A 72,089-nucleotide genomic window follows, 5' to 3' on the forward strand; every position below is an offset into this window, starting at 1 on the left:
TTTTATCATGTTTTATGTGTTAATTAGACAAATATGAAATGGTTGCATATATCAAGAAATATCAAAAGTTTGGTCTCTATATTCTTGAAACCATATGTGATATTTCCCACATAATTGTAAAAGAGCACCTTTCAAGATTTTTATCTTTATCTTTAGACTCAGTAATTCTAAGTATAATTAAAATCTGTTATTTTTCTATCACTGAATTAAAATAAAACTTTTAAAGCCATTATTAGGCAAACGTTTCTTTTGCAGACAGTTCTATTCTTATTACTATTCCTTATATGCCCTTTTGACATTTGCACATTTTATTTTAAAGTTGGTGTTGTTGGGCTCATTGGAAATTCTGACTATCTTTGGCACTCAGCGGTTCTGACTTGAGTTGTTGCTTATTACAATTTCAGTATAAAATATAAGCCAATGTAATGTTTAATGATTGATTCTTCGTATACAAACATATCAGAAAAAAATAAAAAAATATATAAAACCCTAGATAAGATTTTAACTCTTCCCTGAACTAACCATTAGCTGTTTTTCATCATACCTCTTCCAATTTTAATTTATCCTATTGTTAATAACGTCTAGGATAACACATGGATAGCATCTTACCCTACTCCTAACCCCTTGGGAATTCAAAGCACCATTAAAATTTCATGACTAAGCAAGTCAATTAAAAAAACATATACCATTTTGTATCCTGTTTATCAAATTGCTTTGGAATCCTATCTACCTAGTATTCCATTTCTTTTAAAAGAATAGGAAATAGCTGGAATATCTGCCGACAAGTTTATTTTGTTGTTTTTTTTTTTATCTTTACATACTGTTTCTAATTCCTTTCCCTTTAAAACTCCTGACACCAAATATGTAGAGGTTTTTCCCCATACCAACCAGTTCTCTTAATTGTCTGGACATGAATTGGGTGTCCTACAGTTTAATTCTGGTATTAACTCTCTAGAGTTAATGCCAATCCCACAGAATAAGAGCTCAGTCCCACAAGACCGCTCTCACATCAGATACAAATTGCAAGTCCCAAATTTCTACCTGTGCTCCTGGCCATGTGGCTAGAGATTGGGAATTCTTGTCACCCTGCCTCAGGTTTGATAATGTGCTGGAACAGTTAACAGGTCTCAGGAAAGCCCTTTATTTATTATTACTGATATTCTAAAGAATTATCAAGCTATTACTGATTTATTATAAAGGATACAACTCAGAAAGTCAGATGGAAGAGATGTATAGGTCAAGGTGTGTGAGAGGGGGAGGGTGGCACCCTGCCAGCCCCTCCATATGTTGACTAACCTGGAAACTCTGCAAACCTGGTCATGTAGTGTATGTTCTGGAGGTTGCACTACATAGACATGATGAATTAAACCAGGGACCATAGGTGCTGACTAAACCTCCCCTCTCTCTCTCCCTTCTCCAGAGACTGAGAGGTAGGACTGAAAGCCTCAGACCAGGCTTTGGTCTTTCCGGTGACCAGTCCCCATCCTGAAGCTATCTAGGGGCTCACCAAGGGTTGTCTTATTAGATTAGGAACTCCTGTGACTTAGGAAATTATGTAGGATTTGAGAGCTCTGTGTCAGGAACTAGGGACAAAGACCAAGTATCTATTTCTCATTGTACCACATCTTCTATGATCAAAAAGAAGCCCTGAGAAAGACTGCTGCTTCTCTCACACCTGCTGAAACATCCAGAATGCACAGAACTCTCCTTTTTATTCAATCACAGAAGTGATAACCAAATAACCCATCTTTTTCCCCCCTAGCTAAATCGTCTTCTTGCTTTTCTTTTTTTTTTTTTAAAGATTTTATTTATTTATTTGTCAGAGAGAGAGAGAGAGAGAGCGAGCACAGGCAGACAGAGTGGCAGGCAGAGGCAGAGGGAGAAGCAGGCTCCCTGCCGAGCAAGCAGCCCGATGTGGGACTCGATCCCAGGACGCTGGGATCATGACCTGAGCCGAAGGCAGCCGCTTAACCAACTGAGCCACCCAGGTGTCCCTTCTTGCTTTTCAATCTCACATTTACGACGGAAGAAACAAGCCTGTCCCTCCCCCCCACCTTTTTTTGTATCTCTCCTAGCCTTTAACACATTGCCCTGTCTAGAGCACACTCCCAAAATGTTTTGAATGGACTCTAAAATTAGCACCAGAGTAGGTTCTTGAAGTTTTCATACTTTTACATATTACTAAACATTAAAGACAACCATCACAACAATGAAGACTTGCAAAAATTGAATTCCACTTGTTTGGAATTGTGCTTAAAATCTATGCTATGCATTCTCTCTAATTCTTACAATATGTCAATGTATGTCTTCGCTTCTCCACTTAATACATGAAGCTCAGACAGCTTAATTGCCTTTCCCGGAGTGACACAGCTGAGATTCAAATATAGGACTGTTTGTAATATACTGCTCCTCATGCCAGAAACTTTTTCAGTGTTCTCTATATATATGAACTGGATTTTTACAAAATGAAATAGAGTTGGAAAAAGTTACAGTGTTATTTTTACTGCCCTATTTTCTAGTGCCTCAAAAACTTTGGTATGTTCCTATCCCCACCCCCATGGGTGGAGATATATTTTATATTTCTACATGAGATTTATTTCATCTATTATAATATCCATGATGATGAAGAAAATGAAATTAGCTCTGTATCAATGTTTTTACATTGGAAAGCTTACATCTATTTAGTATTTTGCCTTAAAATTCAAGAAGAAAGGGACATTTTCCTTACTGTACAGCTTTGTGTGTGAATGCAAAATAGTAAAAAAAAAAAAAAAAAAGAAGTGACTATCAGTAGGGTACAATTTTATCCCTAGAGGTTTACTGCTTATTCAGAGCAATCAGTACCTTCTCAGTATTAGTGTGTGGCCGGGGTGTATAAAAACAGCAACACTTTAAGCTTTGAATTTTATAAATAAAAACCATCAAATAGCAATTTTTTATTCCCATTTTCTATCCTCTATCCAGGTGAAAATATTACCCTTTGTATCAATAGTTCAGTATTGTCAGAATTTTACCATCAGACAATCTGTGGATTGAAGACGATAGCTTTTTGGATAAGAGGTAGAGGGCAACTTAACTAATAAATGTGGCAGAATGATATTGACAAAGTTTTAGACTCTGCATTCTAGCTAGCATATATTCTGCATATAAATGGAAAAAAATCACATAGTCTGACAAATTCTAATGTTTCATACAAATTCTTTCTGAGCTCGTCCTATTTTGCACAGATCTGATGGGAATTAAAAAGCTCTCTCTCCTCAGTTGAAAAAATCGATATTCAGATCTCATCTGATGTCAAATTGGATCCCAGTTTAACACCATGATTAATTGAAACATGTCCTGTATTTCTTATTTTTTATTGTCCTTTTAAAAATGCCATACGAAAATCTTCATAAATCCATTATTTAATCATATAGTTAAATGATAAATTGGGATGGCATCAGTTTAACAAAAAATGCAGGATTTTTGTCAAGTTAAGATTAAAAATGTTTCATTATCAATTTACTCAAGCCATACTTTCTACAGGAATTCAATACCTGCAGCTTTCCCATCCCTCTGTGGAATACTTCATTATCTGAGGTATGACCTCAGAACATCTCTCGGGTGAGCATGCATGTTAAAGGAAAAGAAAGGGATTACAGAATATTAGTGTTTCCCAAAATTTACTTCTCTGTTGTGGAAGAAGATTATGATTCCTATCCATTTCTTTTTTTATTTTTTTAAGGTTTATTTATTTGAGAGAGAGAGAGCTTTTGGGCTTGTGAGTAAGGGAGGGGAAGTAGGGGCAGGGAGAGGGAGAGAGAATCTGCAGCAGATTCTGCACTGATCTTGGAGCCCAACATGGGTCTCGATCTCAGGACCCTGAGATCATGATCTGAGCAGAAACCAAGAGTTGTGGACACTAAACTGTGATAGCGCCAACCAGGTGTCCCGGTTCCTATCCATTTCTATGCAAATTGCTGTGTGTCCTGCTGAAACTGAAATTCCTTCCCCACAGACATTGGCCTTTTGGCCAAGGGAGTGTGATCAGAAGTTGAATATATCACATCCAAGCACAAATCTTCAATGGCTGTTGTGTCTGTTTCTGCCAATTCTCTGGTTATTATCCCCCCTTCCCTGCAAACTATATGTCCCAGGTAGATGCCTCACCTTCACCCTGGGTCCTTGAATAAAAGGACCTGAGAAGGGGCACCTGGGTGGCTCAGTGGGTTTAGCCTCTGCCTTCAGCTCAGGTCACGATCTCAGGGTCCTGAGATGGAGCCCCACATTGGGCTCTCTGCTTGGCGGGGGGCCTGCTTCCTCCTCTCTCTCTCTCTGCCTGCCTCTCTGCCTACTGTGATCTCTGTCTGTCAAATACTAAATAAAATCTTTAAAAAAGAAAAAGTACCTGAGAAGCAGAGACCTATAGCTGCCAGCGTTTAAACAGCAGTGAGGAATAAATGTCTGTTGCTATAAAAACATCTTTGAGTACATTTCCCCATAAGCAGGTGTTGGGTTGGGATGGGTTTCTATTAGTATAGCATTCCGAACCTATTGAGATTTGGAAGTTGTTGATTACCATAGCACAGCTGACTAATGAAAAGTAGTTGTTTGTATTTTTCAATACAATTGAATTCAATACAATTCAATACAGGAAATTATAAATAGCATGGGTTTATTTCAATAATAAAGACAAGAAAATGGTTAATTCTTTTTAGGGTTTAGAGCAGAGCATTGGGATTAATCTCATTTTAGAACTGCTCTGGTTTAAACATGGATTCATGGGTGATAGCTACTACTTGCAATTTACGAATGTATGGAAATAATGGTCTATTATTTGGAACTTTATTACGGTATGATATAAACAATGAATAGCTATTTTTCAACAATAATTGTTTTTGTTCCCAAAGGCAAACATTTCCAAGTCCAATTCTGTTCCCATCAAATCTAAGAAACCGTCAAAGACTTTTGTTGAACTGCAATGGAATTTTATTGTATTGAATACTTTAAAAACAAATAGAACTTTGACTATAGTTGTAAATCTTATTCTATGCTTCATTTTAATACTATTTATTTTGTGTAAACTTGATTTGAGTGTAATGATTATCTGGTCTACTACACCAAATTTAAGTAAACAAATTAAATAGTTAACAGGTTTAGAACAGCTATGCAGCAATGAATATTGTGTAATCATTGGGGTTCCCACTCCTTTATCTTTATAATAGCTATAAAAATAACATTTAAACACAAAATCTTCCAATAATGGAATCTGAAAAGTAAAAATCTACCTCTACGTCACCCTATACTCTTGCTTTTTAGAGGTAATAACTGTCTCTTTTCTTAAAAAAAAAAAAATTCTATTTTTAGTTCAACTTGTTACTCCCTCTGCCTGTGATCCTAAATGTCATTCTTGAAATTTGACTTCTTGATTTGTCAACTTTTGAATTTATCAATTGATTTGTGATATGATAAACTAGCCATTTAGAGCACTCACACTAATGTTTGTCAAGCTTTGACATGCATACAGATCACCTAATGATCTAATTAAAATACACATTATAATTTAGAACATGCAACATTTTAATCATACTTATTATTTGGCCTGTTTGAATTGGATTCCTCTGTCAACATTGGAAAAAGTGATCATGTTTTAAAACATTTTTCTTTGGGCGCCTGGGTGGCTCAGTGGGTTAAAACCTCTGCCTTCGGCTCAGGTTATGATCTCAGGGTCCTGGGATGGAGCCCCACATCGGGCTCTCTGCTCAGCAGGGAGCCTGCTTCCCCCTCTCTCTCTGCCTGCCTCTCTGCCTACTTGTGATCTCTATCTGCCAGATAAATAAATAAAATCTTTTAAAAAGAAGGACATTTTTCTTGGATATTCCTTCAGGTCATCTTCACAGTATTTTAGCTGCAAATGTCTGCCTGTTGCTTTCAAAATCAAATCTGATATTTTGAATGTAGTGTTCTAGATTCAAAATCTCTTTTTTTCAGAATTTTAAAGACATTGCTACATTTTCTAGTTTCCAGTAATGCTGATGGAAAATGCAAATGCAAATCTTATTTTTATTCTTGGGAAGGTAAACTCATTTTTTTTACATGATTGTATACATTTTAATTCATACTTGGCATTCTGAGTTTTATTAGGATGAACCTAGGATTGGTTTGTTTCAAATTCATTATGCTGTGCATATAAAGTTCCCTTAAAATCTGACGGCTTGAGCCTGGATTTCAGTTATTAAAATTGCTTCTTATACTTTCTTTTTTCTTCCGCTCTGCCATTCTCTACTATAGAATTGAACATTTGAGTAATCTCTGAGCCCAATTCTACTGACTTCTGTATCTCTTGACAGTGAGTTGTTTGCTGTGTGTACATCTCCTAATTTTTTATTAAGCTATGGATATAATGTGTAGTAAGAATGGACAGAGATAAATGAGATTTAGGCCTGGAAATGTGTAGGTGTCTTCTGCTGTGTCATTAGTATAAGGTGTTGGATCTATGTAGTCAGGAGGTGAGCTGAATTTGGAATTTTTGTCTCTATATTTACTCTTGATGCAAGACCAGGGTCAAATTGCTCTATTGTTTCCTTGCGTTTATGTTGAATCTGGTATGCTGGAGAGATTTTCTTTCTTTCTTTTTTAAATTTTATTTATTTATTTATTTATTTAGTCATTTGAGAGAGACACAGAGAGAACATGAGCAGGGGAGAGAAGCAGAGGGAGAGGGAGAAGTAGACTCTCTGCTGAGCCAGGAGCCTGACACAGGGCTCAATCCCAGGACCCAGAGATCATGACCTGAGCCCAAAGCAGATGCTTAACCATCTGAACCACCCAGGCGCCCCGAGTTTTTCTTGAGATTTTCTTGTACCCTCGGACTTCATTTTTTCTTGTGCCATGACGTGAGTATCTCTTCACACTTTTTCCTCTCCTCCAGAAATGTTATTGCATGTCTGGCTATTTTTAGCCTGCTGGTGTTGTGTCTTGTCCTGATCCAGCCTTAGTCCTAAGTGGGCTGCATGTCCCTGCCTCTCAAGGGTGGAGCTTCCTCTGTGATCCTACTCCTTGTCCCTGTGCCAGCCAGCCTCTGCCTTATATATTTTGCAGGTTTTGTGCCGGAACAGTTTTTCTGCCTTTCCTCATGAGTACATATGGGATTGGTATGGGATGCTACTGTATGGAATTCTGGATGCAGGAATGTGTGTTGCCCCGCTGTCAGGAGTAGGATTTTCTCTTTTACTTTTTTAGCCATAATGAAAAGTCCCCAGGGTAGTAGAACTTCCTTTTATGTTTAAGGTGTTTTAGAATTTTATTTCACCAAGACTTTTAGGCTTGGAGCTTTAGGCTTTTCGCACCATGATCATCTCTTTATTCCTCTAGACCTGCCTACCAAGGAAGGCTCTCCTCAGCCTCCCACTTTGCCCTGGGTCTTGTTTATGAGCACCAATGGAGGTCATTGGAAGAGAGTAGGAACAAAATCTCCTGTGCTTACAGCTTCCCAGCGTTCTGTTCTCTCCTGCTAACCCACATTCAGGCTTTAGTTATCATGATGGGTGATTGTTTTTTAAAATTTACTTGATAGAGAGATCACAAGTAGAGATCACAGAGAGGCAGGCAGAGAAAGAGGGAGAGGCAGACTCCCAGCTGAGCAGAGAGCCCAATATGGGGCTCGATCCCAGGACCCTGAGATCATGACCTGAGCCAAAGACGGAGGCTTAACCCACTGAGCCATCCAGGTGCCCCATCAGGATGGGTAATTTTATATGTCAACTTGTCTGGACCACAGTGCCCACATATGTGGTCAAGTGTTCCTCTGGATGTTTCTGTGAGAGTGTTTTTGGGCAAGATTCACATTTAAATGGGTGAACTTTGTGTAAGGCCAATTGTCTTCCACTGTATGGCTTGGCCTCATCTAATCAGTGGAAGGCCCGAATAAAACAAAAGTCTGATCTCTTCTGAGCCGGGAGAGTTCTGCCATCAGAGGCCTTTGTAGTGACCTAAAATATCAGTTCTTCCCTGGGTTTCCATCTGGCTGGTTTATCCTACAGATTCCAGACTTGCCAGCCTCCATAAATGTGTGAGCCAACTCCTTAAATTTTCTTTCTTTCTCCTTCTCACTTGCCAATTACTTCTAATTCTCTGGAGGATGCTGACTGATAGAACAATTAAAATAAATTTACTGGATTCTTATAATCTTACAACCTGCTTGTATGATACTTGAATTTCTTCCTCCCTTGTTGTGCCACAGGTGAGTCAAAGATTACATCCCATCTCTCTGAGGAAGGATCTGTCTTCTCTTGAATTTTAGGCTATAGGATTACATTGCAAATTCATCTTTCTGACAGGTTTGAGAAAAATTAGAATTTTTAAAAAAGTTATTCAGCACTTTTTTGTTATTTATTTATTTATCTATTTATTGTTTTGGGGAACACAATATTCTTCCCAGCTGTCTAAATCCTAGACAGAAGACTTTTCAGTGATAATCTTCTGTAATCTCTCTTAGCCTAAAAGTAGTTTTTTTTTAAAGATTTCTTTTTTTTTTTTTATTTACTTATTTGTCAGAGCAAGCATAAGCACAGGGAGCACTGGGCTCTCTCCTGAGCAAGAAGCCCACACATTGCTTGACCCTAGGACCCTGGAGCCATGACCTAAGCCAAAGGCAGACACTTAACCAAATGAGCCACCCAGGTGTCCCTAAAGATTTATTTATTTGAGAAAGAGAGAAAGCATGCGTGTGGCCCAGCACACTGGGAGAGGGGCAGGGGGAGAGGCAGAGAGAGAACCCTGAAGCTGAGTCCCAGCTGAACGTGGAGCCCAAGGCAGGGCTGGATCCCACCACTCTGAGATCATAACTTGAGCTGAAATAACTAAGCCATCCAGGCACCCCAAACTAGGTTTTATTGATTGATTGATTGATTGATTGATTGAAGAGTAGTATTGTCTTTTCCTTACAACATTGATATTTGGCCTATGATTCTGGTTTTAAAACTTGAAAACTGGTTGTTTCTTTTTCACGTCGTTACTTTTATTAGTGTGGTTATCCCTGTTTGCTGGTGTTTATGGATAAAGACTTAGGCTGATTAGCCTAAGTCGTCACAGTTCATACATCTGCAAATCGTATGAGATGTATGAGATGCATGGATTGCATATCTGCAAGAGTTCACCCTTGGTAGCATACCTGGATATGGGTTTTCTTCAAGTGTGTAGATTTTGTAAGCCAAAAGTCTACCATTTTGTTGCAAAATTGGAGAATATCCAAGGACTCCTTGATCTGTAATGCCACAAATGTAAGCATTCTCTGCTTAGATTCTCTGCGCTGGTGGGAAATACATGACCGTGGTCTCTCTCTAGGCGAAGCTGCTTTCCTTCCCACTGCGTTCTCATGGTCTACCACGGAGGAACAGGGTTTCTGCAGGCTTTCATGTGATTATCTCCCCATTCCTAACACTGATGTTGAGATTGGCCACTAGGAAAATCTGTGTCTTCATGAAGTACTTTTTAGGGGTGTACCTGGGAGCAGATCCTCATAGTTTCTCGATAACCTTGCATTTAATACATGGTATTTCCCCATACTCCTTTTCTATTTTCACTATCTGCCGACTCCACCCTTGAAATCTTTTCAGGTCTTCACCAGGTGAAACAACCCCCATCTCTGCATTCGTCTTTTTCTGTGAATGCTTTGGTTTGTAATCTCCTTTGATCTGATTCATCTGCCATTTACATTGTCATGTGCATTCTGTCTACCAGAAAGCTTTCCCTTCATCAATGGCATATTTTGCATTTTTGGGGTGTATTTCATTACTTATTGTGTACTTCTATTGCCATTTCACTGATTTGTAAATCAATAAAGGAAATGCTTATAATAATGAATGATCTTGAATTGAAAGTTTCTTTATAGATTTTTTAGACAAAGGAGAGCTAATAGTATTTTTGGTGAATGTGATTCAGTACTGCTTAAATAATAATTTGATGATCTATCCTACTATCCACTTACTGGTTACTCAATAAATATGGAGGGATTTTTATATAAGGTACTGCTTTATGTACTATACATCCAGTAAAGAACCAGACAGACAGAAGTTAGCTTATGTTCTATTAGGAAAATCATGAATTATTTATGATTTAATTGTAGTTGTGATAGATTCTACAAGAGAAAGTTGGTCTGGAATGACAAACTTTAATAGGAAAGTTAATCTAATCTGGAGGTGAAGGGTGATTTCTTCCATAAATTAAATTCTGATTTCCACTCTAAAGGATGGGTAGAGATTTCCAAAGAAGGAGAAGGTCAGGAAAAAGTATTCTGTGCTGAAGAAACAGCATTAATGTTGTTCTTTTTATCCTTGCAATTGAGGAAAATCTGAATTTTTCTTGGCAAAACCAGGCCCATGATTTCATTTTTTTTTTCTTGTATGTTTCACAGTGTCCTCAATAAATTAAAGTCATGGTATTAAGAGATGTGATTCTAACACCAGTTCTGTTATTAATGATGCTCTTTTTGGAGAGTTACTTTGCTTTTTGAAGATCTGATGCCCCAGTGAAATGGTTTAAATTATTGCAATTGCTACAATAATTTTGGAGAGCAGATAAAATAAGGTAATGTTAGTAATCAACAGAGACGTAGAAATGTTGATGTGTTTGTCTTAAACACTCCACCATGCATATCTCACTCCATAGAAATAATTTAAATGAATATAAAGCTACATTTAAATGAATATAAAGCTACATGCCAAATGTTCATCAAGGTATTTTATGTAATAGCAAACCCCCCCATAGAAATGCATCTAATTTTAATAACATAAAAGTAAATGACATTACATCAACTTAATAGAAAATTATTCAGCTATTAAAATGAATAACCATGAAAACCATTTAGAAGCACATAAATCTATATCCTAAAAGTAAGTTAAAGCAACAGATTATAAATTTGTACAGAATTGGGATTACAGCTCTATATTTTGTATTGTTTTAAAATTCGCAAATGTGAGAATTGTTCTGTTTGTGTTGTCGCTTAGAGTGATTTTCTTTTTCTCGAAAGATTCTTTTATGTTTCATACTAATATAGAAGGAAAAATGACAGTGTAGCTATAAAACAAATTCTGCTTCTGATTTACGTTAGTAAAACAAAATATGTCAAGATCTCTGAACTAGACGTTACAATTTTTAGGTATTTGTAGATGACATAATTCTCATGCTCCTGATACAGAAGATTATGCAAATCAGTGAGGTGAGGTGCACATGGAAAATTGGGTCATCTGAAAAATCATTCTTTTGGGCTTTGAGCCTTTGTGTCTTAAATAGACTTCTAGTAAAATACAAATGGCCCCGGGAAAGGTAGTTCTTTAAGGTATTATTAACTAGCATTTTGCTGGTCCCAGTCAGCTGAATGCATAAGTCTGTGTCAAAAAGAGGTAAGAGATTCCAAGGTGGAAATGGGGTGAAGAGCGGAGAGTAGGGACTACACTGAGTGGTATTCTCCCAATGACCAGCTTTGCCTTAGGATCAATCTCACTTTTGTGTTTGCTTTTATGAATACTTAACAGTACCTATCTGTCAATCTGTTATATATCATTGTCTTTCTTTTCTTCTTCTTCTTCTTTTTTTTTTTTTTTTAGTTTTTTCTTTTTTAAGATTTTATTTACTTGTCAGACAGAGAGAGCATGAGCATGAGTAGGGGGAGCAGCAGGCAACTCCCCTGCTGAGTAAGGAGCCTGATGCAGGACTTGATCCCAGGAACCCGGGATCATGACCTGAGCTACCCAGGAGTCCCAGTTGTCTTTCTTGGCAATAAATCAGCACCAGGTGTTCAGTTAAGTGGGGATTTAGAATCAGGGAAAATGCCTATTAATAGAAAACCAAAATCCTATTTAAAAATACAACAATATTAACAATGGGAATCAGCAAATATGTCACAGTTGGGCCTTAAATTTGGCTCTTAAGTTTTCAGGAAAGCAAACAAATAAATGGAGACATGGTTTACTACAGATTTCTGATCATGAAAACAGCATAAAAGAAGCAGACTCATTTCACAAGAATCAAAGCGCAGGATTCAACTGAACAGCAAAAGATTTCTTATTCATTGGAGAGGAAACCCATTTTAAATTTTGTCTCAGACGTGTCATTTCCTAGAGCGTGGATGGCCACGTGCACTGCCCCAAAGTTCCGTACATTGGGAGATTTTCCCTCGCCCCTGTCTTGCACACCCTTCTAAATGAGGATAGTCTAACAGCTGCCTGCTTTTTTTAAAAAAATTTTTAATATTTTTTATTTCTTTTTTTTTTAATTTTTTATTTTTTCAGCATAACAGTATTCATTATTTTTGCACCACACCCAGTGCTCCATGCAATCAGTGCCCTCTCTAATACCCACCACCTTGTTCCCCCAACCTCCCACCCCCTGCCCCTTCAAAACCCTCAGATTCTTTTTCAGAGTCCATAGTTTCTTATGGTTCACCTCCCCTTCCAATTTCCCTCAACTCCCTACTCCTCTCCATCTCCCCTTGTCCTCCATGTTATTTGTTATGCTCCACAAATAAGTGAAACCATATCATAATTGGCTCTCTCTGCTTGACTTATTTCACTCAGCATAATCTCTTCTAGTCCCATCCATGTTGCTACAAAAGTTGTGTATTCACCCTTATGATGGAGGCATAATACTCCATAGTGTATATGGACCACATCTTCCTTATCCATTCGTCCATTGGAGGGCATCTTGGTTCTTTCCACAGTTTGGCGACCGTGGCCATTGCTGCTATAAACATTGGGGTACAGATGGCCCTTCGTTTCACTCCATCTGTATCTTTGGGGTAAATACCCAGTAGTGCAATTGCAGGGTCCTAGGGGAGCTCTATTTTTAATTTTTTGAGGAATCTCCACACTGTTCTCCAAAGTGGCTTTACCAACTTGCATTCCCACCAACAGTGTAAGAAGGTTTCCCTTTCTCCACATCCTCTCCAACACATGTTGTTTCCTGTCTTGCTAATTTTGGCCATTCAAACTGGTGTAAGGTGGTATCTCAACGTGGTTTTAATTTGAATCTCCCTGATGGCTAGTGATGATGAACATTTTTTCATGTGTCTGATAGCCATTTGTATGTCTTCCTTGGAGAAGTGTCTGTTCATATCTTCTGCCCATTTTTTGATATGATTTTCTGTTTTGTGTCTCTTGAGTTTGAGGAGTTCTTTATAGATCCTGGATATCAACCTTTTGTCTGTACTGTCATTTGCAAATATCTTCTCCCATTCCGTGGGTTGTCTCTCTGTTTTGTTGACTGTTTCCTTTGCTGAGCAGAAGCTTTTGATCTTGATGAAGTCCTAAAAGTAGATTTTGGCTTTTGTTTCCTTTGCCTTTGGAGACATATCTTGAAAGAAGTTGCTGTGGCTGATACCGAAGAGGTTACTGCCTATGTTCTCCTCTAGGATTCTGATGGATTGCTGTCTCACGTTGAGGTCTTTTATCCATTTTGAGTTTATCTTTGTGTATGGTGTAAGAGAATGGTTGAGTTTCATTCTTCTACATATAGCTGTCCAGTTTTCCCAGCACCATTTATTGAAGAGACTGTCTTTTTTCCATTGTATATTTTTTCCTGTTTTGTCGAAGATTATTTGCCCATAGAGTTGAGGGTCCATATCTGGGGTCTCTACTCTGTTCCACTGGTCTATGTGTCTGTTTTTATGCCAGTATCATGCTGTCTTGGTGATCACAGCTCCATAGTAAAGCTTGAAATCAGGTAACGTGATGCCCCCAGTTTTATTCTTGTTTTTGAACATTTCCTTGGCGATTCGGGGGCTCTTCTGATTCCATACAAATTTTAGGATTATTTTCTCCAACTCTTTGAAAAATACTGGTGGAATTTTGATCGGAATGGCATTAAAAGTATAGATTGCTCTAGGCAGTATAGACATTTTAACAATGTTTATTCTTCCGATCCAAGAGCATGGAATGGTCTTCCATCTTTTTGTGTCTTCTTCAATTTCTTTCATGAGTGTTCTAAAGTTCCTCGAGTACAGATCCTTTACCTCTTTGGTTAGGTTTATTCCCAGGTATCTTATGGTTCTTGGTGCTATAGTAAATGGAATCGATTCTCTAATTTCCCTTTCTGTATTTTCATTGTTATTGTATAAGAAAGCCACTGATTTCTATACATTGACTTTGTGTCCTGCCATGTTACTGAATTGCTGTATGAGTTCTAGTAGTTGCCGGGGGGGTGGAGTCTTTTGGGTTTTCCATATGAAGAATCATGTCATCTGCAAAGAGAGTGAGTTTGACTTCTTCATTGCCAATTTGGATACCTTTTATTTCTATTTGTTGTCTGATTGCTGTTGCTAGGACTTCTAATACTATGTTGAACAAGAGTGGTGAGAGTGAGCATCCTTTTCATGTTCCTGATCTCAATAGGAAGGCTGCAAGCTTTTTCCCATTGAGGATGATATTTGCTGTGGGTCTTTCATAGATAGATTTTATGAAGTTCAGGAATGTTCCCTCTCTCCTTATACTTTGAAGCATTTTAATCAGGAATGGATGCTGGATTTAGTTAAATGCTTTTTCTGCATCAATCGAGAGGACCATGTGGTTCTTCTTTCTTCTCTTATTAATTTGTTCTATCACAATGATTGATTTGTGAAAGTTGAACCATCCTTGTAGCCCAGGGATGAATCCCACCTGGTCATGGTGGATAATCTTTTTAATGTACTGTTGGATCCTGTTTGCTAGGATCTTGTTGAGAATCTTAGCATCCATATTCATCAGTGATATTGGTCTGAAATTCTCCTTTTTGGTAGGTTCTTTGCCTGGTTTGGGGATCAGGGTAATGCTGGCTTCATAGAAAGATTCTGGAAGTTTTCCTTCTGCTTCAATTTTTTGAAACAACTTCAGGAGAATAGAGATAGCACTTTGCTTTATGCACTTAACAGTCTTTGCTGTTGATTCCAATTATTTCCAGTCAGATATTATAAATGAAGAGCAGGAAAATAATCAATGCAAACTATCTTTTTCTTTGCAAGTTTTATCATATGGAGGCAGGTTTCATAAAACAGGATGAAGTACTAGAACGCCGATGGCTAGCTTTTCTAAAGATTATTGTAGGAATGATGCATATTTGAATTTATTTTTTTTTAAGATTTTATTTATTTATTTGACAGACAGAGATCACAAGTAGGCAGAGAGACAGGCAGAGAGAGAGGAGGAAGCAGGCTCCCTGCCGAGCAGAGAGCCCGATGTGGGGCTCGATCCCAAGACCCTGAGATCATGATCTGAGCCCAAGGCAGAGGCTTAACCCTCTGAGCCACCCAGGCGTCGCATATTTGAATTTAAATTACTAGGGCTCTGAAGTATTATCATGGCCGTGCCTTTGGAAGGCCTATAGGTAACCCTAACCGTTACATCTTGGGTAAGGACAGGAAAAATAGTGCTTTCCCTGAAGAATTTGAGGAAAAGTGATTGTGTCAGTCACATGACTGAAATCACATGGAATGGCCAAGATTTCAAAGAACTTTCAAGTCAGAATAAACCTCAGAGATTATTTTCTCAACCCTTTATTAGAGAAGAAGCTGATTCTCAGAGAATATGAGATTTTACTAAAGGTTACACACAGGATATTGCCAGATTCACCATTAGTATTCTGGACTCTTTTATCCCTGGGCTCTGCTCTCGATGTCATCCACCATCAGACATGGTCACATATGATCGCAAGTTGAAACCGTGCAGTTGTATGAAAACAAAAGTCCCAGGGTCAGAATTCAGATACTTCCAGTGAGTGTTTGCATTGTTTCATGCATAGCTAGTTTCATGAGATTAGAAAGTTGGTATTTCCACTTATAACTTCCTTACTTAGTTTTAATTTCTTTAACTCAGTAGGCTAGATATGTTAAAATGTCTAGGACCAAAATCTCAGGTGAGTTGGATTTCCTGGAAACCATCTTGATTTACAGTTGAATGGGTGAGTAGATGTTTGGCAGGTGGCCTGTTAGTGTTAAAACACTCAATTGAAGTAGATGGTGTTATATTTTCATATCTTGGTTCCTCTTTTTGGTGTCACCTCATATGGACACGCTTTTCTCTCCACACCTTTTTCTTAGCTATAATTAGTGTGAGGCACCTCAGACACACAAGTTAAGAAGAGTTGGACTTGCCAGAATTCCCAAAGGAAGCACCTCTTTGGATTTTGTAGCTTGGGAGTCTCTCACCCACCACGTTCTTGGCCCTTCCTTTGGCCGTTGATCTCTTCTCTGACAGTGTATGGAGAGAATGACAGGCAGTTTCTGTCTGCAAGGCAGTTTTAGCTCCAGAGAAGAGACATGTGGCAATAATATCATATAGTATTGATAATATTTTAGTCAGAATGTCTTGCAACTAAAATATTCAAATTGTGAGAATTAAGTAGATTAGATATAATGTATAGTTCAGATAACATTCTCCTGGTTATGTAACATAGATTAGCAAATATCCAATGGTTTCCTCAGAAGGATCTCACCATGGGAGGAGTCTCCTGATCTTTTTTTTTTTTTTTAAGAGTTTATTTATTTGACAGGCAGAGATCACAAGTAGTCAGAGAGAGGCAGGCGGGGTGAGGGGGGAAGCAGAGAGCCTGATGTGGGGCTCGATCCCAGGACCCTGAGATCATGACCTGAGCGAAAGGCAGAGGCTTAACCCACTGAGCCACCCAGATACCCCGAGTCCCCTGATCTTAACATATTTAATCACAGAGTTTTAGCCAGGCTTTCTGTGATGTTCTGTATTCCCTGTTTTTATTCAGGTGCCTCATCAATTTCATATTCTTATTTCCTTTTCTGAATTTTATTCTTCTTCCTGTTTAATATACTGTGTACACTGAAGAGAAAGGGTGGAAGGTAAGAAACATTTATTGAGCTTTCTGCTGGGGAAGCCCCTTGTTAGATTCTGTCCATCTGATAATCTCCTGTATTTACTTATTGTATTCCTAAAAATGTCACAATATATTTATTTATTTTCCTGTGAAAAGATTTCTTAAGAGTCCTAGAGTTCATGACTCACTATAATAAAGGCTTTATTTCTCCCTCTTGCACAGATTGCAATAACAAACATATTTTTTATAGTTATATATGTATAGGTATAAAACTTATATATCACTGAGAAAATCTGGCATTGATTTAATCTAGCTTTAGCTCAAGAATAATGGGACTCTCTCTTTTCATCCTTAGGAGTTAAGCACAGGTTTCTTACTTAATTCAAAGATGTAGACATAGGTAGATAGATAGAGATAGGTAAATAGTCCATTGTTGAGGTAAATAAAGTGAAAACCACTTAAGCACAGCATCTATGTTGCAGCCACAGTTATTCATCTTGGCTGGAAATGATTGATCTGAATTGACTCAAAGCAAGAATGGTCTGCATATGGTGAATCTTGTTCCCTTGTCACCTAGTAGGCCACATTACAATGAGTTTACCCTTGTACATATTTACCTGGCAAGAGAAATGGTTGAATGTTTTCTCATGTATATATCAGAACAACCCAGTAATGAATGAATGAGTACACACAGACACACACACACACACACACACACATACACACACACATTTCCTTCCCACTGAAGGCTAGAGAGGCCAAGGATATAGTCAGTAAGTAGTGAAACAGATTCAAACTCAACCCTATTTGACTCCAAAGATCAGTCTTAAATCCATTCATGAGCTAAATTACCATTATTATGTCTTTGTTTTTGGTGCTCCTTGAATGAAAAAAAAATTTAGTAAAATACATACCACATAAAAGGTACCATCTTAACCATTGTTAAGTGTATACTTCAGTGCCATTAAGTACGTTAACATTGTTAGGCTGCTATCGCCATCATCCATCCATAAAAGTCCTTAAATCTTGCAAAACTGAAACTCTACCCATTAAACAATAACTCTCCATCTTCCCTTCCTCCAGCCCCTGGCAACTACCACCCTACTCTCTGTCTCTGGTTTCAACTACTCTCCTATATATAAATACATAAATATAAATGGAATATATAAATATATATAAATGTATATATAAATGTCATATAAATAGAATCATAACAGTATTTGTCTTCTTGAAACTGGTTTATTTCACTTAGTGTAATGTCTTCAAGGGTCATCCATCTTACAGCATATGTCAGAATTTCCTTCCTTTTTGAAATTTAGTATTCATAGTTGTGTATACCACATTTTGTTTTCCATTCATCCATCAGTGGACGCTTAGGTTGCTTTCAGCTTTTCACCTTATTTATTTATGTGACTTTTTGTTAGAACCTCCATAGGTCCTTTGCTGTGCATACTTTTCAATTAACATCCTAAATAACAGATCCTTAATCCTAACAGAGATTGAAATTATGAGTTGACCCTATGACAGCTGTGGAATTATTTTGTGTGTTACAAGTAACTGGTGGAGAGTTTTTGAGAGTCAATTTTAATATCTTAGGAAAAGAAAATAAAGAGCATAGATTCATTTGCTCTGTGTGAAGGAAAGCAGCACATGCTTCCATTTTACCACAAAAACAAAAATGGTTATGTCTCCCTGGGGCAGCATTTCATAGACTTTTGGAGATTTGGGTCATGAAACATGTAAATTCTTACCTTCCCCCCACTCCTTCTGGTAAGCCAGTATAAGTAAACACATTATATAGGTAGCCTTAAGGACAACTAACTGGGGAAGAATCAAGTAAATTCCAGAAGAAAAAAAATTTTTTAAAGACTTTTATTTTACTTATCTGACAGAACACAAGTAGGGGGAGTGGGAGGGGGAGAAGCAGGCTCCCCACTGAACTCAGGGCACGTGACACCTGACGGGGCTAGATCCCAGGACCCTGGGTTCATGACCTGAGCCACAGGCAGATGCTTAACCTACTGAGCCACCCAGTCGTGTCTGGAAGAACATTTTAAATCAAAACATATGCAACAAATATTTTCTGATAATCACTTTGATATGAAGTCATTTAAGTTATTGAAGCCATTTTTTTCTTTTTTCTTTTTCTTTTTTAAGATTTTATTTATTTATTTGACAGAGATCACAAGTAGGCAGAGAGGCAGGCAGAGAGAGAGAGAGGAGGAAGCAGGATCCCTGCCGAGCAGAGAGCCTGATGCGGGGCTCAATCCCAGGACCCCAGGATCATGACCTGAGCCGAAGGTAGAGACTTTAACTCACTGAGCCACCCAGGTGCCCTGAAGCCATTTTTTTTAAATAAAATTACTTTTTTATTTATACAGTTGTGTGTATAACATGCCTGTTGAGTGTATATCTTCTGAGCTTAGAATTTTGAGTCTTGGGTTTATACCACAAGCTCAGCTTAAAGGGTCAGAACCCAAATTATTAGTTTTATACTCAGAATGAGTAGAGTGCTGATTAAAATTAATTTTTATTAAATGCCCTTAAATCTGCATAATAGTGACATATTTTAAAATTGACATTTAAAGAAAGATTATTTTTTGGTTGAAGATAATTCTAGAATGTCAATGTTAAATTTTATAACATTTTGCTTTATTAATTCATATTATTCTAAAAGGTATTTGGAATACATTTAATACTCTTTTCACTTTATCTAATATTCAGAATTAACTTGACTACTATGAAAGAATTGTTTTACTTATGAGCATTTCATATTTTAGCTTAAGAAAGTAGTTATGAAAATAAAAAGCCAAATGATGATTATTTTATTTTTTCATTGGAAATATTCAGTGAGGAATCATTATTTTATTCTTTATTTTGGTTTTAAACACATGTAAAATACTTTGATCTACACATCTTGAAATTTATGGATTACATGAACACTGATTATCTTACATTTTTATTTTCCTTATTTTCTGTGCATTTTCAATAGTTTAACTATCTCTTAAGAAGACATGTTTTAAAGATGACTTTCTTAAATTTGTTAAAATTGTCAAAGCACTCCATTTCCTTATTAACCCTGTAGCACCATGTTATATTATTTCTTTAATTTTTTAACATTACACTTTTAAATCAAATTTATAATTTTTTTCTAATATCACTTTAAGACTATTTTTAATTTAGTTTCCTACCAAATTACCAAAGTAACCAGTCAATTTAGTTGAAGTAGTTCATTTCCTTGAGTGGAAGATATCACTGACAATTACTACTTAGTGTTGTTACCTCTAAAATGATCAAAAGATAGACTGAGACTTTCATTTTTCCACTTATTAATAGTTACTAATTAATAAATAATTAATAATTTCCACTATTTTATTTTCTAGGCACAGACTAGATAATAAATTTTTATTTGCAATTTCTAAAGTATGTAAGTGTATATTAGTTTTTGGAATATGTTTCTCATTTCCAAGGATCTATTAATGTAATAGAAGAGATGAGTCGGGTAGTAGAAAATCATTCAAGTAAAACAAAGCAATCATAGTAACTATGGGAGTGAATCAAAGTGTCTTATAGGAATTTAGGATTTGGTACACTTTGCATCCTAAAAAACTCTGAGAAAGTCTGAGAATATAAATGTATCGAGTTTAGTCCTAGAAATTTATGTGTTCTAAGAATGTGTACTCTAAGTAGGTCAATAGCTGAGAGACTGATTTCCATTGGTCTCTATGCCAGAATCCTGTGGCCCATCTCAGTTCAATTATATAGGCACAGATTCTGAATTTTTAAAAAATTGCTGATGGCAGTTGTCCTTCATTTGTTACTCTACTGTTCTCTCAATGGCTCTGGCATCCTTTGCTCTTACTACTCTACATCTGTCCTATGGAGTTCAGGGCAGCTAAAACTAAATTTCACTATGAAAATTCAACAAATTGATAAAATGTGAAGAAATTGACTGGGATAATTTCCCAAATATTACATTAGAAATTAATAGTAGCTTTCAGGTAAAGAAATAGTAATAAACAGTAAGGTCTTTGCTTGCATGTGGAGGAGAACTGGCTTGTTGGACTGAGCTTGAGTGTGAAGTTAAGGAAATACATAGCCATCCAAACCTCCCTCAAAAAATTGAAAAATTCAGAATACACCAGCTGTCTCTACACCTTAAGAGCTGGGGAAGCAACAACAAATCAAACCAACTCCACACATAACAAGGGAAATAATCAAGATTAGAGCAGAGATCAATGAGGTAGAAACCAGAGATACAGTAGAACATATCAATGAAACTAGAAACTGGTTTTTTGAAAGAATCAGTAAGATCGATAAACCATTGGCCACAGTAATCCAAAAGAAAAGAGAGAACGCTCAAATTAATAAAATTATGAATGAAAAAGGAGAAATCACAATTAACAGCAAGGAGGTAGAAAAAATTATCAGAAGTTATTATCAACATTTATATGCCAATAAGCTAAGCAACCTAGATGAAATGGATGCATTCCTGGAAAACTATAAACTCCCAAAATTGAACCAGGAAGAAATCGACAACCCGAATAGACTGATATCTAGTAACGAGATTGAAGCAGTGATCAAAAACCTCCCAAAAAACAGTAGCCCAGGACCTGATGGATTCCCTGGGGAATTCTACCAAACTTTCAAAGAAGAAATAATACCTATTCTCCTGATGCTGTTTCAAAAAATTGAAGCAGAAGGAAAACTTCCAGACTCTTTCTATGAAGCCAGCATTACCCTGATCCCCAAACCAGGCAAAGAACCTACCAAAAAGGAGAATTTCAGACCAATATCACTGATGAATATGGATGCTAAGATTCTCAACAAGATCCTAGCAAACAGGATCCAACAGTACATTAAAAAGATTATCCACCATGACCAGGTGGGAATCATGCCTGGGTTCACAAGGATGGCTCAACATTTGCAAATCAATCAATGTGATAGAACAAATCAATAAGAGAAGAAAGAAGAACCACATGGTCCTCTCAATTGATGCAGAAAAAGCATTTGACAAAATCCAGCATCCGTTCCTGATTAAAACGCTTCAAAGTATAGGGATAGAGGGAACATTCCTGAACTTCATCAAATCTATCTATGAAAAATCCACATCAAATATCATCCTCAATGGGAAAAAGCTTGCAGCCTTCCCGTTGAGATCAGGAATAAGACAAGGATGCTCACTCTCACCACTCTTGTTCAACATAGTATTAGAAGTCCTAGCAACAGCAATCAGAAAACAAAGAGAAATAAAAGGTATCCAAATTGGCAATGAAGAAGTCAAACTCTCTCTCTTCGCAGATGACACGATTCTTTATATGGAAAACCCAAAAGACACCCCCCCCCCAACTACTAGAACTCATACAGCAATTCAGTAACGTGGCAGGATACAAAGTCAAAGTATGGAAATCAGTGGCTTTCTTATACAATAACCATGAAAATACAGAAAGGGAAATTAAAGAATCGATTCCATTTACTATAGCACCAAGAACCATAAGATACCTGGGAATAAACCTAACCAAAGAGGTCAAGGATCTGTACTCGAGGAACTACAGAACACTCATGAAAGAAATTGAAGAAGACACAAAAAGATGGAAGACCATTCCATGCTTTTGGATCGGAAGAATAAACATTGTTAAAATGTCTATACTGCCTAGAGCAATCTATACTTTTAATGCCATTCTGATCAAAACTCCACCGGTATTCTTCAAAGAGCTGGAGAAAATAATCCTAAAATTTGTATGGAATCTGAAGAGACTCCGAATTGCTAAGGAAATGTTGAAAAACAAAAATAAAACTGGGGGCATCACGTTACCTGATTTCAAGCTTGACTACAAAGCTGTGATCACCAAGACAGCATGGTACTGGCATAAAAACAGACACTTAGACCAGTGGAACAGAGTAGAGACCCCAGATATGGACCCTCAAATCTATGGTCAGATAATCTTCGACAAAACTGGAAAAAATATACAGTGGAAAAAAGACAGTCTCTTCAACAATTGTGCTGGGAAAACTGCACAAACAGCTATATGTAGAAGAATGAAACTCGACCATTCTCTCACACCGTACACAAAGATAAACTCGGAATGGATGAAAGACCTCAACTTGAGACAGGAATCCATCAGAATCCTAGAGGAGAACATAGGCAGTAACCTCTTCTACATCAGCCACAGCAACTTCTTTCAAGATATGTCTCCAAAGGCAAAGGAAACAAAAGCCAAAATAAACTTTTGGGACTTCATCAACATCAAAAGCTTCTGCTCAGCAAAGGAAACAGTCAACAAAACAGAGAGACAACCCACGGAATGGGAGAAGATATTTGCAAAATACAGTACAGACAAAAGGTTGATATCCAGGATCTACAAAGAACTCCTCAAACTCAAGAGACACAAAACAGATAATCATATCAAAAAATGGACAGAAGACATGAACAGACACTTTGCCAAGGAAGACATACAAATGGCTACCAGACACATGAAAAAATGTTCATCATCACTAGCCATCAGGGAGATTCAAATTAAAACCACATTGAGGGGTGCCTGGGTGGCTCAGTGGGTTAAGGCCTCTGCCTTTGGCTTGGGTCATGATCTCAGGGTCCTGGGATCGAGCCCCACATCAGGCTCTCTGCTCAGCCGGGAGCCTGCTTCCCTCTCTCTCTCTGCCTGCCTCTCTGCCTACTTGTGATCTCTCTCACTGTCAAATAAATAAAATCTTTAAAAAAAAAAAACACATTGAGATACCACCTTACACCAGTTCGAACAGCCAAAATTATCAAGACAGGAAACAACATGTGTTGGAGAGGATGTGGAGAATGGGGAGCCCTCTTACACTGTTGGTGGGAATGCAAGTTGGTGCACCCACTTTGGAAAACAGTGTGGAGATTCCTCAAGAAATTAAAAATAGAGCTTCCCTATGACCCTGCAATTGCATTACTGGGAATTTACCCCAAAGATACAGATGGAGTGAAAAGAAGGGCCATCTGTACCCCAATGTTTATATAGCAATGGCCACGGTTGCCAAACTGTGGAAAGAACCAAGATGCCCTTCAACGGACAAATGGATAAGGAAGGTGTGGTCCATATACACTATGGAGTATTATGCCTCCATCAGAAAGGGTGAATACCCAACTTTTGTAGCAACCTGGACGGGACTGGAAGAGATTATGCTGAGTGAAATAAGTCAAGCAGAGAGAGTCAAATATCACATGGTTTCACTTATTTGTGGAGCATAACAAATAACATGGAGGACATGGGGAAATGGAGAGAAGGGAGTTGAGGGAAATTGGAAGGGGAGGTGAACCATGAGAGACTATGGACTCTGAAAAACAACCTGTGGGTCTTGAAGGGGCAGGGGTGGAAGGTTGGGGGAACAAGGTGGTATTAGGGAGGGCACATATTGCATGGAGCACTGGGTGTGGTGCAAAAACAATGAATTCTGTTATGCTGAATAGAAATTAAAAAAAGATCAGATTTCAATAAAAGGCATTAAATATTAAAAAAATTACTATCCATAGTTTTGAAATATTAATTCTTCCAATTCAGGAGTATGATATATCTTTCCATTTACTTCTGTCTTATTCAATTTTATTATGATTTTGAAGATACAAGTCTTTTACCTCCTTGGTTAAATTTATTTATAAAAATTTTATTGCTTTTGATGTACTTGTGCATAGTATTTTCTTAATTTTTGATAGTTTATTTTAGTATATGGAAAAACCACGTCTTTCTTTACATAACTTTTGTCTCCCACAACTTTATTGAATTCATTTATTAATTGGAGGGAGTTTTAAGAGTTTTGTATGTATAAAATTGTTTCATCTCCAAATAATGACAGTTATACTTTTTTCTTACTAATTTGGATTTTTTTCAGTTCTGATTACTATAACTTTAAAATCCAGTACTATGTTGAATAAAGGTGGAAAGAGTGTTCTTTGTTGCATTGTTGTATTTTTGCATTAGAATAAAATCCTTCAACTTTCCATCATTGAGTATGACATTAGCTACAGTTCTCTCATATATAGCCTTCATTATCTTAAGATATGTTCTCTCTATATCCATCTTGTTGGGGATTTTTATGATCAATGGATCCTGAGTTTTGTCAAGTGCTTTTTTTCTTTATAATCATATAATTTTTATCCTTTTTTTTGTTAATGTGTTGTATCGTACTAATTGAAATTTTTTATTTTGACCCACCCTTGCATCCTCAAATAAGTTCTACTTTATCAGGTGAATGATCCATAATAAAATGTGTATAATAAAAAAAAAGAAACTTAGAACATGACATCTGAGATCTCACTCTCACCCAGGAAAAGGGCAAGACTACATCTAGCCTGCATACCAACCCTTCCTCCAGGAGAGAAAGTTTGTCTCTGCTTTGCCCTGCACCCCTTGGAAAGGGAGGCAGGCCAAGATATGTGACTCTCATGACATTTGGTTAATCTAGGAATGGTGGGCCCAGGCTTCTCTGCCCTTCTAAACTGCTAGTCAGGTCTTTACTCCTGTCTCCTCAAAGTGCATAGAAAGGAAGCAATTTCCTTAATCTGTCATCAAGCAAGCATTCTACTTCCAAGTATGTATTCCTCTGAAGGAAATTATTCAACACAGGTATTCTGGAACCTTGGGAGGCATCTCCAGCAGATGCTACCTTATCTCAGAAACCTGAGTCCCAAGAACACTTGAGACATTCTCTTACTCCTAGAGCCCTCACCTCTTCTACAATCCAGCCCCCAGCAGTTTCCCCTTCCAGTGAGTCTCCTTTTTTCAGGTAGAGACGATATGTGGGTGGTCATTGCTCTTTAGTTTGTATGAGACCATCTTGCTGTTCTGCATGGTGTGAGCTGCCTTCTTCTCCCTCCTTCTTAGGAAAGCAGTGGAGATAGTTGAAAGGGGTTCTCTGCTCCTGGTGGTGGTGTGCTGGGAGTGGTGGTGGTGGGAGATGTGCATAAATAAATGTGGGTCCTAGGGCTGCTTAGAGAAGATGAAGCCCCCTGCTCAGTAGAGTCTGGCCTTCTCTACTGCTTCTCTTGGAGAGGCTGGAAAGAGTTGTGTTTATTTGTATGAAGACAACTTCATGCCAAAATTTTTCTCTTTCTGGCATCTATATGCCAATATTCTTAGTATTCTTCATCTGCCTACTCTTTTCCTTCTCTACCCTTTTCTTACTCTTCAGCAAAGTCAAGGTCAGATGGGAAGTATGGCAGCTGAAGCCCTCACTGACTCCATGCTTCACATGTTCCTGGAGGACCTCCAAGCTGGGAAAGACCCAGCAGTAGGCCATGCCCCTGAAGCCACTATCCAGAGCCACGAGCCATTTAGGGGTCTTGGCTCTGGGATATTCCTCAGCAGCTGGAGGCACTGGTGGACTGTCAGCCTCCTTCCTTTCCTCTTGGGCTTCATTATGCCAGCTGGACTCACCGCCAGTTAGGAGTTCCTTTGTATATGCACAAGAAGGGGTGACTGCTCCCTGGACATTTTCAGGAAAGGTCATTTCTTCTATTTTTGTTTTTTTGGTAGGAGGCTCCAGGCCTTCCTGTTGATTACTTAAGACAGCCACCCCCCTTTTCATTTTGACATGCATGTAGTAAACTTTCATGACTGTTTCCTCTTCTGTGTGTGCTGAGGACACAGAAGGCTTAGGATCATCAACCAGATGGAATGGAAAGGAGCTATATGGAAAGGGTGAGGAAGTCTCACATTCCTTGGAGTGTTCAACACCAGAAACAACCTGGTCTGTTTGAGGAACTCCCAGGAAAGAAAATTTCAAATGTAAGACAAATAGAATAAGTCTTCGGTATCTGGAGGAGGCGAGATGCCCATGAGACTATTCCTATGCAGACATGTGGAGCCTGAGTATACATACCTGTGATATGTCAGAATTCTCTGAGTGCTATGCTTTGAGGTGTGTACATGGTCTAACTATGTGGGAATGAGGGTGTGGTGTGTCTTGTGGAGTTGCAAGTGTGTTTTGGGACACATCTGGTGAGTGGTTGGTTTTTTCTTTTTTTTTTTTTTTCAGTATTTTGTTTATTTGAGAGAGAGGAGGGGTGGAGGGAGAGGGACAAGCAGACTCTCTGCTGAGCATGGAGCCTGACACAGGACTTGATCTCATGACCCTGAGATCACCGCCTGAGCCAAAACCAAGCGTTGGCTGCCCAAATGACTGAGCCACCCAGGAGCCCCTGATGAGTGTTTCTGGTGATGGTGCAAGGTGACGGCGGATGAGCGTGTGCATGCGTATTCCACAGTGTGACAGAGCCTATGAACAAGTGCAGGAGTGGTGTCGTTTCTTGTCGTGAGACAACAGGACTTAGAGTGTTACCAGAAGTGACCTGAGCTCCCCGAACATGCAGTTCTATGAAGTGCCAATGTCTTCATGCATGAAGTGGCACGTGGATGAGAAAGGCTCTATAGGAAAGTGCATCCCTCTCAGGGTATACCAATTTTCCACAGTTTGGCTTAGTGTGAAGGAGTTAAACCAGGTGATTGGTGTGAGGGGATGTAAATTCATTATGGCATTAGTGTGTAAATGGGTGAGTCTGATTATGTGAAGGAGTGAGGGTATGAGGGCGTAGCTGCACCCTCACATACTAGAGAACGACAGACTTCCACTGCTGCTCCTTGGCCTCCTCTTTCAGGTATCTGGGTCGGAACTTACCTGAGGGCTCTGCTGCACAGCTCTGCAGGACCAGGAGACTCCACTATGATCCCCAAGGCTGACTCCAGGCCACACCTCCCCACATTGGGCACAGCTCCCCTCCTAGGAGCTACTGACTGCCAAATGGCTCAGCTGTCACTTGGCCCAGTTGGTGGTGTCATCCTCCTCACATTCCCACACACCGTTCTGATTAATTTTTACATCTATACTCACCGTACACATAAGCCTACCTCTAAACCTTGCCAATGAACAGCGAAATTCTGGGCTGTTGGTTATTTCCCTGGTAAAATATGTGTATTTCTAGGATCATCGATCTCTGCCATGAATTTAAACATATCACAAAAATCACCAGTTAGTTTTTCTTCCTCCTAATCTACATTTCCAAACTCAACGTTCAGGAAATAGGTCAATTTTTGTTCCTTATAAAATAACTCAAACATATTACATCTCCTCCTGGGTTGAAAAACTTCAGGGAAGCTTATAACTCAATTTTTACTTCACAAAATGCACCTACTTTGTCTCTTGGGTCGCTGGAGAGTGTCTGATAGGTCATGTTTTAGGAATGAGACAATTCAGTGAGGGTGGTGTATTTTCTAGGGACTTAGTATGTGTGCCATGTTTGCGAGCACAGTCTGATGTGTGTATGTGTCTGTCACGTTTCTGCAACAATTTTATGTAGAGTGTGTAGAGGTGATATGGCCATTGCATGTGAAGGTAGCAGGAGCGTCGTGGGTGACACTGCAGCATCCCTCTAGAGACGTACAGCAGTATGTCTTCCCTGTATTACAAGTGATCTGTCACATAGTACTAAAGTTTAAGTAGTTGCAGAGTATCTATTTGGTTTGTGAGTGAAGTATGGAGCTGGGTGATTTTGTGATAACTGCTGAGATTGTGAAGCAATACACACTGACCATGTGAACGATGGATGCGACACCTCATGTGAGCTCCTTGATTGTGGAATTACATGGGGGGCCTAGGGGACTGGAAACAGGGGAGTTTTACAAAATGTTAAGTGACTGTATTGGCTTTGTGCATTGTTAATGTGAAATTACAAAGTCCTACAAGAGTGAGATTATTTGTGTGAGTTCAAGATTAGAGTGGCAAAGGAAGGACATTAGAGAAAGCAAACTTGAGGAATGCATATGCTGCAAAATGAGATGTAAGTGTTCAAGACATGAGGATCTGAGCTTATGAATGTGTCTGAGAGTGCAAGGATATGGGAGCGGAGAATGAGAAATTCAGGGATGAGTGTAAACGGGTAAATATGAGAGGACACTGGGTTAAGTCCAGCAGTGGGTGTGACGGAATAAAGATTTCTGTGTGTTTATGAGGGTAGGAGGTTGCTAAAGGGAGAAACTAAGGACCCTTTCAAATCTCTGCCCCTTCTCCACCCATGAAAGGACATATGCTAAGCAGCTCACTCTTCAGAAAAAAAAGTGAAATCTACTGCTTTCTCCTTAGATGCTCTAGCGGGTCCTTGCTGGCTCATTTCACATGAGTTGTCAGAGGTCTGTCCACATTCTGACTAACAGAGCTCATCTTCCCTGGTTCAGACTGAGTTTATCTTCCTGTTTCTCAGAGAGGTCTGACATTTCCACCTTTGCAAATAAGGCCCTGTTTTGATAACCTTGCATTTTTGGATATTTGTCTTTTTTGAGACTTCCCTTGAATCACCAGGTTGTTCTTTGTTTTGTTTTGTTTTGTTTTGTTGTTGTTTTTTTTAGTTTTCAAGAATGCATTTTTTATTATTAACATATAATGTATTATTATATGTTATTATTATATGTTATAACATATAATGTATTATATATAACATATAATGTATTATTTGTACAGGTCTGTGAATCCTCAGGCTTACACACTTCACAGCACCCACCACAGCACATACCCTCCCCAATGTTCATAACCCAGCCACCCCATCCCTACCCTCCACCCCCCAGCAACCCTCAGTTGGTTATACAGATGCGCTTCCTCCTAGAGAAGGAAAAGACCTTGCATTCTCATTGTGGTCCAGACATGGGTTTAAATCAGCTTACATCTCTCATCTATCAATGTATAGACAGCTAATGCTCAGCTGGATCCTCAGCCATACTTACAATTCCCTTGGCCACCCCCGACCTCCAGTTCAGGCCTCTCTACTTATGAGTACTCTTGTTGCCTGAGAAAACACTGAGAAAACGGCATTGTTTCCTTCTTGCTGGGTACTAGGACCAGGCTCTGCAGCAGCCTTTTGCTCCGTTATGATTTCTATAAACTGAAGTAAAGTTAAGGAGATATATCCAATATTTCATACATTCAACGCATCTGGATTGCTCACTCTATGTCAGACACACATGGACACTATGGTCTCTTTTCTAGCCAAAGCTCCAAAATAAAAGTACTGGAAAATATTTCTTTTTCCCAAGTGTTGATGGCTAGATGGACATAATATATGTACTTTGTCTTTATGGAATCCGGAGAGTGTATCCTGGAACTGTGCTATCACAGAGCACAGTCAATGTATTTTAATATTTGTTTACCTGACTATACATACATCACTGTGTGAGATGAGTTTCACTTTAGCTGTTATGGGCTGAATGATGCCTCACACAAAGATGCCCATATCCTATCACCAGAATGTGTAATGTTACCTTATAAGAACCAAGGGACTTTGTAGATATTATTAAATTAAGGACCCTGAGTTGGGGAGATTATTTCAGATTAGATGAGTGGTTCCATATGCCATATTTTAGACTTCTGACCTCTAGAATTATAACAGAACACATTTTTGTTGTCTTTAATCCACTAAGTTTATGGTCATTTGTTAAATCATTTGATAGCTGATAATAAATATATTAATAAATATATTATATATATTAATAACATATAATAAATATATTAAACTAAGGATCCCACATACTCTTGGATGGATGGGGAGGTTTTACAAATAGGTAGGCTCTATTTACCCAATTTCCTTTGTTTTCTGAGTACAGAATTTGAGCCAATGGTGCTACCCACTCTTTGTGCAAAATAAGGAGCCTGGAACACTTGAATTCCCAGTCATATTGTATGTGACTGTCATCTAGTACTTCAGTTACACCTGTTTCTTATCATCACTCAATTAGTGATTACTGGTTTGTGTGTAAATCATCAAAACCAATCTACATTCAATCAGAGACTTCTCAGCTCACCTTTTGTTCCTGTGCTCCATTTCATCTTTCTGAAGTGATTCAGTGTTTTTAGCCTTTTATATTTTATTTTTTCTACTTTTTATCTGAAGAATGTCTTTTTCCACCCTTATTCTTTACAAAGTGACTGTCCTTTCCCTTCAGCACATTATTTTGTGTGGTCATTAGGTTTCAACAAATCAACAAATCACTATTCGATTGTGTGCTTCTCTCCATTTGCTTTAAGGTCTTTGTTACTGAGGTTCTGAATGGTGGTTTTAGTGTACTTAGGTGTGGATTTATTTTTGCTTTTCCTATAATGAGCTTCCTTAATGTTTCCCAATTCCAAGGATTCGTATCTTCCACTGTTTTAGAAAAACTGGCAATGATCTTTTTGTCTTACTTTCTCTGTTTTACTCTTCACAAACCTCAGTTTGATATGTCATACTTTCACATTTTATCCTCATTTATCCTAATCAATCTTTCATATTCTATTCATCTCTCTGATTTATATTTGTAGGTAATTCCCTAGCTCTATCCTTCCAAGTCATAAATTTTCTTTTCACTTGTGTTGAATGTGATGTTTAACTCATCCACACTTTTTATAATTTCTAGAACATTATTTTTCACTTCTAAAACTTTAGGTTTTTTAAATATTTTTTCTTGGTGGTGTTTTATGACATTACATCTTTAATAACTGTAAAATTCTTATTTACCATCCCTATAGCACTGTTCAATTAAATGATCTTCTTTGATGCTAAATCTTAATGCTCACTGTGTTTGCAGAATCTGCCTTAGATTGTGTGCTTTGTAGTTTGAGACTGAGTTCACGTTCAGTAAGTCATTACCATAGGACCCTTAACATGGATGACTATCAATTCGGAGCTTCTACGTATTCTGCAGTCAGATATTTGTAGAGTACTACAAGCTATGGTTTAATTTTACATTTATTCTTCCCTTTTAGGTTGAACTGACACTACAGCAATTGTGAATACTGTGCCTATGAATTCCACTTCTTCCCTCAGTAAATGATATCTTCCCCAAAATGTAGGCACACAGTTCCTCTCTACCCACTAAAAGTGAAAAGTGTTTGTAATGAGTTCCTATTGAGGGTACAGAAACAGGAGACTCATATTCCCAAATCAGGGCAGAGAACAAGATTATAACTGGGCCTCGTCTGTACCTTTCTTCCTCTGGCTTTGAAGAGATGCTGAGCTGGATGCCTATAGGTCTATTCAGACCCCTTCTTCCTTCATCTGCCTAGACTTAAAATGCCCTTCCTTGCTCCTTACCAGAGAATGAGGAGTAATAAGAGAAGTATTCTGATTCACTTTTTGCCTCAGGGTCTGGAGGACTGTCTTCCAAAGAGTGGCCAGGTTGTGGATCATGTGTGTGTAACTTTGATGGTCCTAAAAAATTGAATAAAAGTCATAAAAACAGCTGGTTCCATTCTGTTCCCCTCTTACACTCTTGTCCCTAATCTACTTTCCCCACTCTCCCCACCCACCATGGAAATACATATTTTGCCCTAAATAGTTATCTTTAGTTTGGGCAAAGAATTGGCCTATTGCAGTATCCGGTCTTTCTGTCTGGATGCTGCTACCATGGCTCCTGATATTCATTCACTGTGGTTAGGATTTTCAGTACCATTTGCCTTCCTTCACATTTGTTACACTTTTACCCCCTGCGTTCTGAACTCCTAGAGATTTATAACCTCAAATGAGACAACCAATGAAGTTTTATTTTTGAAGAACATATTCCTCACTGTTAGGTCAGTGTTTCTGTTGCCATGGTAACCAAGCTCACTGCTCGCTAGTTAACTGTTTAATAATACCATCATTTCCTATGGGTGTCTGATACGTGTACTGGGCACCTGTTGTATCATAATGGTGTGATGGATGTAAGGTGCTTTGTGTGTGAAAGTTCCTAACACGTTGGTTCAAACAGGGCCAGGGCCTAATGTGTAACTGCCTTGGTGTTTGTGAATTTGAATATGGGGTGAATTGTGTGTGACTGAGAATGGTATGCATGCTTTATGTGTTTTAGTTTTGCACATATCCACATGTGTAGATTCCACATCCTGTGACTATGGATTTGGGGGTTTATATGTTGTTACAGGATTTAGATGTACCAGATAATTAGTAGGAATACTGTCTTTGAGAGTAGAATTGGTGTATTTGTGTAATCTAAGGGAATAATGAAAGAACATTAGAGGACGTAAAAGTCAAAAGTTGTAAGAGAAAGAATATATGAGCTTTGAGACTGTGTAAAGATCTAAAGGAAATGGAGGTGTAGAGAAGACTGTGTAAGAAAATATATATATGTATATGTATATGTATATATACATATATTCCCTCAACTCCCTTCTCCTCTCCATCTCCCCACATCCTCCATGTTATTTGTTATGAACCATGAGGGACTATGGACACTGAAAAACAACCTGAGTGTTTTGAAGGGGCAGGGGCTGGGAAGTTGGGGGAACCAGGTGGTGGGTATTGGTGAGAGCACTTATTGCATGGAGCACTGGGTGTGGTGCAAAAACAATGAATACTGTTACGCTGAAAAGAAATTAAAAAAAAAATAGAAACAAACTATCTCCTCAATTTAACTTATCATTAAATAGCGGTATGCCTGTGTTCTGCCTGTTCCTTACAATTCACATAGGAGCCCCACACTCACTTTCTCATCGTCTGAGACAAAACAATTCTTTTTGGCTTCTGAGTAAGTAAATTCTCACCTTATACTCTCATCCCTGTACAACCAGTTTTAAGTGCTTTTTAAAAGTTATTCCTCACCTCCATGAGTCACATTTTCTTTTTCATTAACAGGAGAAAGTACTACTAGAAAACTTTTAATAAAATCATATACTTAACCGATGCCCTTAGGCAGAAATAACATAAAGGAAAACACAATTTTCAATAAAACTTGTACTAATCAACCACCGTATGATGCAGTAGCCCAGGGAGACATGTATAGATAGCACAGGTCCTCAGCTGCAGGAGAAGGATTTGAACTTTCTCTGCTCTCAGACCACCTGAGTCCTCAGAAAGACCATTATAAACACATCCCTTCCTCTCTTCCCTCTTCCTCTCCCTTTCCACAGCTATGAATCCTCTCTCCCTCTTTCTTTAGAGGCAATTCCTTCTTACCTTATTCTCAGAGAATATGCTTAACACATAGCTCTTGACTTTTTGGCCTTTGCGGGGGACGATGGGTTTCCTAGATGTTTCCTTTTTCGTTTCTGCTTCATGATTTCTCTCTTCAGAGAGGGACTCCAAACAGTACCTTTCTCCCTGAAATTCTACTTTCAAAAACTCAGCTGATGATAACAAAGAATCAAACCAGTACAATCAAGAACAACAAATCACTTGAGAAACGACTTTCTCACTAGACCACTGTCCTGACCAGTGCTCAGTATACCATCAAGGGCTATTATGATGTAAGTCAGCATCACTATTCTATGACCTAGAGATTACATCACTGCATCCCAGGAGCCCAGCTGGTACTCACAGGACTGAAGGACTGCCACAACCAACAGACTAGAGCAATTGAGTCATCCAGTGGAAACTATCTTCAACTTGAATTTGTATAACTTGCACTTGATATCAAAACAAGAGAATAGATGACTTGGATTAAATAAAGAACATTCATTTGTGTCTATAGTAACCACATTACTAAATCTCCCCACAGAGAAGACAAGGTGATACCTGAGAGAACTAGGCTTAGAACCATGCCTGAATGAAAGAAAACAGTTAGTTAGATGTTATTAGTAGTACTATGTAACTTATGTGAAACAGTTACAGCTGAAGTATATATTGTTGTGTAGGTGTGAATTTGAGGATGTAATTCTATAGAACCCTAAAAATACACTGAATTTCCCCCACTCCTGGGAATAGTCTCTTGCATTTTTACAACAAGCCACTATTTTGCTATTCTTTTACTAATTATTTTCCCAGAGGTTTGGGGAAAGAGAAAGCCCCTGAATACATTCCCTGGCCCTCATAATGAGTCCTGTTTTTGTCAAGCCTGAAGGTCTCACTCTCTAGGCTTCTGTTCCAGGTCCCAGTCTGTGTTGTCTGGAAACAGCTGGGCTCTGTGCAGGGTCTGAACATGGTACAGGTCTGGGTTCCATCCCACCTCTCATCCACCATTGAATACACCCCCTCCCTTAGGGACAATCTGCATTTACTGCCACCTTATCAGCTGTACTAGGACCAGGCCAAGATCTATAGCCTCCTTCAGTCTCTGTTGGCTGTAGTAGGGGCTGCCTCTGTATATACCCTTCACTAACTAGGGACTCAGCCTTTTAGAGCCACTAAATGGCAGACACAATCACCCAGAAACATTCAGCCTTGTTAGCTATCAGAAAAAAAAAATGAAAATAAAAATTAGATACTATTTTACATGTACACACTGGTAAAAATTAGGTCTAACTATTACAAAGGATTATAAGAATACAGGTTTTAAAAAAAAAGGAATCTTCATGATCTAAAATGCCTTATATAGCCATGTGGAAGAACAATTAGTCAACTTATTACAAAATCAAATAAGCATCTAACCCATGACCCATAATCTCACTCCATAAAGGGATTGTTACAAGAGTTATACCTATACCATTATCTCTACTAGCAAGGAGCTGTAATTTTAGTTTAGTTTAGTTTCTAACTCAAGAGGAATGGGCAAAGTATGGTAGGTACAAATGACAGAATTCATTCCTAAGGAGAGAAGTCATGCCCCTTAAAACACATGCCCACAGAGCAGGGCGTCAGGAAGGGATTGACAAACAGAGATAAAAAGAACATATAATCAATGAATAATCACAAATGCTTCCTTGACCAGGCTAGTGGCTAAGGAGAATTATGAACTTAATAGTCAATACTCTTAGGAAGGGAAAAAAAAAAAGAATAATTTCACCCACAAGTAAAATGGTTCAGATGATGTCCAGATCTAAGAGAAAGAATTGTCCTAAAGACCCTTTACTGTAGCCATGTCCTATTTCTGCTATAGTAAAGTGGAACAAATTTAGTGGCTTCAGATACAAATTTATTCTTACAGTTCTGGAGGTCAGAAGTCCCATCCGGGTCTCGAGCCTGAAATCAAGGTGTTAGCAAGATTAGTTCAGTCTAGAGACTCTAGAGGAGAATCGGTTCTCTTTTCTTTTCCAGGCTTTAGAGGCCGCCTGCATTCCTTGGCTCTAGTTCCCTCCCCTCGTCTATAAAACACATCACTTCAACATCTGCTTCCATTGCATCTGCTTCCACTGCTTCTCTTGTCGATCACTCTCCTACCCCCCTCTTCTAAGGATTGTTTCAATTATACCAGCGCCATACAGGTAATCCAGAAATAATCTGGATCTTATCTTCAAAATCCTTAACTTGCTCCCTTCCTGAAGGCTCTTTTGACACTTAAAGTAACATATTCAAAGGCTCTAGGGACGGGGGAGTGGACATCTTCTTCCAGGGCCAGGGTGAGTGAATATTTCCGCTACCACAGCAAGACAAAGACAAAGCATGTCTGAGTAAATTCCCACCTATGGTAAAATATGATGAGGTAAGAATATAAATCCCAAATGAAACAAGAGTGATAGGGGCAGAAAAAAGGAACAGTCACTGTATAAACACACTGAGTAAAACAAAAACAGGACAAAATAACACAACCGCCCCCAGTTTGAAATTAAACACAACCCAAGGAATAGAAGAATAATTACAAGAGAAGTCCTCATGCTACAGAATTTAAGCAACTAGATTCAACAAAACAAGAGCTCCGGGACAAGATGACAAGTCAATGCAAAGATATAAAAGTGGGGAATTTAAAGATGAGGGGAAAATAAAGATTCTAAACAAGGTCAAAACAGGGTAAGTAAACAAAGTAGAACCAGAAAGAAAAGTTTCAAAATGAAAAAAAAAAATGGCATATTGATTTAACAGAAGTGTAAAGGGAAGAGAGAAATATATAATTAATTAGAAGACAATGAATTTTAAAAAAGGCCAGATGATGATACTTAACAATAAAGAGGTTAACAAATAAACCAGACAATTATCCAAGATATAATCCAGCAAAATATTCCCAGAGTACAGAAAGAACTGAAACCACAAATGAAAGGGTACACATTTTTATTTTCAGGAAAAAAAATGAGAGATGACAACTTACAGAAATTCATAACCCCTAAATATATGCACGAGCGCACATGCACACGTGCGCGCGCGCACACACACACACACACACACACACACATAAATGTTAAAGGATACAACAGACAAAATTCTTCAGGTATCCTAAGAGAAGAAGCAAGTCACTTGTAAGGGCTTAACATTAAGCTGTCTTCACCATTCCATAAAGCAAAATCTATTGCTGGAAAATAGTAGAGTAGATATTGAAAGAAAGAAGGTGTGAAACTGTGATATTATTTGTAGCCAAGTTGTTCTCCAGATGCAAAAGCAACTGCAGACATTGTCAAATGTGTGTCAATTTTTTTTTTTTTCAGGGAATATGTGTGTTACCAGAACCATTCCTGAAAAGGTCAACTCTGTGATAGAGCCAACTTAAAAATGCCGTGAAAAAAGGACAAATGTTAATACTCCGTGCCAAAAGGCAGTTGAATTTCGACAGCATACAACTTAGGGTGGGGTAGGAGTGGAGCAGGAATTGATGGACACAGTTTTGTGATACACCTGCCTATGAAGAAAGTTGGGGTTTCGGGACCTTTAGGGGCTGGTCTACGCCTCCTTGCCCCTGACTTTCAGCCATCCTTCTGGGTCTTACTATGTACTCCCGACACTGTTGAAATTCTGATGGTACTTCTGTATGACTGTTTCTCATCTCTGTGCTTCTGTACAAACACTTCTTCCTTTTTTGAAAATCCATACAACATCTGGGACATAACTTTTACTGTATTTAGTATAGTATATGGTCAACTGTTCAACTTTAAAGTTTCCCAGGTCAGGAATTTCAAAGTGTACATCTTCTGTACACTCAGTCTAACACAGTAATGAGTGTCAGTATCCTCTTACAAATAAAAAAAAAAAGCCACAAATAGATAATTATAAAATTTTAAGAGCAAGCAGAATTCTCAACACTGTATTACCTGTGAGTCTTAACTGAAAAGGCATAAAAAAAATTCCTATGACAATGAAATCCAGGCAACCTGGAGATGGTGTTTTAAAAGTCCCTCAAATATTATGAATGTGACTAGGGAAGGGCAGTGAATCCATTAAATCCAAAATACAAAAATAAAACAAGTACAGAGATTATGGCTACAAAGTAAATGCAGATTTTAAATATGTTTACAAAACAGAAATAGCTACAAAATCTAAGAGCAAAGAGTTGAGTGCAGATGTGTTACTTTCATCTTTAATGGCAGGATTAAATTGATACTATCTAAGAATGAAACTTAAAATTATACCGCTCTCAGTATTTTTTAACTCTTTACCCTTAATTATAAGGAGTTTTTTTAAGAATGAATAAATTTGTGTTTATGAAACATTTAAAGCTCAGTGTTGCTAGCTTCATTCCCATTTCGTTTTTTGGTAAGTTCAAGTATAGTTAAGTTAAATATTTTAATTAATTGTAGCATAATTCAATTTCTACAAAATTGAATTTAAGCAAAATAGCTTCTGCTCCTCTTTCCATCCATCCATCCATCCATCCATCCATCCATCCATCCATTTACCTGTCCACTTGTATACAGACATAAATGAACATACTCAACTAGCTTGATATTCCACAGATGTTGAAAATGGTTACGTTTTAGTAATATGGATTAATTTTTAAACTTATAATTTCAAGAACTTTTGAATTCCCAATTTAGTATGTAGTATTTATGCAAAAACACTAACTTCATCCTAAAAGTTAAAAAAAATCATGTAAATCTGGGGAAAACAGTTTGCAAAATTTGGATAATTATGATTCTTTCCTCTTTTTGAAGTACTTTTGCTTAAGAATAAGTAATCACATCTTTCCAAGTTTCCAGGTTTTAAAACAGTATAATAGCCTTGATAAAGTTCTATGTGACTGTTCTCTTATAAATACAAGATGGAATTTATGTGATAATGGATTAGATTGTACTTACGTGAAGTATCAACTAAAAGTAATCAGTGAAAGCACAGCAACACCCTCAATAATGTTACTTACGTACTTAACCTGGTACAGGATCCAATGATCGTGAAATGCATATGAACCTAATTATGTAACTTAACTGATTGCTCCCGAGGAACCCTGAACTGAAGACATTCTCACAGGTCAACACATGTTATTTATTTATTTTTACACAGACCCTCTAACATTTGATAGTAATTCACAAATTCTTCTGAATGGACAGCTATAATTATACATAGTGTTAGGCGAGTCAATGATAAATTGCTTCCTACTGAATTTTTAATAGGAAAAAAAATATCCTCCAGAAATAACATGTCCATCCAAATGTAAACTCTATAGAAGCTGTATCTATGATCTACCTTGTTAACTACTCTAACTCTAGTATCAGCAACAGTAATAGACATTTGAGATTTACAGAACAAAAATATATATAAATCCATAAATGAGTAAAGATGAATTCAGATAACCAGAAGTGTGTTGAGCTTTTCTCTGGCTTTGATTAACATAGCATGTGAAGAAACTATGTTTCCAGGGACGCCTGGGTAGCTCAGTCGTTAAGCTTTTGCCTTCTGCTCCAGTCGTGATCCCAGGGTCCTGGAACTGAGCCCCGCATCAGGCTCCCTGCTCAGCAAGAAGCCTGCATCTTCCTCTTCCACTCCCCCTGCATGTGTTCATTGTGTCTCTGTCAAATAAGTAAAGAAAATCTTTTGAAAAAAAGAGAAACGTTTCTCATAATCAAACATATCTATTCTGACAAAGAATATTTTAACTTTAAAACTCATTTATGTGCATAATTTCGTCTCAGAAAAGAAAGGGTCTTAGTCATAATTTATCAACAGGAAAGGTTAAGAAAGCCTCCGACAGTTAAGCAATCTGTTTGGTCATATGACTAGTGAGTGTGCAGTCTTTCTGCTAAATTAACATGAAATTAAATTGGTTTCTTCTTGAACGGGGAGAAGCTGTGGTATGTTTTGAATGCTGCTCTAAATACAGTGTAAGCTTACTAGAGCCACTACATAGCAGGTTAATGCATGAGTGGAAATTTTGACTTAAGGAACCGGCTATGGGATTTTTAACAATGCTTATCTTCGTTTTTTTTTTTTTTTTAAGATTTTATTTATTTATTTGACAGAGATCACAAGTAGGCAGAGAGACAGGCAGAGAGACAGGAGGAAGCAGGTTCCCTGCAGAGCAGAAAGCCCGATGCGGGGCTCCATCCCAGGACACCGGGGGCTGAAGGGAGAGGCTTTAACCCACTGAGCCACCCAGGCACCCCAACAATGCTTATCTTTTTAACACTACCAAAAAGCAGATTTTATAGGTCAAAAATATAGAGTAGAATGGCACTTGCCTGATGCCAGCTCTCAAGGGGAAATTTAAATAAATGTCACACCCTCCTGTTAACAAATCTCCCTCCTGATGCAAAGCTATCCAAGGAGAAGTACAAGGGAGAGAACAAGGAAAAAAGAAAGCAAAAAGAAAGCTGAAAGTCAGCCTTCCCAATCTTTGTCTGCTTATTTTCTGTCTCTGACCAGTGGTGGAAGGTAGAATGAGGATTGAGTAAGCAAGAAAATTGTGAGGGAGGGCTGATATCCCTAACTTTCCTCCAGTCCTCTCTTTTGAATTCTGCCACAACTTCATATTGAATATGTAGCTGAAGGAAAAGGGACAAGTGAGGTTAATTTCTGTAATGGTCTTTCCTGAAATTTCCAGATTTATGACTGTGAGGCAGGGCAGTTTAAGAGCACAGGCTTGGGGTTGAGCTCACAGTGTGAATCCCAAATCTGTGACTTAGTACTTGTTGGAGGTTGGGTAAGCGAGTTGCACCTTCAGTGCCCCAATTTCTTCCTCTTAATATGGTGGCCATCTTATGGAGTCGAAGATTAAATAATAAAAGTCTTAATACACTTCCTGGATGATTGTTAACACTCGATAAATACGCATCAAGAGTTGACTATATGCTGAGTGTTTTCGTACAAAACAGGTATAAAAAATTGCAAATCTAAGTCAAAATGTAAAGATTTAACACTGAAAATTGGGCCAATGCAAACTGAAGACATTTGAAATAGCTAACTTACTTGCAGTACTTACTCTGTGTAAATATTTTCACATCCTACTTAATTTTAATGATGCTAGTCATTTAAGTCAATTTCCCTTCTCTGTTCTCATTTGCCTTTGATAATCTGATGAAAGCGCTGCTTTTGTAAAATTCTCCTGAATAGGTTTGATTTAATGAATAGGTTTCCATTTTCATTTAAATGCACTTTAAAATGGGTGCAAAAGTTATATGTTTTCTGGCAATGGCTGTGGTGATAAAAACATTTCTTCCTATGGTGATAAAAGGATATTTAACATTTCATTTGTCAAATTACCTGTAGTTAAGTTTCTTTATGGGAGTTTGCATAAAAGGAAAAAGTAACGTTCTACAAGTTTTTCATAAACTAACCCAATCACCCCAGGAGAAAGTAGTTACTCACCAACAGATGGTTTGCAAACATAAATCTTTTCACAGAGGCATCGGTGCTAAATGCCTGGTGCCAACATTTGAGATTTCTTGAGGGATTTATTTTATTTTATTTATTTTAGTTTTTAAACTATATTTAAAAATAATTTTTATTGGTATAATTTATTACCTGTGTATGCATAATAAAAGTGTTTTTTTTTTCCATAATAAAAGTTTATCTTAGTTTGGCTAACAGGTATAACTTAACAAAGGTGATCTATTTTCTATTTTTTAAAAATATTTTGTTTATTTGAGAGAGACAGAGAGAGAACAAGCAGTGGGGAGAGGCAAGGGAGGAGAGAGAGAGAGAGGCGGACTCCCCGCTGAGCAGGGAGCCCAGTGAGAGGCTCCATCCCAGAACCCTGGGATCATGACCTAAGTTGAAGGTAGATGCTTAACCTAATGAACTACCCAGGGGCCCCAAAGATGATCTGTTTTCAATTGCTATAATTTCCTCCAAATAATTTTCTATTATTACTTTAAATTTATCTTGACATTTATTTTCAAGGCAAAAACACTAGAGTTGAACCAGTGAAATGTATTTCATGATGAGCACAAATGAAAAATAGGAGACAATTATAAATCCAATTTCATAGAGTAAACATTCTGGAGCACATTACTGAAAATGAGTTTAAATATATACTTGGTTTGTGAGAGGCTTACATAAATGTAACTTGAACACACTTAAAAAAGAAAAACAGAGACAAAAACAAACTTATTTCCAGGACTACTCCAAAGAGGCTGAGTCAAATACATGTTTAAATAATAGGCTAGATCAAAAGAAACGAAATCTTGCCATTTGCAATAATCTCCCTGATGGGAAGAACTTGAGAGGCAATGTGGGGGGGGGGGTGCTGGGGGGTAGGGAAGGAAAAAATGAAGCAAGATGGGTTCAGGAGGGAGACAAACCATAAGAGATCATAATCTCACAAAACAAAGTGAGGGTTGCTGGGGGAAGGGGAGTAGGGAGAGGGTGGCTGGGTTATGGACACTGGGGAGGGTATGTGCTATGGTGAGTGCTGTGAAATGTGTAAGCCTGATGATTCACAGACCTGTACCCCTGGGGCTAATAATACATTATACGTTAATAAAGAATAAAAAATAAATTAAATAATAGGCTAGTAAAAAAAAGAAAAAACAATTTTAGATGGAAATGTTCACAGAGAATTCACTAATCACTCATCAAATGTACATTCTTCCCCTAAAACAACAATTTGTTATTCGAAAGAACAGCGACTCTTGCTTGCTTCCCATAAACCATGAGGGAGTAGCTGTAATTGTTTATTTTTAAAGAGACAGATTCTTGTTTTTTTTTTTTTTAAGATTTTATTTATTTATTTGACAGACAGCGATCACAAGTAGGCAGAGAGGCAGGCAGAGAAAGAGGAGGAAGCAGGGTCCCTGCTGGGCAGAGAGCCCTATATGGGGCTCTATCCCAGGACCCTGGGATCATGACCTTAGTTGAAGGCAGAGGCTTTAACCCACTGAGCAACCCAGGTGCCCCTAAAGAGACAGATTCTTGATCTCAAGTTTATTTTGAGGACAAACTGCCGTTTTGCTATTCAGAGCCAGTTTTTCCCCATAATTTCTTTCTAGAGCTCTTGGATCCTGAGAAAGAACAGGAAAGCATGGATTCAGACTTCCTGTCTTCAATCCTTGAACAGTTTTTGCCATTTCCTCTAACTCCATAGGCTTCAAGGATGTCTTTTTAGGGTAATGTTTTTTGGGGCTTCTCTGTTCCTTAACTGAAGAATGGCAACCACTTTCCCTCTTTCAATATGAACAATAATTTTCCCAATGAAGAAGCCATCACCACTGTCAAATCACTATCCTCAGACAGGGAAGATGGTAAAACTTTTCTTCTTCGTATCTTTCTTCCCCATCACTCCTACTGCTAACAGAGCTTTCAGACTTTTTCGTTCTCTCTCTCTCTCTCTCTCTCTTTTTTTTTTTTTTTTTTGTTCACTTAATATTTTTATGTTGGGGTCAGCTGGTGTCTTCTACAGTTCAGGGGGAACTACAAAGTCTTTTTCAGAAGGCAATGATGGAAAATTTGAAATGGGCACTCATTTGGGCCCAAGTTCCATCTTGACCGTTTTTGTCTTTTAAATGATTTATTGGTTTCTCAATATTTTGGCTTCTTTTCATGTTGGCTCACTTCAGATAATTACTTCACACCATCATTTACTTGTATCATAATCATAATCATTACGTTACTTGTCCTTAGAATAATTTTCTTCCAAAGCTTTAAGGACTTGACTTCAATAACATTCTGTATTGCATCTTTGAAAGCTCTGACAGCAGCCTTTTCATTTTTCATGAAAGCCAGTGAATCCTGCTGCAGACAAAACAGAAGTTGGATTTTTAGATTTTTAGACAGATTAATACCTTGAAGAAGAAAGAACTCAGGCAATAAAGCAAACCTAAAGTTTATTTGGGGTCCTTAGGAATTTGAATTGGTGAGTCAGAGATTCAGAAGGAAAATGAAATGTGCTCCAAGGAGGGAGGAGAGAGAGTTTATAAAGGCAAAATCAAATGCTTGTATAAGTTGTTTTGAAAAAATTATGATGGACATAGGTAAAAATAATTAACATTGATCTAGATAGGCCAGGTTACCATGCTAACTGCTAGGCTGGAGTATGGCAAAATAAATCTCATTCTTAGAATTCCAACAGGAAATATGCTGTTTGTGGTTGGCAGTCTAAAAAGTTCATGTTCTATCCAAGTATGACTGACCATAAGCCTAACCTGCCCAGGGCCCCCTGGCTCTAATATATGGCCTCTTGACATGTTTTACTTCGTTTTAGATGCTTCTGTTCACAATATCAATTCTACTCCCTTTATCTAACAGTCAAATACATAAAATTACTTTTAGTGTCAAAGTGGTAACTATTGTTAAAGTAGGAGAAGATTCCAAATATCTTCATTTTCAATGCTCCTTCCACTGTATCATAACTGCTGCTTAAGGATTCCTTTATATTGTCTAATTATTCATGGAGTTAATCATTTAAAAAAGAATAAAGAAAAGAAAGGAGGAGGTAGGGGAGGAGGAGGAAGAGCAGAAGAGGAAAGATTTCTTACTTTATTGCTTTTCCTCTGTAGTTGACCCTTGAAAAACATGAGTTTGAACTCCAAAGGTCTACTTTCACACAGATTTTGTTTTATTAAAAGAGTACAGTATGTAAATGTATTTTCTCTTCCTTATAACTTTAATAACATTTACTTTTCTCTACCTCACTTTACTGTAAGAATAGAGTAGAGAATATATCTAACATACAAAATCTGTGTTAACCAACTGTTCATGTTATTGGTAGGGCTTCTAGTCAACAGTGGGCAACTAGTAGATAAGTTTTGGGGGAATCAAGTTGTACATGTATTTTCCACTATGAAGAAGGAGTTGGTGTGCCAATGCTTGTGTTGTCTGAATGTCACCAGTACTAGGATTTATTGATTTTCCTCAAATATTTAATATGCCTGAAGGTTCTAACCCCAAGTCTATTCTCTCTTTCCGAACTCTTCTGAAAATTCTTTGACTTCATTACTTCAAGCTGCCGGTTGTCAACTCCCACCTCCATGAAGAGAGGTCTCCAGTGTGTATCTGCAGCCCTCTTCTGGCTTTAGCCACTCTTCAGGTATCACTCTGGGTGAACAAGCAACACTGCAGATGTCAGACAGCAAAAGAAAACAAGAGTTACAAAGTGTCAAAAAAAACACATTGAAGTCCAGACATCAGGAAGGAAAATGTTATGGGGGTGGGGAGACTACTGCAATTAGAGAATGCACTGGCCATCTGATCCCTAAGTGTCTTAAAGGTCAGACAGAAAGGACATTTTTAGGGAGGAATAAGCAAGACCACAAACAACCAGGTGTGGGGGAATGAACAGGTGGCATGATCAGACAGTTGAGCAAGGAATGTTTTTATGTGTGTCCGTAAGCTTTCTCTTTGGTCCTCATTCTTGGGAGGGGCCATAAAAGAAGAGCTGTTTTATGTTCCACTGCCTTGGAGAACCTCAGGAGCAAGCCAGAGATCGGAGGGGAGGAGAAGAGTCCAACTAAATTTTAGTGAAGTCATATGCCTGGGCATTTTGTTCAGGTCCATCAGTGAGAACAAATAGGGCAGTTAATCCTTCATGAGACAAAGAATGGGGATTTAGAATTGCTGAGTCTAGACTTGTCAAGGGTAATCGAGGGGAACACTGCAAAACTTACATCATACAGAGAAGGGTGGTTCTTTGCATCAAGCTGTTTCCCAGAATGCAAAAAGGTAGGGGGATTTCTTAATCATTGCTGTTTTCCAGGAGTACAGAGATCAGTAAACTTGAACACTGCCAAAACAAAACCAGACTTTCCTTTTACCTCATGAGGTATTATTTTACCTCATGACAATGTTTCCCCATCATACCTTCCCTGTTCTCATCAGTACAATTGCTGAGAGCTCAGCAGCTCTGTGACCAGAGCCCATTCAGAACATTTTTTAAAGTGATTGCCCTTGAGCACATAGTACTCCACATTGATGCAGGTAAGGCTGCCATACGTGCTTAGGTAAGTGATGGGCATTTCCTCCTTCTCTACCTTCTTCTTGAAAATCATACTGTATCTAGAATAACACTCAACGTTAGAAGGCTATTACACATCTCCAGGAGAAGAGTATATCCGTAAGAGTCTTCTATCATCAGAAATCTCTCTACCATACACCATTCAGCATCCTCATACTGGTCCCTATTTGACTTTTTTCTGGCCCAAATTCCTTATTTCCTAAAATTCCTTTCACTGTGTCTTCAGGACTGTCCCACTGATACCAACTCCCTATGCTGTTCCAACTTCCTCTCAGGGCATTTCCTGTCCATCACCTTGATGACACTACTCTTCCATGGCCTATCAAGCAAACACTGTTTTCTCCCCTACCCAGTGTCCCTTCAGCTTCAATCATGCCAAATGGGGTGGGTGAGGAATGAGAGAATTCTGTTGCTATTTATCAGGTTGATATCACATTTATAAATAAATGTATGGATAACTGATGTCTTTCTGGTGTTAAATCCTACATATCTCAAAATATTGAAAGCATTTTCATTTTTTCAAGTCTCCTTTAGGTTTTTGGTTTCTTCAGAAACACTTTAATTTTTCACATCTAGCTTACTGCTACTTAAGAGTATTTAAAGGTATTTTATAGGGTACCTGAGTGGCCCAATCGCTTAAGCATCCAACTCTTGGTTTCAGTTCAGATCTGATCTCAGAATCACAAGACTGGGCTCCATGTTGGGCTCCACACTCAGCAAGAAGTCTGCTAGAGATTCTCTCTCCCTCTCTTTCTGCCCCTTCGTACCATGTGCATGCTTTCTGTCTCTCCAAAACAAATAAATATTTAAAAATAAAAAATAAATAATTTATTATTATAATAAATAAATAAAATGATAACAATAAGTAACAATAAAATAATAATAATAAATAAATAATAATTTTATTTTACTTTGCTGTTTTAAAGGGGATATACTCCTCAATATGTTGTGTAGCAAAATGCTTTTACATGTGAAGATTATTGATTTATACATTAATTTTGTTTATCTTAACCCACAATTCTGTTCTCCTAATTAACTTGGCTAGCTGTGGTCACTAATACTTCAAATAGTAATAGTAGTAATGGTAATAGTGATCACTTTTATACTTTTTTAAAAAAGATTTTATTTATTTATATGACAGATCATAAGTAGGCAGAGAGGCAGGCAGGGAGGCTCCCTGCTGAGTAGAGAGCCTGATGTGGGGCTTGATCCCAGGACCCTAAGATCATGACCTGAGCCGAAGGCAGAGGCTTTAACCCACTGAGCCACCCAGGCTCCCCAATATACTTTTTTTTTTTTATTATAGAAGGAATATCCCATTTTTTCCTCCTAAGTTGTTGGATTTTAAGTCACAATAAATATTTTTGTCATGTTAGGTAAATAGTAACTACTAATCATCAGAAAATCAAGAACAGATGTTAAATTATGAGATGCTTTTTCCTCATCTATGGAGACTTATCATAGGGGACTTATCTTTAGGCATATAATGAATATTACTACTATACTTCTTAATATCAAATACCCATGTTCTTGGAATAAATTCCACCCTGGTCATGATGTACTGTCTGTGTTATCGGAGAGTTACTTTGCCTTTCTTCTTAGTTGACATATTTCTTCCTGGGTTGTGTCCAGGAACTTATTTCTTGAGTTGGTTTTTTTCATCAACTATTTCATCAATTATTTTTCAGACTCAGTATTTCCAGTGACAATTTCTAATGTCTTATTTTTCTTGCTTAATGTTTCTGTTATCATCCCCTGTATTTATTCTGCCTCTTCCTAAAAATCTACTTTCACCTGTTAAAATGGTACATTTTTAAAAACATTTTGTTTATTTATTTGATAGAGAGAGAGTACAAGGAGGGAGAGCAGCAGGCAGAGGGAGAGGGAGAGCCAGACACCCCGCTGAGCAGGGAGCCCAATTCAGACCTCAATCCCAGGACCCTGAGTTCATGACCTGAGACAAATGAAGACACTTAACCAACTGAGCCACCCAGGTGCCCCCAAAATGGTCTGTTTTATTGTGTTTTTTCACTAATGGTTGCTCTGTGAAAACAGCCTTTAATGTTTTCTCTCTGATTTCATATTTTCCTGGGGAAACTGGCTCCTTAGCCTAGTAATTTGAATCCATGTACAGAGATCAAGTTGCAAGTCCCAGCCTCCAGGTTTGAAGGATAGAAATGGCAGTGCTACTCAGGGCAAAGACCACTGACAATTCTTTATCCATGGGTAAATCACTATCCCTTGTGTTATGTTGTTACTTACTCCCATCGTCAACTGGGGCATCTGAGAATAATTCTGATGTTACCTCACCAGTCCTGGTTAGCCCAGTGCTAGATTTTTTGTTTTGTTTTGTTTTTATTTTCTGCTGTAGGAAACAAATATCGTGGCACTGGCCCACAAAAGGCAGTGATAGGAAGACCACATCATACTTAAAAACCTCTTCCTCTGGGGCACATGGGTGGCTCAGTCGTTAAGCGTCTGCCTTTGGCTCAGGTCATGTTGCAGGGGCCCTGGGATTAAGTCCCTGCATCCTGCTGGGCAGGAAGCCTCCCTCTCCCTCTCCCACTCCCCCTGCTTGTGTACCCTCTCTTGCTGTGTCTCTCTCTGTCAAAGAAATAAATAAAATCTTTTAAACAAATAAAATAAAAACCTCTTCCTCATTCATATTCATATATGCAATATTTTTCTATATCCCACTCTTGGATTCTACCCATCCACTTGTGTTTCTCACCCTTAGTGTTTCTTATTTTTTATCATAGTTTAACAAACCCATCAGCCTCCTTAAGCCTTTGGTACCATGTCCACAACAGCGATTATACAAGGAAAAATGCAGGTCCGTGCTAGTTCACCATATTTGGAGGAAATAGAAGTCTCAATGCATTTCTACTCAGAATTTTTTTTAAGTCATTAGACTGATGCAAAGTAGTTCAGGGCTGAAAAGCGATTGAGGCAACTTGATAATACTCCTAGCAATTGAGTTTAAGCACCACTAGTATATCTGAAGTAGAAGACTGACTTATTTTAGTTTAATATTTTACCAGGTTTGAGAAGATACCAAGGCCAAGACTGTCCAATCCCAAAATGCTTAGCCACACTCAGTTAAGAGCTGTAACTGAACTCAGTTCCCCAAGACGTGTCCCAATGACTATCTTTCCCAAGAAACTAAGTGAAGTGTCTATGAGATTAGTTCATATTGGTACTGGTACAGCTGCTGAAATTCTCTGATGGAAGTACTTTTCCTCTCCAAACAGAAGCATCCACTTCCTTGATAACTTAGAGGTTTTTAGAACACTACCTCCCACTTCCTGTTTGGTTTTTTTTTTTTTAAGATTTTGTTTATTTATTTGACAAAGAGAGATCACAAGTAGGCAGAGAGGCAGGCAGAGAGAGGCTGGGGAAGCAGGCTCCCCACTGAGCAGAGAGCCAGATGCTGGGTTGGACCCCAGGACCCTGAGATCATAACCTGAGCAGAAGGCAGAGGCTTAACCCACTGAGCCACCCAGGTGTCCCCCACTTCCTGTTTTGTAGTTGTTCCGCTTTCCCTGGAATGTTGAGAATCTGTAACCCTATAGACTCTTAATTTGACTAGAAATGGACTGCTTCCTTTACCACCCTATCAATGAAGAGCATTAAAACTTACATCATTCAGAATTTATAAATCTATATGTCAGTATACAGGTCCATTCATTTAAGGGGAGAAATAGCCATGTCTAGTTTCACCATTACCATCAACTAATTTGTAGTCAGACTAGGGGAAATTCACTGGGAATCTGTGTTTCCCTATGAGCTGGAGTATGATAACTGGGTATTACCAACATATCTCAGCTATAGCCAAATACTGGAAAACTGTGGGTTCTGCTCTCTCCACTGAAATTTAAATGTCCTGTACTGGGTTCTTCCTACAACACTGGTGGTGGGATACGAGACTGTATTTCCTTCTGCTAAGTCAGAGTAGATCTCTTATGATAAATCTCCCATCCAAGAAAATCATCTAATTATTCATGTCCCTCAGGTACCCACTTCCAGCACCAACAATTTCTAGGTCAAATAGAAACCCAAGGAATGATAACTCAACAATAATAATACACAGGGGACTTTTCATACTTCACTTGAGCTTTACTGCGCCTATCTTCTCTGGCTGCATGTTTGGGTGGGCTCATTCCTCCTCCCTAGTAGTGGTCGTTACACTTGGTTGCTCACTGTACTCCCTGGGGCACTTTTACAAATGCTGGTACCTTGTCCCACCCCACTCTCTATGCCCTTAACCTCTAGTTAATCGGTCTGGAACATGATTTGGGCACTAGGATTTTAAAAAGCCCCCCCAGATGATTCTAGTATGTGGTCAGAGTGGCTAGTGTCTCATTTAGAAGTTTTCTTCCAGACTGTATAAATCCCTCTTGTGAGACCAGATGTGGGTTTTCTCCCACAGATCAGGACTGGCTAAATAAATTGGGCTGCACAGTGCAAAAAGAAAATACAGACCCCCTTACCCAAGAATTGTTAAAAATTTCAAGTCTATGACAGAAGAATATTAAATCCAGCTTGGGATCAGTCTGAACTATGCACAGGCATCTTGTCCATTAAGCTAGCCTTGCCTGAGACCCAATGGTAATAGTTAACTGATTTTCTTCTTGTGTGTATTTTTTTTCTTCCATTATTTTTCTGTCTCCCTACTCAGTCTCCTTAGCCCATTCACTTATTCTTCAGATGGCATTTTCTTTTTCTCACACCTTACCCCGGCTTTGGTAGTAAAGGTGGTATTACTAAGGGCAACCTGAGTCATGGGAGAATCTCCTATCTCCCCTCCTTGGCCAGTCCTTTTTGAAGTAGGCCCTGTCCTTCTTTCCTTATTTGGTTGTTGCTGGGAAATTTTAGTGACTTTCTTTTTTAAATATTTATTTATTTATTTGACAGAGTGAGAGAGAGAGAGATCACAAGTAGGCAGAGGGAAGCAGAGAGAGAAGGGGAAGCAGGCTCTCCGCTGAGCAGAGAGCCCGATGAGGGGCTCAAACCCAGGACCCTGGGATCATGACCTGAGCCAAAGGCAGAGGCTTTAACCCACTGAGACACCCAGGTGCCCCAGTAGTTGGTATTCTTAAAACAAATCTCCTTTCATGGGCTAAAGAAAAATGAATAACACAACTTCTGGATACTTAGAAAATAAATGTAATTTGGCATGACTTTCTGGACTTGTTTTCCTCCTGCCACGCCTGCCCATTTCAATTTCAGCTTCTTCTCTCTCCTAGCATTTCCAAAAACTTTAAGAAGGAACAATACAAGCTGCATGTCTAGGAAGAGATTTAAGGATATAGTCTATAATAATCATCACATCCTTCAAGATGAAAACCTTTTTGACTCTTGGGCCAGGACTGCAACAGAATTTCAGGACCCAGAACTCCCTTTCCCTCAGAAAGATGGAGCTGTTAGCACCTTTGACAGGAATCTGCATCTAATACCCAGCTGACCTTGTGGTGTGAAGAGGATTTACCACATACAGGCAGTGGGGAAGGAGTCAGCGATACCGTGACAGAATGCTATGTCAAATAAACTGGGAGAAATGCTGCTCAGTCAGGATCTCAGCGAGACTTTAATCCTCACTAGACCAGAGCTGACGTTTATACGGCAAGTAGATATAAGATCTCTTCTGGGAATTCAGCTGCCAGGGGCAATGAAAAAGGAAAAGAAAGGCCCAGTAATATGAGAGAGGTGATAATCAGGCTAACAGATTAATGGAATTCCACTTGGTCTGTGGCAACCAATACACTAGAATTTGCTGAAATATTTCCTTCCTCTCTTTTTAACCATGTTCTTCCAATTCTTTAAAGTCTGGCTCAAGTCCAGATGCCTAAATAAAGTTTTCCTTGATGGCATCAATTCTATTCTTTTCTTTGCTGAATTTCCCCTTATTGTCAATCCACAATTTAAAAAAATTTATATTTTATTCTGTTCTGCTGGTAAGTCAATACTTTATAGATTAGAAAACCAATACGAAATGCTTATGGATGATGGGTGGTTTAATATATATGCATGTTTTGTCACAGGAACTAGAATGACTGATCCTGTGGGCAGCATCATCAGACAAGCCCTGTCTGGGAATTTTGATCCTAATGATGCTGAATGCGATGCTAGAAACCTGTTGTACAACTTTCAGTAAAACTGGGTATTACTGCGTATGTTGAAAGGCGGATACAATTCTGAATGAAGCATTATTTAGGCAAATGTAATCCCTGTGACAAAGGAAAAAAAACTTAGTGCACATAATTTTTTTCTTTTCTTCTCTGTTCTTTCTTTCTTTCTTCCTTCCTTCCTTCCTTTCATGAGATTTGAAGGTTTGTTTAGCTATACAAAATGTGTGAAAGGCAAAGGGAAAGAAGGAAGCAGAAGTCAGGAACACAGAGCAGCCTGATACTATGTGAAGTAAATGCAAACATTTTCCTCAGCTTCTGTATCAGTACTGTGTTCAAATCTCACAAGCTAGTTTTTCTTCTAAGGCAGTTGACATATGTTTTAAATGTTGATTCAAACAAACATACATCCCATAGGACAGTTTCCTTGGAAAAAACAAAACAAAACAAAATGCGTATCTTGTGTTGGGAATTTAATATGGATCAAACAAACTGAATAATAAAAATACCTTTACCAACCACAAATCCATTTTCTGGTAAAACCTCGCTCCCTGGGGGAGAATTCAAAATAAGAGAATAATCTAATTATTTCTAATTTTGGCACAATAATAAATTTAGTGGCCTGAGTTCAAATTTTTAAAAGAAAGAATATACCAAGTTGGGTCAAAGAAACCATGAGTAAATTCCATTTTTTTTTCTAGAATAATTAGTGTATGTTTTTAATTAGTTCTACCCCTTTCATGGATTTAAATATAAGAGGAACACTGGGGCCTGGGTAGCTCAGTAAGTTGAATGTCGGACTCTTGGCTTTGGCTCAGGTCATGATCTCAGGGTAGTAAGATCGAGCCCCCTGTAGGGCTCCATGTTCAGCGTGGAGTCAGCTTGAGCTCCTCTCTCTCGCTCTGGCCCTCCCCTCCCCCTATGCATGTTCTCTCTCTCAAATAAATAAATATTTTAAAAATTATAGAAACATGAATATCACCAGTTAACTTTTCTTACTTTTGTGATTTTATGCAGGTTATAACGGTCTTTTCCTTTAATTCATTCCAAGGGTTCTGGCTTCCAAATACCCCCAGAAGCAAGCATTTATGAATGATTACTTTTCCAAGGAAATATATCTTGTGTAATCCCTCATCTCTTTTGCACCTCCGTCCTTAACTTCACACTCAAGCTCAGTCCAACAAGCCAGTTCTCCTCCACATGCAAGCAAAGACCTTACTGTTTATTACTATTTCTTTACCTGAAAGTTACTATTAATTTCTAATGAAGAAATTAATTAATTTCTAATTAATTTCTAATGATTTGTTGTTGCTTCCCCAGCTCTTAAGGTGTAGAGACAGCTGGTGTATTCTGAATTTTTCAATTTTTTGAGGGAGGTTTGGATGGCTATGTATTTCCCCCTTAGGACCGCCTTTGCTGTATCCCAAAGGTTTTGGACTGAAGTGTCTTCATTCTCATTGGTTTCCATGAATTGTTTAAGTTCTTCTTTGATCTTCTGGTTGATCCCAGCATTCTTAAGCAAGGTGGTCTTTGGCTTCCATGTGTTTGAGTTCCTTCTGAACTTTTCCTTGTGATTGAGCTCCAGTTTCAAAGTATTGTAATCTGAGAATATGCAGGGAATAATGTCAGTCTTTTGGTATCGGTTGAGTCCTGATTTGTGACCCAGTATGTGGTCTATTCTGGAGAAGGTTCCATGTGCACTTGAGAAGCATGAGTATTGTGTTGTTTTAGGGTGGAATGTTCTGTATATATCTATGAGGTCCATCTAGTCCAATGTGTCATTTAATGCTCTTGTTTCTTTATTGATTTTCTGCTTTGATGTTCTATTTCTGAGAGAGGCATGTTAAGATCTCCTACTATTAATGTATTCATATCAATATGACTCTTTATCTTTATTAAGTTTTCTTATGTAATTGGCTGCTGCCATATTGGGGGCATAGATATTTACAACTGTTAGATCATCTTGGTGGATAGTCCCTTAAGAATTATGTAGTGTCCTTCTGTATCTCTGACTACAGTCTTTAGTTTAAAATCTAATTTATCTGATATGAGAATCACTACCCCGGCCTTCTTTTGAGGCCTATTGACATGAAAGATGCTTCTCCATCCCTTCACTTTCAGTCTGGGTGTATCTTTAGGTTCAAAATGGGTCTCTTGTAGACAATATATGGATGGGTCCTGTCATTTTATCCAATCTGAAACCCTGTGTCATTTTATGGGTGCATTTAGGCCATTCACATTGAGAGTGATTATTGATAGATATGTTTTTATTGTCATTGTGTTACCTTTGAAGTCTTTCTTTCTGTAGATTATCTTTATATTTCTGTTCAATGCTATTCTTAGGATTTTTCCTCTTTTATAGAACCCCCCCTTAATATTTCCTGCAGTGTCAGCTTGGTGGTTGCATAGTCTTTTAAGCCTTGCCAGTCTTGGAAACTCTTCATCTCTCCATCCATTTTGAATTTCTGTCTTGCTGGATAAAGTATTCTTGGATGCATGTTCTTCTCATTTAGTGCCCTGAATATATCTTGCCAGCCCTTTCTGGCTTGCCAGGTCTCTGTGGACAGGTCTGACGTTATTCTGATGGGCTTTCCTCTGTAAGTAAGGAGCCTCTTTGTCCTAGTGACTTTTAAGAGATTGTATCTACAATTATGATTCCTCAATTTGACTATCAGGTGCCTTGATGTTTTTCTGGAATCTATAATCTTGGGTGGAGACTGTTCAGCCTCTAGTACATGAACACTGGTTCCACTGGCGAGATTGGGAAATTTTCATGAAGAACTTTTGCTCATCCATGGCTTTCTCCAACCTAGCTATTGCCTGGATAATTGTTAGCCTGAATTCTCTTTCCAACATATTGTCTATGTTGATAGCCATTAGCTCTGTTGCAGAATGCCCATCCTCTGTATATTTCTTCTGTTGGGCATTCCTCCTCCTAGTCATTTTGGTGAGAGATGGCTGAATAGATGTAGCTGGATGTATTGACCATGGTACAGTCAAGGTGTACCCTGGAACACTTCTGAGCAATCAGGATTCCCCACCCAAACGAGAGAAAAAAGAAAAGAAAACAAAAGAGAGAGAGAGACAGGAAAAAAGGGGAAGATAAAAGAGAAGGTTTAGCCCAAATGTGCCCCAAGGTAAGATTTATGAAGTATACAAAAAAACCAGACAAACAAAAAGACTGATAAAAGTGTATGACAAGAGAAAAAAAAAATATATATGCAAATAAAGGAAGAACCTCGTCAAAAAGAACCCCAAGCATAAGATTTATATACTATCAGGACAAACACAAAAACACAGAAACACTGGTGGAAGAAAAAGATGGGAGAGTCGTTATAAATTCTCAGTGTGGGAGAGGAAGGTTGTTCTCATTCTTCCTGGATGTATCTTGATATCTTTGTTAAAGGACTCAACTTTCCTAAGATAAAGGTGGGATTAAAAATTGGTTTACCTATAGGGGTAGCATTGATTGGGGAAAGGGGATTACCTTGAAGTTTAACTCTTTATGAATATTAGAAAATAAAAATAAAAAAGGAATAAACTAGACTAAACTAAACTAAAATTTAAAAAAAATTAAAAAAAAATAGAAATGCAAAAGAAAAACACAGGTGTATGTATCAAAAAGTTCAGGTTAGAAGGTTATTATGGAATTTGATGTACGGGACATCTCACTGTGATGGTAAATAAGTTAAAAAATTATCTATATATAAAAAAATGAACCAGAATAGTGGGAACGAGTTAAAAATAAGTTGTCCTATGAAGTAGTGGTTGTTCTCTTGTAGTCTTTTTTTTTTTTTTTTTTCTTTCCTGGTTGGTTTTCTGGGGGAGTGGCCTGTGGGTTTTCAGTCAATGATGTTCCCTGAGTTCAGTCCTCCCGCCCCCCCTCAAGGGGGTGGGCTCTGAGGAAACCGGTTTTTTCAGGCTTTTGTTCTCTGGAGGTTTTTATGTTTGTTCAATTTTTTTTTTTCTCTCGCCTTGATCGCTTTTGATGGTTTTTGTAGGTTTAGAGGAAAGCAAACTGCACCCTGACCTCCCTCTCAGAGAGAAGCCTCAATCTGGTCCCCTGTGGGTCCTGCAGAGCCCATATAAATCCCCCCTTGGCCGCTGGCAGAGCAGGTTCCGAGTCGCGGTCCCTGGGGACGCAGGATTTTCTGCTTGTACCCAAAACCATGGCAGCGGCGGCTGTCTGGGCAGCTCCAGACCACCAGAGAGGTTCCAAGCAGTGATAGCACACTGAGATTTCCCTGCTGGCCCGGGCTGGGAATGCCTGGTCTTTCTGGGTCTAAGAGCGCCCGATTTGCGTGCGCCTCTCTCAGGGGAGGTTGTGGGTCGCACCTGTCTCAGGCTCTGATAGCATGGCGGGGTTCCGAGAGCACCAGGCTGGGCTTTCGCACACCTTTCTCAGGGGAGGGTTTGGGGCATTCGCGTGTCTCAGGCTCTGAAACAATGGCGCGGGTCTCAGAGCGCCGGGCTGGGCCTTCGTGCACCTCTCTCGGGAGGGTGAGGGGCGCGCGCATCTCAGGCTCTGTAGCATGGCTTGGCGTTCTGCCATCTGGTGAGGCTCCCAGGCCCTCACAGGAGCCAGACCCCACGCAATCTCAGGTGCGCTGGTGGCTCAGGGACCAAGACCTGGTTTCTCCGCCCTCACTCTCTCTGGCTCAGTGCCAGGGGAGGCTGTCCTGGGTCCGGGGACTTAAGTCCCGGTCCCTAACCGCCCGATTCCCACAATATCCCCCTGCGATCCTTTGCTTTTTTTGAGTGCTTTCAACCAGTCTCCAAGTTAATGCCAGTCCCCAGACTCAGGGCACTCTCGTATTAGGGGTATTACTTTCCAATAGGTCGCCTCTAGTGGCTCCCTCCCCCTTTTGTTTATCTTCTGATATCAGTCAGACGTTCCCACTCCACTTTACCTGCCCACTGGCATCTTCTGCCCCTGTAGAGATCCAGATGTGTATAATTCTGATCTCAGGCTGATTTCATGGGTGATCAGAGTTCTTTGGTAGGTAATCAGCTCACTTTAGGATACAGGTTAAAAAGGCACCTCCTCCTACTTCCCCGCCATCTTGTCTCCCCCACAGCTGCCTTTCTTTAACTTGCATTCATGTACCAGGCTGACCTGCATCTGACCCAAGCTCAGGCTTTTCTTCTTCAGTCCTCTGGTTGTAAAAGATCCTTCAAGGGCTATAGGCATGAGCCGAGGGGGAGCTTCTCGTGCAACACTGATGATATGGAAATGTGGTCTACAAGCTCATGCATTTTGCTTGTGATGGCTGGTTCTGCTGGTGCTTCACCTATCTCTCTCTTTTCAAAAAAATATTTATTTATTTGACACAGAGAGAGAGAGAGAGAACAAGCGGTGGGGAGGGGCAGCAGGAGAGAGACAGAGAGAAGGAGACTCCTTGCTGAGCAGGGAGCTCAATGTAGGACTCAATCCCAGGACCCCAAGATCACGATTTGAGCCAAAGGCAGGCACTTAACCTACCAAGCCACTTAGGCACCCCTACTCTACCCATCTTAACAATAATTGTTGCTGGCCCGCTTTTTCATTTGAGTTGTTGTGTCTGAAAATCCCTTACTCATGGTGGTAAATATGGCAGCAAGATCACTTAGTTACCCAGGGCCAAGCTCTCTATCTTAAGTGGCATGCCAAGAACTGTTTTTCAGAAGCCCCAGAGAGCATCACTTTGCTCAAGACCTTTAGTTTGCATTGTGATGTCACTGAAACTTTCCATAACTTCCACATGTCATCTTTACCTACCACCAGAAGCTTTAACACCATAGAATCTGCCATTTGATGGGCCCAACTAACTAAGTTGCTTGCATGGAGTGAGTACACAGCAGTGCCTTGTCTGTGCTGAGTCCCCTAGAGAGCTGCTTCTTTCACAAAGAGAGCTCTCAGTTTGGCAGGACAGAACTGCCTTGATTGATGGTTTAACTTTCTTTGGACTTCAGCTACTCCAAATATTAAGTCTTGACCCTGACCTTCAACTTTCTTTACCCTCTGCAAGAGATTAGTGACTGCCAGCTGGCGAGGAGGCCCTATGACTTTCACTTAACTATCCATCAGTGACCAACCCCTCTTAGCTTTTCTTCATCTTTTCTTAGGATACCCATCCTTCTTACTAAGAACCACCCAATAGCATGGTCTTATTTATTGTTACTATGCCTCTCCTTCTTCTCAGATACTTCACACAATGCACCAGTGAACGTATTTCCCCCCACTGGCATGTCATCCCCATGACACCTGGAGAGTGTCACTCTGGACCTGCCACTTGTGCCAGAGATTGTAGTGCCCCATGTGTCACTAGCAGGGAAGGTCCTGATTGCCAGTGGGTAGCAAGTGATCCAGTTCTAAAGCTCCAACTTATCGCTTTCTGTCTTGACCTTTCCCAGGATCACCCATTGCACGTGCATTCCCTGGGAAGCACACTCTGAGAAGCAGTTTTTTTTTTTTTTTTAACTATTTATTTGACACAGAGAGAGAGATCACAAGTAGGCAGAGAGGCAGGCAGAGAGAGAGAGAGGGGGAAGCAGGCTCCCTGCTGAGCAGAGAGCCCAATGCGGGGCTTGATCCCAGGACCCTGAGATCATGACCCGAGCCGAAGGGAGAGGCTCAAGCCACTGAGCCACCCAAGCACCCCTGAGGTGCAATTTTAATGTACTCTCCCTCACTCTTTCCAAGATTGGCTTAGCTTTCCTATGTCATTCTTAAATTTCCGTCTTTCTGATCAGAAGCTCCCAAGTTCTGCTAAGAGTGCATTGACTACAGGAACTCCCAGACCACAGCACTGAAATCCCAGGAAAAATTTTAAAGCCTTAGAATGAAAACTAATGTGTTAATTAATTAATTAAAATACATGCACGTGCACACACACACACACACACTTTGTCACTACAGTATTGACACATGTATATTTTCCCATACACAGAATGCTAGAAATAGTTACCTGAATATGACTGCCAAATTCATGGTGATTAGAAGCACAAATACAGGCTTCCAATGCAAATATTTCAGAAAGCTGTTAAAATTTGTAGAAACTCTCCTATCATTACACCCGTGGGTCCTTATTATAGACTCTATCCAGATACAGGCAGTGTGGTCAAGTGTTGAGTTCTGTTTATAGTTTACAAAGCTATGTTCCTTAGGAAAATGACTGAAAGATAGGGTGGTGTCTCAGGTCCTTCATTATGTAGTAGAGAAAATAATTTATTTGCTTATTCATTTCCCAAGGTTAATGTAAGCATTAATTATGATAATATCCATAAAATATTTGGAGCTTTTTAATGATAAATAGAAAATATTACTGGTAGGAATTTTATTTTTTTAATTTTATTTTTATTAACATTATTCTCTAATAGTGATTTAAGACTTTTTCAGTATAAATAAAAAACTGTATCATTGCCAGGCAGTATTAGTTCCTTTACTGATTAACCCCACTTGTTGATTTAGGAATTCACCTCTTTAAATTATTGCAAGGTTAAAGCATACTAGGATGGTAGAAACCAAAACCTTCTTGAAGTTGCAAAAGAAATTTTGTAACAAATGAACTAAAAAGACGTTATTTTATCAAAAGTTGAAAAAAATGTGGTTTATAGGTATTTTTTGCATTGTGAGACTGGTGAATTTACAGAAATTCCAGAATGAATGCTGAAAATATAAAAATGGTTAAGCCAGAACAGAAATACTGGTGTCAATCAAGATAAAAATTTGATTGAGGCAAGTTTACCTTGGGTAATTCTGGACCCTTTTTATATTGTCATTTCTTTCACTGGTAGCTCAGGGGTATCCTTTCTATAATATCCTTAGAATCTTTTTTAAAAAAATTCAACTTAGTGTTTTTGTTTGTTTGTTTGTTTTTGTGAGAGAGACCAAACAGGGTGAGGGGCAGAGGGAGAGGGAGAGAGAATTCTAAGCAAGCTCCACACCCAGTGCAGAACCCGACATGGGGCTTGATCTCATGACCCTGAGATCATGACCTGAGTCAAAATAAAGAGTTGGATGCTCAACTGACTGAACCACCCAGGAGCATCATCCCCCATCTTTTTTCCTATGTGATAAATATTTTCATCTTTTTCCCTCTGGGACTGTTTGGAGTTTAGCAAGGTATAGAGTCAATTCAAGAATGGGATGGAGTATCAGATGTCAGAAAGCAGGCAGGTATTTTGCTAGGGTATTTGGACTTGTTGATCTTTCCTTCCATCAGGGTCTTTGAAGGGTCTGAGGTTTTACTTGACTTGCCAGCTAACAAATAGCCTGCTTCAGTTTCATAGATGATAGCAGAAAACACAAGACCCTCTAGGTCAGGGAAGGTTAAGCAGTGAGGAGAGGAGAGAGTGGAGGGGAAAGATTCCATGCAGACAGAACATTCTGCGCAAAAGCCTGGAAGCATCAGGAAATCTTGGAATGTTGAGCGTCTACAGTCATGAATTGTGACGACCTTGCTAGAAACTGTTCCCTGTTGGAAGCAAGGCTGGAAAAGGTAGCTCTTGGCAAAAAAGTAGTGCTGAACACTTGATGATATAATGCAGTTTGATCCATGTCCTGCCTTGGAATGGGATTTTGGCTGACAAGCATGGGAATTTTCCTTGCCTTGTCCAAGAGTATGTGTCTAAGAGTATAGTATCCTATAATGACAGCTCAGGCATTAGTTTATTTTCAAGTGGACTGGAGACTGGGATGCCTGTGTGGCTTAGTTGGTTAAGCACCTACTCTTGATCTCAGGTCAGGTGTTGATCTTAGGGTGACAAGTTCAAGCCCTGCGTCAGGCTTCACACTGAGGAGGGATCCTATTAAAAAAATAAAATGTACTGCAGATCTTCAGGCTCTATCCTATTACGCAGAAACACACTTGAAAGCAAAAAATAGTAATGGTAACCTCCTTAAGTCAACTTCTCTTTTTTCTTCTTTTCCAGAAATCTCTGCATTGATAGTAGATAAAACTTGGACTGTTAATAACAAGATCATAATAATTCTACATGTTGGTGTTTTTTAGCATCCTATACTCAACCCACAGCTGTGTGTGCCTTAATTTTCCTGGGAGACATAATCCATATCCCTGGCCCAATGTACACCCTCCTATTCATTCATGACTCTTGACTTCTTGGAATGAGATTTTTCACTGCTTTCTCAACTCATCTACGTGGTTACACCACAGCCACTCAGCATTCTAAAAATCCCAAACTGCATTAATTTATGTACCATGGGACATTCTTCTCTGTATTTCTTACTTATCTATCTGTTGAACTTATGTTACCATTCTCAGCCTGTTACCTGGTGTCCTCTCATCCCTCTATATCTCACCTCCTAAGTATTTTCTTGAATCCATCCTCTCTATCTCACCTGTGCTTATCTGGCAGGTTCCCATTTTCCTACCTATGTCACTCTGTAAAGAAACTTAAAAATGGAAGAAAGAAAATAATGAATGAGATAGAACCCAAAGAGGAAGGTGTGGTTGGCAGAGAATGGGAAGATGTGGTAGCTGAAGGGGTAGGACAGTCCGAGAAGAGGCAGGACCTGGTGTTGTTTTGAGGCTTTGGCTTGGTGTCCCCAAAAGGCTTTACCCAGCTGCAGTGCCAACAGCGTTGAGTGATGGAGCCCATTCTAGCCTGCTGTTAGGATATAGACTGTGATGGTGTCACCGTTCTCAGAGATAAGCAGGATATTATGTTGGAGGACAACATCTAAAGAGAGTTTCCACTCTATGGTCTTAGCTTTTCAGTGGAGATGTCAGGGAACTTAAACCGAAGATGGGGATGGAATAGGAAGATGGAGCCACAAAGATCATTTTTTGTAGCATATACAAGGGCAAGGGTTGTGTTAGGTCACTAAACAAGATGGCTATTGACGGACACAGGGACATGTGAGTCAAGGTGACAGTCATAGCTACAACCATGTGAGGACAAATGCTTTTTTTTTTTTTTTAAGATTTTATTTGAGAGAGAGAGAGCATGTGTGAGAAAGACCATGAGAAAGAGAGAGATCATGGGTGGGTGAGGAGGGTCAGAGGGAGAGGAAGAAGCAGAGGGGATCCCGACGTGGGGGTCGATCCCAGGACCTGGTATCATGACCTGAGCCAAAGGCAAATGCTTCACTGACTGAGCCACTCAGATGCTCCAACAAATACATTCTTTTTTTTTTTTAATTTTTTAAAATTTAAATTCAATTAACATATAATGTATTATTTGTTTAGGGGTAGAGGTCTGTGATTCATCAGTCTTATATAATACTGGGTATTATATAAAGTGCTTATTAGAACACATACCCTCCCCAATGTCCATCAATCACCCAGTTGTGCCATCCCTTCATCTCCCTCCCCTCTAGCCATCTCAGTTTGTTTCCTACAGTTGTCTCTTGTGGATTGTCTCCCTCTCTGGTTTCATCTTGTTTCATTTTTTCCTCTCTTCTCCTAAGATCTTCTTCTGTCTTGTTTCTTAAATTCTACATATCAGTGAGATCATATGATAATTGTCTTTTTCCTGATTGACTTATTTTGCTTAGCATAGTGTGACCTTGTCAATGAGTCCTTCCCTATGGCCCAATACAAAACAGCCTCTCTCTCTCTCTCTCCATGCTTTTTTCCCCCAGCACTTACCACTGCTTGAAATTCTACTCCTAGGAGAGAATGCTACTTTGTTGTCAGACTCCACCACAAGTAAGGTGGATAACCGCTGTGCGTTCTTATTCACAGCTATTTCCACAGGACCTGGACAAGCCACTGGTGCATGGTAATGACTCACTAAATGTGCTGAGTACATTAGTTAATCCACATCATAAAGACTCCATATTCTTTTTTTTTTTTTAAAGATTTTATTTGTTTATTCGACAGAGAGAGATCACAAGTAGGCAGAGCAGCAGGCAGCGAGAGAAGGGGAAGCAGGCTTCCCGCTGAGCAGAGAACTCAATGCAGGGCTTGATCCCAGGACCCTGAAATCATGACCTGAGCTGAAGGCAGAGGCTTAATCCACTGAGCCACCCAGGTGCCCCAAAGAAATACATTCTTAAGCAAGAGATAGATATAGCAAGATATATATATATATATATATATATATATATATATATATATATATATATATATCTGTAATATATATTACAGATATATAGAGATATATATAGCAAGATATTAATATGATGTTAATATTATAATATTAATATAGCAAGATATATAATATATAGCAAGATATTATATATAGATATAGATATGTAGCAAGATGTAATAGGGAACCAAACCATGCAGTGATCTAGGTGAAGTAAGTTCCACAGCGAGCCATTAGCAAGTTCAGAAAACTCTTTATGTTCTGGTTCTATTGGTCAGGTCAGGATGCTGTTTGAGAGAGAGGAAGACATGGCAGCTGTGAGACACCTGCAATTTCTCTGCCTTTCTGAGAGAAGAGATAATGCAACAAGGCCAGTGCATAGAATAACTGCCGTTGCTGCGTTTGATTGCTCTGTCCCCAGTTCCATATGCATTTTCATGGTCTTACTTTGTTACTTTGTATGCAGTGCCAGACACACACTTGTTTACCATTAAGGCTGGAGAGACACCTGTGAGAAGACTTCCTGAAGCCCCCATGGTCTCCCTTCACTCAGCGAGCACTCCTTCCCCACCAGTGTTCTCCCCACACAGTGCGATGATCTGATGACTTACAAGGCTTCTTCACCCTCCCCCACTCCCAGTACCAACACAGTGACCTCCTTGAGGGTAGGGGGTGTCCCCTACTAACAGTGCATATTGCCTTCATTTTGAGTGTAGGTCCACTCATGATAGGATGGGGATGCCAGTGTCTTTGTCATTAGCAGAAATAACATATTTTTCATATGCGTGTTCCAGTTACAGATACTAGAAAATATCTTTATGCTCATCATTATCTTGAATTTATGATAGTTCCAAGACCCAACTCCATAGATATCTAGTGCATTAAAAATAAGTAACCTATTCTATTACAGACTTTTATATTTTGATAAGCATTTTTCAAAAATGTTTCCTTTTTTGTCCCATGGATTGTAATTTGTGCATCTAGAAAACTTATTCTGAAATGGGGTTTTTTTGTACCACCAAAGGTGTCTACGGCACAAAACATTGTATTTCTGTTTTAAACTCAGTTGAAATATGTGCAAATGATCTGAGTAAATCAGAGACAACCTTTTCTCACTCACACACTCTCTCTAGGTGTTCTCATCAATTCTCCTGGTGTGCTGCTAACCACCAACGCATTTTGATGACCCTACTGCAACGTGAAGCCACTTCTCTTGAGCGAGGGCTTAGGGATTTTGTTGCTTATTTGCCATCTTCACCTGATATCTCTGAGTCATCTCAAGTTTAGCATAACCAAGATGGAACCCCTGACTTTCCCCTCCCAAATCTGTTGCTGCCCAGTCTGGCCCACTGAGGAGCATTTAGCCTGTGGTTCAAGCTGGAGATTAGTAATTGGCTTTGGTTCACCTTTCCTGTTACTCAAACATCCAATCCGTAAGAAGGTCCTCTCAGTTCTACCTTCAACTTGAATGTGCCCACTTCTCTCCATCTCTGCTGTTCCCACCCTAATCCAAGTCACAGTGCTGGATATCTTTCTTATCTTTGTGCCAATTGTTCTTCTGTCCTTTCTCCAACCTGCTCTCTGCCCTGGGAGGCTGCCCTTTATAGACTACATCAGTGGTTTCCTTGCCTTGGGGGTCCCTGGGTTAACTAGTAGGGTGTCTTGGCAGGAGATCTGAGGAAGAGGTTATTTCTTGCTTGGTTTCCTCCCTGTGCACTCACCTCTGGCTGGCTCTCTTCTTTAATTGGTCAAGGCCTCTCAGCCTCCTTCCTTCTGGGTTCTGGTAACATGTGCCTTCTCTCATCTTTTTGGCTTGGAGTATATAGAGTACCTCTCTTATTAGGCCCATGCTGCTGCATTCCCTGCTCACAATTTTGTCAGCAGTTGTTTCATTAATTCCTCCTCTAATTAGCCTAGCTTGATTGTGTCTTGTTTTTGCTGGGACCTTGGCTCTCTATATTGCTTCCTATTTCAAGGCACTTCTATGTCCTGTTCTTCTACCTGGAATATGCTTTCCCAGATTCTTTGCATGGCTGGCACCTATCGTTCTTTATGTTTGTTCTTTCTTTCTTTCTTTCATTTCTTTTTTTTTTTTTAATTTTATTTATTTGAGAGGGAGAGCGCAAAGAGGTCGGTAGGGAGGGTCAGATGAAATGGGAGCAGCAGATTCCCTGCTAAGCAGGGTGCCTGGCACAGGGCTCCATCCCAGGACCCCAAGATCAGGATCTGAGCCAAAGGCAGATGCTTAACCCCTGAGCCACCCAGGCATCCCTGTTTGCTCTTCAAATATCCATGAAAGTTTCTTCTGAGGCGTTCCCTTTAGCCAACCTAGATACAGTGGGCCCCCTACTGATGTGTGACGGCAGTACATTGTTTTCTTTAGAGGTTTTTTTTTCCCCCAATTTATTTTTTTTAATTTATTTATTTTCAGTGTAACAGTATTCATTGTTTTTGCACCACACCCAGTGCTCCATGCGATCCGTACCCTCTACAATACCCACCACTTCGTTCCCCCAACCTCCCACCCCCCTCACCCCTTCAAAACCCTCAGATTGTTTTACAGAGTCTATAGTCTCTCATGGTTCACCTCCCCTTCCAATTTCCCCCAACTCCCTTCTCCTCTCTAACTCCCCTTGTCCTCCATGCTATTTGTTATGCTCCACAAATAAGTGAAACCATATGATAATTGACTCTCTCTGCTTGACTTATTTCACTCAGCATAATCTCTTCCAGTCCCGTCCATGTTGATACAAAAGTAGCTTTTAGGTTTGCAGTTGTATCTTGGACTTATTTATGTCTTGCTCCCAGGGAACTGTTAATTTCCTTTTTTTTTTTTTTAAGATTTTATTTATCAGATAGGGATCACAAGTAGGCAGAGAGGCAGGCGGGGCGGGGGGGCAGCAGGCTCCCTGCTGAGCAGAGAGTCCGTCCGATGCGTGGCTCGATTCCAGGACCCTGGGATCATGACCCAAGCCGAAGGCAGAGGCTTTAACCCACTGAGCCACCAGAGCAGAGAACTTCTGTCGTGCTCTTGGTGTATGCATCCCCACTAAGTAGCATAGGACTTAGCATGTAATAATGATAATGATGACAATGTCTAAAGCAGTTTTAAAATTTACTCCATGCCAAGATTTGTCCTAAAGACTTTATGCATGTTAACTCCTTTAATCTTTGAAATAACTCTGTGTGTGTGTGTGTGTGTGTGTGTGTTTGTTATTTTTCACTTTTTACTTTTAAGAGCTCTGAGATGCATCTGAAGTTAAGCACTTTATCCAAGGTCACACACTTCTAAGTGACTTCAGTGGAAGCTTCATATATGAAGATACATTGTGCTTGCCTAGATAACATATTTTATAGGCTGTATTTTGAAGTATTATCTAAGGAAATACATACTTCCAATAGTTTCCCTAAATGGGAAGACAAACCTTACAAATCATTTAGGTTATACTTTGCATGTTAACTAATTTTGTATCTATTAGAGGTGATGATTGGCTTATTTAATGCCTGACTCTCGTTTTATGATTGGAATAATTTCACAGTGATCACTAAACTAGGTTGTGTTGCATTTTTCCAAATGACCTTCACTCTAAATTACATCATGACCCCCAACACAAGCTTATAATCTGAAATCCTACTTCATCTGTCCTAGCTTTCCTTTTTAAAAAAGATGTGGATTAAAGGGCTGATGAGCTTTATTCATATTGGTCTATAGAAACTGTCAGGCAAAAAGTTAAGTCTATGTTGAAAGAATCTGCCATTCCTTAGTTTCCATCAACTTGTAGAGAATGACTCCATTTCTACATGCACAGACCAACGAACTCTCAGTTTGTGTTATGATTAAAAGAGTAGAGCTGCTCTGTTTCATGATCTCTAACACACGACATCCTAGAAATAAAAAGTGTATATGTCTGCGGTTATAAATTTACCTGTTCAAGTTTTATCTGTTTCATGAATACATAGAATGGCATTTGCCAACTGTGCTCTGCACAATATCACAGAATGGATACTCACTGCAGTGGTTTCCTGATCAAGTAAGACATGAAACTCGACACAGTGTATTGCCTTTGAAATTTACTAAATGTTTGAGCATGTCAAATCTTCTGAGAAGATCTGAAGTAAAAACAAAAACAAAAACAAAAACAAAACTTAATTTAGTGCTTGCAAACTTAGTTGAGCAAGATCCATTTATCTCTAGAACATTTGCTAACATATCACAGAAAAATTATATAGAACATACCTGGGGGAAATACTCCTAGTCTTTTTAAAAATCTGTGTATATTGGCACAAAATCTTGTTTTATAAATATGGGAACAGAAGTTGACCTTAAAATAACCTATAGAAAGCCCTGAAGAATTTCCTTTACTATTGTGGGAGGAGAAATAAATTATTTACCTTTAACTTTGGTCATTCTTCCTATTTGTACCTCCCTGTAGTAGCTGGGAACTCTGGTTCTCATAAAACATGGCAGTTAACCATAATAAATGTCATACACCTAATAGCAATATTCTCTCCTATAAGATGTGGAAACAAATTGATTACAGGTGGTAAAGATAAAATGGTTTTGTGGGGTTTTTTAAAAATGTATCCTAAGCTAAGAATTTCTGTTTTAAATTGTTGACAAAAGTAATCTTCATTGACAAAGTAGTTTGGATTTCTACTTTTATCATTTGGGATACATTTGAGAGAAAGGGAAACCGAGAAGAAAGAGCTGTCCCTCTGAGTCACGGACCATTTTTAGACAGCACGTATCCTGCCAATTATTGAATTAAGAGTTAAAAGATTGTTTTAAGTGTAGAACTTAAGCACAGGATGGGAAGACCGACTATTTCTATCCATGTAACTGGATGGTGGTCACTCCTAACATTCCCCCTTCTGGTCAGTTACATTTGTGCATATGCGTGACTCCGCTACTTCTCTGTTCTTTGCTCTCCTAAACTCTTTCCCTATCACATACATTGTCTATATGATTCAAACTATATATTCATATTGGCTCTCCATTTCTCTCTCCCTTTCCCCAAAGAAATACCTCTCCAAACCATGGTACAAGTGAGTCGTAAAAAGGACAGTCTTTTTTTTTGTAGATAGTCCTTTGAACGCTCCTTATTTCTGTCTGTGTTGTTTAGTTCTCTGGAGCTGTTCCCTGTGCCTGATGAATCCTATTTCCAGAAAAAATGAATTGAGAGATGATAATGCTTCTGTATGTGTTTTCTACCATCCTCTGCATGACTTTTGCCACCTATGCCTGTGTGTATTAAGCTGGTGATCTGGGTTTGGGTGGTTAACTGAATATCGTAGCTTCCTGATTTGAATCCATGTAGACTGGGACATTCAGTTGTTGGAAGAACAGTGGATGCCTTCTCTTGTGAGTCACATGACTCGTCTGTTGAACTTTATTTTGCCAACAATGAAGCAGTTTTCATTGTTGGGTAAGAGAACACATACCCTGCTAGATCACAAAATCATCAATCATTGGCACAATTTTATTGGAGTGGTGAAATCCTCATAAAGCGAATAGTGTGGAAGGGTAGTATGCATCCTTCCATATGTGAGGGACTTTTGGCATGAAATCCATTTGTTATCCTAATGGGATGAAATGTAGCTGAGAATTCACCATACATTTAAATCATTAATGAATTTATTCAACAATGTGTTCAAATGAATCTATTTTAAGTCTTGGATAAATTATAACATTACAATGTGGGCTTAATTCCCCAAGAAATGAAGTCCATTTTTAAGTTCAGGGTTTTTTTTGTTTTGTTTTGTTTTGTTTTGTTTTGTTTTGAAGATTTTATTTATTTGACACACACACACAGAGAAAGCATCAGCAGGGGGAGCAACAGCAGAAGGAGAGGGAAAAGCTGGCTCCCCACTGAGCAGGGAGCTTGATGCCAGGCTCCATCCCAGGACCTGGGGTCATGACCTGAGAAGAAGGCAGACACTTTACCGACTGAGCCACCCAGGTGCCCCTTAAGTTCATTTTTAAAATAAATTTTATGAACATGATATTCAAACTGTTCCAGGGTTATTTTGTGTTGGGACAATAACTTTTTGGTGAAAGGTGGTACTGCCTTGCTGAATTCTGAAAGTAGGGGTGAATCGAAAAGAATACCTGATTCAGTCATCAGCACTTCCTCCTTCTTCACCTCTTCCGTTAATCCCTCATTCACCAGGGTGGCACAGTCAGTCCCATTTTCCCAGGAATCAGCCCATGCAGGTGTCACTATTAGCAACAATTTATCTTCTACTTAAAATGGCACAAAGGAGAAGGACAAGGGAAAATGTATCACACCCCCCACAGTAATTATTGAAAAGAACACATGGCTCTTCCCCATTTCACCTCTGACACTTCTACCTCTTTCCTTTTCCTGTGCAATACCCACGTTGACTTAGTCCTGTCTCTAAGATTTTCCTCCCAATACTTCCAAATCCTTTTTTTTTAAATGACTAATTTCATAGAATATACCTAGGGAAATGTTTGTATAAACTTTTTAAAGTCTGCATTTATATATTGGCATGAGTCAAGTATTATCTTATAAGAGAACAAAGTTCATCTCTATCTCCACTCATGGTTCCAATTTTATTTTCCTAGCACTCAGCCAAACTGAGAGTCTTCCCTTTTATTGAAGCCACACTCCATAGTAAAAGAGTTAAAAGTAGAAATGCAAAATTTATTTCCAAATAAGGTTAATTTAACTTTGAAGTAATACTGTTAACTGGCATAGGATATATACTCTGACCCTCAGAAATTTATTTGTTGGGATTTTAAGTTAATCCCAAATGCAAGTTCATTGTTATACATGACCGGTAGCATTAATGCTTAAAAGTTCATAGGACCATAGCTTTGTATTACTAGATAGCAGTGATTTAGAGAGGAACACTAATGAGTATTAGAAAAATCAATTAACATTTGACATTAACTTACTTTTGATACTTGTTTATTTGAAGGCTACAACAGAATACTTGAGATTCTTACATAACGGAAAAACTCCGAGTTACCTTAAAAATAAGTGTTACTATTATATGAATGAGTTGAAATAACTCAAACAATTGTAAGGCATTATTAGCTTATTATGGCAAGATAATAAGCAAGGACATTATGAAAAATTTCCTGAAGAGTTAGACTCATGTCTAGTAATGTTCCCATTGGTACCCACAGTATATCAAATAGATGCTTCTAGGTGACAGTTGAGTGCTGACCATGTAACTCCAGCTGTGCGCAAACAGTTCGCTTAGGAAATGAGGCTTTTCTACTTTATTGAAGTCATGAACCCTTAGCAGAGATCAAGTTAAATTTATTTTAAAAAATTGCTATGTAAGTTTTAATAATGTTATTCCTACTTTAGAAATAGTTTCTTATTGTGTAGTTTGCTTTAGGGAAAGGAATTTATTTTATTTCTAGAAGGCGGCTACTTCTTGACAGCAATTGCCCCTGAAGTCGCTATTTCAGCATGCACTTTCTTTAATTGGAATGAATTAAGTTTCAAGAACGCAGTTAACTCCCTTTTGTTCTAAAACTCTCTTAATATTTGTTTGGCTTGCCAAAATAGAAATTATTTATTGACTGCACTGTTTCTGATGAAAGATAGATACATAGTCTTGGTTCTGAATAATTAATGGATTCATCATGTTAGGGTTCAGGACACATTTGGACATTTAACCAATGTTGAATGATTATCAGCTTTCAATGGAGCACAGTTACAGCCACTGAAACCATAACAATAAATAAAACTAGCATAATCCCTACACTTATAAAGCTTATATGTAACAAAAAATTATTTATTTTGAGAGAGAGAGACAGAGAGAGGTAGTACATGTGCAAGGTGGAGGGGCAGAGAGGGAGAGAGAGAGAATCTCGAGTGGACTCCCTGCTGTGCGTGGATCTTGATGTGGGCTCGAACTTATAACCGTGAGATCGTGACCTGAGCCAAAATCAAGAGTCAGATGCTTAACTGTACCACGCCAGTGCCAGAAGGCTTATATTTTAACTATGGATAAAATAATCATGTGGAACAGTATCAGGTAGTGGTAAGTGATATGAAAGAAGTAAATTAACAGGCAGAGAATGGATCAAAGTTCTATGATTGGGATCAAAGTTCTCTGATTGCAAGTATGGTAGAAGTGATCACTTCCCTGGGAAGGTGCAAGACCTAAGAGAACTGAAGGGGTTAAGTGCATGTCTGGAGGAAGAGCAACCTAGGCAGAGGGGCTAGCAAGGACAAAGGTCCTGCAGGGATGTGCTTGTTGAGTTCTTGGAAGAAACAGTGACTAGACTGTGGTGAGCAAGGAGTGAGCTATCAGATAATAGGTCAGAGAGGTATCCATGGACTAGATCATGTCTAATTTTGTAGATCAAGGTTAAGGGTTTAGATTTTTAAGTGTGGAGGGCATCTGTGGAAGGCTTTATGTCTAGGAATCATATTATCTTACATAATTTTAAACACTTATTTGGATTGATTATCTAATCCCAATGCTTATTTATGACTCTGTGTGACATATAGAGAAAGAGAATTTGAGTCTACTACCTTATTTCATATGAAAATGGATTGGACTGGGAGTGGTGTAGTATTAGTAGAAACTAAGCCAAAATTGGTTCAGTTCTGCTTACATCTTGAAGAAAAAGATGACACAGTCTGCTCTTGGATCGTATATTGGTAAGCAAGGAAGAGAAAAGTAAAGGATGACTCCAGGGTCTTTGATCTGGGCACCTGGAAGAATATTGCTGCCATTTACTGAAATAGAGAGATTTGGAGAAGAGAAGGTTTGAGGGGAAATGAAGAATTTGATGGTGGATGTTAAGTGTGTTATGCCTATTAGACATCAAAGAGTCAATACCAAATTAACCTGTTGGATGTACAAGAACAGAGCTCAGAGGAGAGGCTGGGGCCAGATAAAAATAATGTATTAGTGCAGGGGTCTTATTCAGTAACCCCAGGAATATTTGCGACCACAAAGAGAGTAAGTGTAGAGAAGAGATGAGAGATGAAGGCTGAGAGCTGAGTTCTCAGAAATTCAGGGAGGACTATAAAGGATCAGCTAATAAGGCTAAGAGGGGAATAAAGAGGGTGTGGTGTCTCAAAAGTCATTTGAACAAAACAATTTCAAGGAGGAACAAGTGTGCTAAAAGCCCTGAGAAGGAGAGGTAGATGGGGCAGATAAATATTCATGAACTTGGCAACATGGAGATCAG

General features: G+C 38.8%; 1 protein-coding gene across 1 annotated transcript; it reads right to left on the minus strand.

Annotated features, from left to right (window-relative positions):
• Positions 1–25,042: 25,042 nt before the first annotated feature.
• Positions 25,043–27,666, minus strand: LOC125101218 (protein FAM170A-like). Its single transcript, XM_047731810.1, has 2 exons — positions 27,584–27,666; positions 25,043–26,584 (listed from the first exon to the last, which is right to left on the minus strand). Exons 1-2 carry the CDS (start codon positions 27,664–27,666, stop codon positions 25,888–25,890), a joined length of 780 nt encoding a protein of 259 aa, XP_047587766.1. The 3' UTR covers positions 25,043–25,887.
• Between the last annotated feature and the right edge of the window lie 44,423 nt (positions 27,667–72,089).

The sequence above is a fragment of the Lutra lutra genome, chromosome 5 (assembly GCF_902655055.1).
Source record: "Lutra lutra chromosome 5, mLutLut1.2, whole genome shotgun sequence".
Taxonomy (NCBI): Eukaryota; Metazoa; Chordata; class Mammalia; order Carnivora; family Mustelidae; genus Lutra; species Lutra lutra.

Coding starts and splice junctions, on each gene's coding strand:
- LOC125101218 (XM_047731810.1), bottom strand. CDS start 27,666: ATGTGTACGGTGAGTATAGATGTAAAAATTAATCAGAACGGTGTGTGG. Junction 26,585..27,583: donor GACACCACCAACTGGGCCAA/GTGACAGCTGAG, acceptor CGCCTCCTCCAG/ATACCGAAGACTTATTCTAT.